This window comes from Mobula birostris, chromosome 24, assembly GCF_030028105.1.
Source record: "Mobula birostris isolate sMobBir1 chromosome 24, sMobBir1.hap1, whole genome shotgun sequence".
Classification (NCBI taxonomy): domain Eukaryota; kingdom Metazoa; phylum Chordata; class Chondrichthyes; order Myliobatiformes; family Myliobatidae; genus Mobula; species Mobula birostris.
Window position 1 is genome coordinate 42,461,315 of NC_092393.1, and position 72,089 is coordinate 42,533,403.

The following is a 72,089-nucleotide window of genomic DNA, read 5'->3' on the forward strand; positions in this document are numbered from 1 at the left end:
TACTAATGCAGATAAGTGTTAACAAGGAGGTAACAAATGAAAAGTATTATGTAAAGTAAGAAGAGTACATTCATGAGAATGAGGCCCTCCACTAGTCAGGATCAACCATGGATACTGTGTCTAGCTCTCCACATGATATGCAAGCCAGGGCGGTATGATACAGTATGATAGAGTATGCTCTTGCAGCAGGATCCCCCTCTCTATGCAGCTGATGAATCCAAAGGAACGGCAGAGACCAATACAGTTTGGCACCAGTGACGTCGCAGGAGTTGCGTTTTAACATTGAACAACGTAGGACTGCCTTAGGGACTCCAGCTCCAGATTTTTCCTCAGGGTTTACTCCACAAACCTTCCCCATGAATGGATATAGCTGCAAGGTACCGGAGGTTTGAGATCGGAGTTTTCCTTCCCCTAGCTGAGCTGCTGACCACGGCTGACGAGCTCCACCTGCCCGAAGCGACTGGTTTTCAAGCACCAGTAACTCACCTTTGCCTCTTCTCTTGTCAGTAGAAACAGTTCCACCGGGCTTAGTAGCTAATCCATGCTGCAGCTATGAAGGCTATGAGCTGGACTTGGCTGTCAGAGGCTATTTGAGATGCACATCATTGGGCTACATGTAGTGGGAGCTTATCCTCACCACCTTCCCTAAACTTAAGAAACCATGAGAAATTATGTAATAAAAGGTTTGGACTTTACACATTTCAATTCCTTCAATTTCAATGGGTGGGGATAGATTCCATGATATTAAGTAATTTGATTCCTGTTAATAATGTATCCAAGAAGATACCTTTAGAAGGAATTGAAATTTGGAAATTATGGAGAGTTTATAACCATTCAACTTCCATCAGCATGAGAAAAATAAACATGTATATGCCTAGTGGCAAACACGTGAAAATTGGTAAAATGACAATAAAGTTCTCAAATGAATACACTTTTTACCGTCTACAGAGTAAGAATTCAGCAGGCCTTCAGGTACACCCAAATAACATCACATACTTTAGCAACAACTATTGCCACACTCACTTAAAGCAAGCACCAACAATATGTATGCTGTAGGAACATTCCATTGCATTAACAACGAGGAAATACAGCAAGTGACATTTACCTTTCATTAACAAAAAGAGATACTGGTTGCGCAGGGGCCACTAGGATATAGCAGTGTAGCACATTAAGTTTTTTGAGAAGTAGAGCCAGGCAGTTTCTGTTCAAAAACACTATTATGCTTGTGACACTTACCTTTTAACTCTTTAAAATGCAATTACTTGTGAGAGGAGCTCAGCAACTAGGAACACCCTGCAATTCCCCAAGTGAGTCATGACTTGCGTTACTAGTCATCTCTCCTATAACTTGTTATTGTTTATTTTGAATAATTATTGATATCTGCTGAAATGAAAATCACTTATGTAGGCCAGATACTGTGATGAAAGTTTTTCCATCTGTGTAGCTGTTCTCATTGCTGTTATAGATTCTCTGGCCTCTAAGCTTCAAGATACAGTGTTGTCTGTCTTCAGTTTACTTGTAGAAAAGTGACAGTAACCAAAATAGAGGGATTTGCAAGCTTCAAATACACATTGAGACAAAGGTGCATCATGAGGAGATCCACACCAAGAAAAGCTATGTGAACAAAGCAATTGAACTCAAATGACATTTACAGCAGGAGTAATTCTGAGTCTGAGTAAATGCCAAAAGCTATTACCTCTACAGCTATGAGAGTAGAACCAAACCTAAGCATCAATGCCACTGCAGCATTGTTACACCAACAGCAGTCTGAGTTTATGAAGCACTTCTATGTAGAGGATCCCAAAATGCTTCATGAAAGGATGCAACAAAAATGAGATGATAAATTAAACGGGCAATTATGAGAGGTAACCATTAGTTTCTTTGGAGAAATGGGCTTGAGGAGGCTTTGGAAAGATAATAGCAAAGTAAAGAAATGGAAATGTTGAGGGAAGGGTTTCAGGAGTGCATGGTTGAGATGACTAAAAGACTATAGGCAAGTATAAAGAGGCAAGAAACACTTAGGATTAAAATTAACACTAGCTCTTCCTTCAGTTAGTCCTGACGAAGGGTCTCGGCCCGAAACGTCGACTGTACCTCTTCCTAGAGATGCTGCCTGGCCTGCTGCGTTCACCAGCAAATTTGATGTGTGTTGGTTGAATTTCCAGCACCTGCAGAATTCCTCGTGTTTAGGATTAATTATATTATTAATCAACTGCTATGCCTGACATTGCTTGGGTTATTTGCTTCAATCGTGATGTTTACATTTATTTCCATGCATTTGGGTTTTACAACTCTCCTTCTAAATGAAATAAATTCTAACTTAAATGTATAATTATTCCATTGGGAAAATAAAATTGTGTAGTTTAATTGCTGTTGTTTCATACGGCAGGTGTTTTTTTTCTTTTCACACTTCTAATTAGTTTTTGTCAAGCCGCTCCTCCAGCTTGTGGCTGTATCAAAGGATCGTGGCAAAGCAGTCTCGTATCTTGGTGAGAGGGCATGTTTGGACCAGGTGGATGACGTCCTGAGTTGGGGCACCGCTGGGGCAAGCATATATTGGAAGATTAGCTTGATTCTTGATGAAGTGTGGCCCGGGAGGGGCAGATGCAAGTCTGTCCATTCAGGAGCCAGGGTTGGATCAATCTTCATCTGGCATCTCATCCACAGCCATTCTAACATGGATGGCCCTGACTTGGCATCGCCTGATGGAGTCCTTCTAGTCCTTGTCCCCGCCCCCTCCCTCTTCAGTCCTGATGAAGGGTCTCGGCCCGAAACATTGACTGATCATTTCCACAGATGCTGCCTGACCTGCTGAGTTCCTCCAGTGTATTGTGAGTGTTGCTTTGACCCCAGCATCTGCAGAATATTTTGTGAGCACGCAAGCCTCCACATGACATCAATATGTTGGTCCAAGTCATGGAGAATGTAGTTTAATTAAAGTTACTGTACTAATAAAAACATAAACATTGAAAATAAATAATTACACAAAAATTACTTTTAATATAGTTCTCTTCAGATAGATATGTACACATGTACAGTGAGTTTCCTTGATTTCAATATTGAAGCACTTCTGAAAGCCCCATATTTTTTTTTTTTGAACAGTATAAAAATATACAGATTAATTTTGTCATATAGCCAACATATAGCTGATCATGGGAAAACCATTATGTGCTGAGATTAAGTTTAATGATTCAAGCAAACAGGAAAGTGAGGTTGTTTGAATCAAAAAGGTCAATCAGATGGGATAATTGTATCCAAGAGATGAAGACATTTTCCTCAGCAGTATCATCAGTCACCGCTGTAGCATCAATTACATTAGACAGATAGATAGATTATTTAGTTGGGGGATTGAGTCCAAAAGCCACAAGGTAATGTTGCAACTCTAAGTAGACCACTCTTGGAATATTATGTTCAGTTCTGATTGCCTCATTATAAGAAGGATGTGGAAGCTGTAGAGAGTGTGCAGAGGAGATATAGCAGGATGCTAACGGGATAGGAGAGCATGTATAATGAGAATAGATTGAGCAAGCTAGAGGTTTTCTCTTTGGAGTAAATGAGGATGAGAAGTGACCTTGATAGAGGTGTACAAGATGAAAAGGGTCATAGGTAGAGTGGACAGCCTGAAACTTTTTCACAGGGCAGAAATGGCCAATAGGATTTAAGGTGTTTGGAGGGACGTACAGGGCAGATGTTAGAAGTAGGTTATTTTACACTGAGTAATAGGGATGTGGAACGCACTGGCATAGGTGGTGGTAGAGGCAGATACATTAGGGATATTAAGGAGACTCTGAGATAGGCACATGTATGAAAGGAAAACGGAAGAAGAAAATGGAGAGCAATGTGGGAGGAAAGGCTTAGATTGATCTTAGAGAACTTTAAAGGCTTGGAATAACATTGGGGACCAAAGGGCCTGCACTATGTTGTGCTGTAATGTTCTATTTTCTATGTGGCAGCAATTTTTGAACTGATAATCTTGCACTGTTGCATAGCATTGGGGGATCCAAATGGCACCCCAGGCAGTGACAGAGAGCTTACAACTTCTCAGCAGGAAAATGTATAGCTATGTCATTGACTGTCATAATACCAATACTTTTAAAATGTACAGAATGTCTGGGAAGCTTCAAAAGAATGTTTTTATTCCTGCTCTGCACTGTGTAATTTTTTTTGGTGCAAAAATTGCTCTTTCACACAACCATTGGTAATTTAAATATTGCTGAGTGACATTTGGGAAAACAACTTAATCAGATCATGAAGTCATATCGTAATTTAGCCCAGTTTTTTCATTGAAGTGAGACCTGTTGAAATTTTGTGTTTAATTTTCACGTTTCCTAATTTGAGTAAATTGGAAGCAGGCTCTCTACCACATGAATCATCTGTCAAGTGAGCTTGCACATTTGTGTACAGGTGTAATCATTTAACATTTTCCTGAGCATGTAATTCTTCAATATCGGCTTTCAATCCATCTGCTTTTAAGGTCAAAGTCAAAGTAAAATATATTATTAGAGTGCATATATGTCACCACATACAACCCTGAGATTCTTTTCCTGTGGGCATACTCAGCAAATCTAGAGAATAGTAACTGGTAAACAGGATCACAGAAAGAGCAAGAGCATAGAAGGCAACAAAATGTGCAAATGCAAATATATGGAAATGGTAATAAATAATAAGAGTATGAAATAACAAGATAAAGAGTACTTAAAGTGAGATCATTGGTTGTGGGAAAATCTCAATAGATGAGTGTAGTTATCCTCTTCTGTTCAAGAGCCTGATGGTTGAGGAGTAGTACCATTCTTTAACCTGGCAGTGCGAGTACCTTCTACCTGATGGCAACAACAGGAAAAGAGCATGGCCTGGCTGGTGAGGATCTTTGATGATGAATGCTGCTTTCCTATGACAGTGTTCCATGTAGATATGTTTAATGGTTGGGAGGGCTTTACCCATGATGTACTGGGCCAAATCCACTACCTTTTGTAGGATTTGCAGCACAAAGGTGCTTCATTAATGCAGCCGGTCAGCAGACTTTCCACCACACACCTATAGAAGTTTGCAAAGGTTTTCGATGACACACCGAACCTCCGCAGGTTCCTGAGGAAGCAGAGATGCTATCATGCTTTCTTCACAATAACATTTACATGATGGGTCCAGGACAGGTCCTCTGAGATAGTGACCCTCTCCACCTCTGATTCTCTGATGAGGACTGGTTCATGGACCTCTGGTTTCCCTCTCCTGAAGTTCACAATCAGTTCCTTAGTCTTGCTGACATTGAGTGAGGGGTCGTTGTTATCACACCACTGAGCCAAATTTTCAGTCTCCTTCCTGCATGCTGATCCATCAGCCCCTTTGTTACAGCCCACAACAGTGGTGTCATCCGCACACTTGTATATGGTATGTTTAGTACTTCATTGAATTGCTGAATAAAAAATTCCAGCTAGTACTGACAAAACTCCCTTCCTTTATTATTGTGCCTAAGATCTTGCAATGGACCTAATGCAATTCACTGACCAATGTTTTATGTTGGAATCTCCATATTTGTCAGATTTAAAGAGAGTTTAATTGCAGATTTCCTCGTGCCTCATGATGCTGAGGCCAAAGCAATCATGTTTTGTTTCCAAGCACCAGCCAAAAATAGATTAATAAGGAGGCTTTTCCCCACTTTAACAGAAGCATCCAAAAGCAACTGATTCCTTTCTCAATACAACCAGCCTCTGTAATAATATGGAAGGCATTTTTTTTGTTATATCACTGAACTTGCTTCTTTCTCTTGAATATATTCATCCATCTCGTTTAAATCATTGCTTGGTGCACAGTTTCTCTTTGTGTTTCAGGTAGACCAAAAGTACTTAGGTCATATGTGCCAAAATATTTAACCCCTCAAAACAAAAACCTCAGTGGGGAAGATTAACCTTCTTCTTCTTCTTCTTCTATTTCAGGCTGTTTAGACACATCTAGACGTATTACAGCCCTCCGCAGGATGTATAATTAATTATAGAACTTCAAGGAACTCAAATTCTCGAATACAACCTAGTCTCATGTATAAACTGAATGATAGACTCTTCAATCAGATGTTGATTCTCTTGATGGCCAAACAAAGATTGAATAGAAAACCAAAATAAATTTAAGCCAGATAGCCTCTTGAACAACATGCTTCTTTCAATTTTGTATCGATTACAGCTCAGCAAAACATGCTGGACTGTCTCTGGACTACCACAGTCACGTAATCCAGTAGGATGTTTTCCTATTATCTTTAAATAATAGTTTAGCCCACAATGCCCCAACCTAAGTCTTGTAAATTTCACCATTTCTCTACAACTTAAAAGGTAACAGTCTGAGACCTTTTTAACCTGTGGCTGACTAGAAAAATAATGCCTGCCCCTTAATTCATTTTTCCAATCCTCCTGCCACTTTTTCTCTATACTTTTTTAATTCTACTTCTCAATTCTGCTCTGCCTAGGGGAACTCTAATTTCTACTCGCCTGCTCTGTAAGGAAGACTTTGCAATGCATCCACAATTTCATTTCCCTCCACCCCAGCATGCCCAAGTATCCATGAAAATCTAACCGCACAACCCATCTTCCCTACTCTGAACAACACTAAGAGAATCTCAATAACAATATCAGGACGAGCTTTTGATTTACTCCCTTTTATAGACTCTAAGGCAGCAGCAGAACCCGAACAGATGATAACCCCACGTGGTCGAGAGTCTTCTTTCCACAATAAGGCCCAGAGGATTGCTAATAATTCTGTTGCAAAGACAGAAACAACATCTGAAACCCGGTGACCAATCTTTACTCCAAGTTGAGACACATACATCCCAAATCCTGCCCTACTGCTCTCTGGGTCCACTGAGACATCAGGAAAAATCTTCAGATAAGATCCCATTTATTATTTAAATATTCATTTGTGAGCAACGCTGATGAAATTGCACTGCTTCCTTTAAGCTGAAAAAGGAGGAATAAGTCTACTTCTGGTTCTGGAAAGAGCCAAGAAGGGACGAGTAAGATTAACCTTTGGAGGACCTAGGGTTTTTAGAAGTACAAAAAATGTCCGGTGCGCATTCTTGACCTGCGTGCTAATTTCCCGATTTATAGTTCGTTTCGTTTGAGCTATGCACGAGACACGTCCATTCTAATTGTTTATATAACTTTATGTTAATTAGTAATTAAACATGTTGGAGGAAAAGTATTTTATTCATGGAGCAGAGTGGAAATTGGGTGACCAGGAAGTCAGAGAAAAACGGCTGATGTACCAAGGACAAATGGCCGTTAAACAAATATCCGTAGCAGACGCCGGACGAATTGAAATTTGCGAAGAACGGGACATGGGGGTTGGGAAGTATTGAAGTGCTCCAAGTCTTAGAGTTGTCAAAAGTTCTGTGTCACAAAGTCTGAGGGCGTAAAAGCGTCCTCAACCCAGAAACCCCTCGATATTGCATTGAAGTTTCCGCCTAATCTGTAATGCAGTTCGTATAGTGTGCCTCAATGCAGAAAAGTCGAATAAACAGCTGCACACAACGAGCAATGCATGACTGGATTATATTTGTTTACTTTTTAAATTTGGTTTGCTTTCTGTCATTGTAGAATTGTGCCGAAAGTAAAGAGTCGTTGTCAAATGCCAAACAAATTTGTAATGTATCTGTCTCTTTATACAGCCGCCGCAGCATCCTAGAAGATACCTGTGGCTTTCACTTTGAAGACGGTTATAACATTCGCTTTTTCTTATCGTGAATATCGGTTAATAGTCACCACGGGTCGGCGAGGACTCGGTAGCACTCTAGGGCAAACCTCCTTTGTAGAGAAATTGAAGGGGAGTTTTGAAAATGTTGAAATATTTGGATTTTTAGGGCTTATGACCAAAAAGAAAACACTTGCAGTAATGTGTAAATGATGTCAGTAAAAAAAGTCAAACACCTGCTGTAAAGTGGCAACCCGATAACAGAATGTCATTGTTCCATGCTGCTTAACAATATAATGTCTTCCGCAATTAGTTTGATGCGTATCCAAATTAATAAGTAATCATGTGCAACGTGAGTTTTATTTAATATTGTCGGATGAAGCAAATTCTTGCGATGGTTAAGCAAATTATTTTAAAAATTGCTTATGATTAGGGGAAACCCTAGATTATTGTCAAAACTCTAAATTCATAAGCGATTGGGACAAGTCGCATACATGCGTAAAAATTAGAAGAAAACTTTGAAAACATTTGATTTTAACTGAAACAAATGAGTTGGTCAGAGGGATTTAACGGGGCAGCGATGCTGGGATGTTTTTGTTCGATTTGCGTTAAGTTAATTAAGTTGCGGAAGTCTGGATAAGTGACAATCGGGAAACGTGTGGGGTTCACTTTATATCGAAAGGCACCAAAGAAGGTCTTTTTCTGTCCCCTAAACCAATTGTAACTCTTTTGGAAGTTCTGGTGTTTAAAGTGTTTATCCTTTGTCTGCTCGCTTTTGATTGATTGCGGAGCAGGCAGTACGGAGAGGGTTAATCTGGTGCCTTCTTTCTGAACGCTCTTCATTCGCTTGGCGACCGCTGACCTGTGCCTAGCAACGGTCGGTCTAGGCAAACCCCGATTGGTCAGTCGGCGCTGTGGGTGACGTCACCGCCCTGGGGCCGGAGTGACGGGGAGGTGGGGGGGGGAAGCGGCGAGAAGCAGCGCGAGAATGGAGGAGCTGAGCGCTGTGGGAGAGCAAGTTTTCGCAGCGGAATGCATTCTAAGAAAAAGACTGAGAAAGGTTGGGGAGAAAAGGAGTTGGGGAAACAGGCTCCTGATTTTGCACGGGGTTTCATTCGGGGCTTCGGGTGAAAATTGATTTGTTGTTGTTTATTTCACAGGGGAAGCTGGAGTACTTGGTGAAGTGGAGAGGATGGTCTTCCAAGTGAGTGGCATCAGGTTTAACAATACAACAGAAGCAGCGTGCTCCCAACTCTAGCATCGGGCTGGGCTCGGGGCTTCCTCCTTTGTTTCCTCTTTTTCCCTCTGTTTCCCTACATCTTATTTCTTCTCATCACTTCTGCTGACTGAAAAAAAAACATGTAGCATTCTAGTTTGCCTGCACTTTGTTTTGCAAGCTCCTACGCATTATCTCCGTAACGGTTGCTTTTCTAGCCTTTGATCTTTAATTGTTAATTTGGATTACCTTTTAATGTAACCAGCATCTTTCAAATGACTTCTTCCTCTAATAGTTTCCCACGCATTCTATATTTTTCTTGGACGTTTGGAACTTTATTTTGTAACTTTATGATTCTGTGACTTTCCAATTATGACTTTCACTTTTGTTAATCGGGTAATATAACTGTAGAGATTCTTTTTATATTATTCGTTGCTATGTTGACCACTTCAACAGTTCGTTTTACTTGGTTCGTGCAATATTTCTCATCTTTCCAAAGACAATTTGATGTCTGTAAAATTAAGGAAGTAGTTAGGCTGAAGTACAAAATCTGGGCATGATGGGTATCCTGTACAAACATTCTCTGAATAGGGTATGGTTGTTTTTATTTTCTTTGCTGGCGTAGCATATCAAATTATTCACGTTGGTTGTTTGTTTTGTATCATATCCACCTTCAGATTGTTTAATACATTATTTATAGGGATTATTTCAAACTTTTACTTAAACTTTCATATTACATTCTAATAATAGTCATTGGGTGATGTAATTGAATTGACTTAAAAAAAAACAAACATTGATGTAGTTTGATACTAACAAGCCTCTTAATGCTATCTGGTAGCTTTAAAATACTGAACTGTTTGTTCCCTGTTCCATATTTGACTTCCTTGACATCTGACTCCAACAGAAATAAGTCAAACTGGACCACACAGTGCCTGGTAAACAGATCAGTTCCTAGTAACAACAGGTTACAGCATTGCCTTTACTTCGTTTCTGTGGAGTTACTGGATTTGTAAAAAAAAAAGAATACAGTGCATTTGACTGAAGTTCTTGAAAACTAATAAAGTTAGTTCACTAAAATCTTTGGCTTAATGTGGGGAGTGAAGCAGTGATCTGAAGTGAAGTCAAAATAAACACCAGTGGAGGTGGAAGGGTTAGAATTGATGCAGAATCTCATAATTTGCCACATCTGAGCTGCATGTCATCTAACTGAAGCAGAACAATAATGGCTTAGTTTGAGCACTCATGCAAACCATCCTTTTTATATCCTGTTCTAAGATGCAACAGACATGGAATTCTGGCAGAATCACTCCACTTGCTATCTAACCTGGAGCTACAACCTGCAAGTAACATTATCTTCCATCTCCAATTCCTTAAGAGTTTCTTTCCTCTCTTCCTCTACATAATCCTTTGTGGTCTGCTGTGTGCTCAAATGAACAGCTTTAAATCTAAATCATTAACACCGTTCCTGTTAAGATAGATTTTTGTTTGTTTAAAGAACAAGAGATCATTTATGGGTGAAAAGTGACAGTCATAATCTCTCCAAGCTACTCACTACAGGGTAATTCTTTATATCAAAAATGACTTTTAGTATTTAAAAGTTGCAGAGCTAAAATTGACTTCCTTTTCTATTTACTCTTGAGTAATCTTGAGGTACAAGCTTGTTGACTAATGATCTCTTTAGAATCTTAATGTCTTTGGCATTAAACAAAAAAAAGCATTCTTTTTTTAAAAAACTTCTAAGAGCATATTTTTGATTACATTGAAGGACTTGGGACAAACAGTCAGTCCAATATTTATCTACAGTCTTCTTGTAACTATGACAAAGAATCACCATCCACATGGCATTTTAAATATAAACCGAGGATGAATTAACTCCTTAAAATCTTAATACACAAATGTGATGCCTAAATGGACATTAGTAGGTTGAAGGTGCAATCTGCATTTTAAGGCATTATATTTTGTTTTTACTTTAAAAACTCCTATGATTTGTTAAATTGTTGCAAGAGCTTCACACATTATGCTTATGCATGAAGTCACTATTGTGTTTAATCCTGTTTGACAGTTGTGGGGAGGATAAAGACCTTGGGACTTAAATGTCAAAATTCCACCCCCCCCATCCCCCCCATCCCTCCCCCCCCGGATCAGTTCCTAGTAAATCAAAAGAGGCATTGTACTCACAAGAAAATCAGCATCACCCTTGTCACATTTACTGTCTCCTAAACAATTTTTTTAACATTTTTCTTTACAATACACTGTCCTAGGGAAGCATTAAGGTATTCACAGAAAAAATAATGTTGAATCTTAAAGGAAAGTTATAGGGTATTAATCTATTGGATAGAAATAATCGACCTATTGGTCTGGGTAAGAAGTACCAATTCAATGCGTTACTGACATGCATATTGTGGAGAGGGGGGTGATGTGCCTTGCAAAGACAAGTGTTTTGAAGTTTTGTCACTGGCAATAAAAGACAACTGGGTTGTTGCCCATCATTTGTTTTGCCTTTGCTGTGCAATGTGAGTGTGTCTTGCATGGAATTACAATTATTATGACTGTTGTGAAGAAGTGGAATTTATGTATTCTACAGAACTTTCTTATATTGGCTGAATTGTGCTGGGCCTTCTGCTCTGGGTCAATCTGCAGCCCAGCACACCCACACTTACCTGGCCTGATGTGGGGGACTTATCTGCCGGATATCCTTGTCCTTGTGTGCAGCAACATTATCTAAATAGTTACTGATCCACAGATGCCATAGTATAAAGGCTCTATTCCCCAAGTACCTCGAGATTAGATGCAGCTTTGTATACTATCAATGATTTTAACAATTGGTATATCTGACAAATGCATTTAGAAAAATCATTGAAATAAATTAACTGTTGGAAAGTTTTAATAGTTTAAAAAGAACTTAAAAAGCACAGTTATTTGAAAATATTGAAAGGACACACAATTATTGGGGGTGGTGGGGGAGAAACTTGACTTTGTCTTCCCAATGTGGAGGCCCTGATCTTCTGGAATCACTGTTGCTTCAGAGCAGCAGAGCCAAAGTGGCAGTTTGCCCAACGTAAATCTAGGGAATCCCTGCAAAACTGGACCCCATCACTGACACTTTGTGAAATCCAGTGACCGAACAGTGATACATTTGACCCCCTTGTACCTATTGGAGACTTCTTGGCCTACGGTCTGTGCACGAGATTCCAGGAACTAACTTGGTTTGAGTAGCTCAAACCATCATTTGGCTCACTGATTTTGAGTTGACTCTGTAAAGGCTTTTTAATATTCTGGTCTTTTTTCCATTACGTACTATGATGTCTGGGAATTTGCACCTCCTTTCTGCACTAAGCAGGATGTCATATTGATTCATAGGCTCAGATCATTGTTGTTTTCAGCACAGCAGGTGAACCACAAGTAAAATCCAGCAGAAGACGTCTCAGCCTCAGTGCTTCAACCATTTCCTGTACCCTTACATTGCTGTCTTTTCCTTGGTTGTGTCTCCACAGTTTAATTTTGTTCGTACTCTTCCACTGCCATCAAATACACATAGTATTCTATGAACTTCAGTGGATGATAATTACTGGGAATACTACTTCCACAGATTCTTAACAAACTTGTGATATATACTTTTTTTTTAAACCAGTCAATGGCAGGAATATACTCAGTGGCCATTTTATTAGATACACCTGTACACCTGCTTGTTAATACAAATATCTCATCAGCCAATCATGTGGCAGCAAATCTATGCATAAAAGCATGCAGACATGATCATGAGGTTCAGCTGTTGTTCAGACCAAACATTAGAAAGGGGAAGAAATGTGATCTAAGTGACCTCGATCATGGAATGATTGTTGGTGCCAGATGGGATGGTTTGAGTATCTTAGAAACTGCTCGTCTCCTGTGACTTCTCACACAACAATCTCCAGAATTTACAGTGAATGCTGCAAAAAAGCAAAAAAAGAACTAAATCCAGTGAACAGCAGTTGGCTTGTTAATGAAGAAGGTCAGAGGAAATGGTCAGACTGGTTTGAGCTGACAGGAAGTTGACAATAACTCAAATAACCGCACATTACAACAGTGCTGTGCGGAAGAACGTCTCTGAATGCACAACATATCGAACCTTGAAGTGGATGGGATACAGCAGCAGAAGACCACAAACATACACTCAGTGGTCACTTTATTAGGCACAGGAGAGATCTAATAGAGTGGCCTCAAGTATAAATGCTGTGACTGGTATTGAGGCCCATTTTCCCAATGTCATTTGTATATGGAAGTTCAACTTAAATATGTCACTCAAAATTGCCACAGTCTATGTGGATGAAAAAAAAAACAAAGCAACAATTTGCATCAATCTTTTTTTTTGATTCCAGTGCAGTAATGATTTCACAGAGGACTCTGTTTCTAGATAATGGATTAAACCAAGCTAGTTTCTGCCTGTAGAAATGAACATAAAGGATCTTGTGATGTTGCTTGATAAAGAGCAGTAGAATTCTCCCACTGTCCTGCCTTGGATTTAACCAGTTCTGTCACATTTATTCCTCAAACAATCTTCAAAACTGAATGAATTTTCATTTCTCTTTTCCCATTGATGAGAACTTCTGTAAACAAACTAGAGTTGCATTTATCAGCTGTGAACTAATTCACAGTTGAAGCAATTCATTAGCTATGAAGTGCTTTAGGACATCCTGAGTATGTACAAGTTGAACACGGCATTGATAATGATAACCTCCCTCGCAGCACAACAAATGCATTTTTATGTTGGAAAATTTTCTTCAAGTTCTGATGTTGCCTGTGTCATTGGAGGAAAATTGATTTATCCTCTTTGAACAGTGGGAGTGTGGAGATCTGGGAAAGTAAACCATACACTCTGCAAAATATTTTTATAAATATTGCAAATATAGGAATCAAAATAGTGACAGACTGAATGTACCTATATTTTAAAGTTATTCTGGTTTCCATTTATATTGATTCTGCATTTTATTTTGCTTTCTTATGTCTTTTCACTACTTCCCCTTTTATTTCTTTTCTAGCTTCCTTATTTTCCATCCTATTGTCTGACATTCCTGTTTCTGCATCTGAACGCTATAATTTCCTAATAGTCAACCTTCATTTCAACTTGAATCAGCAGTTTGTTTTTTTTTCTTACCCAGACTGGTGCAATGCTGAAGGTTACTTTGTTGCATTCTCCTGAAGCCTTCTCCTCCACCCTTCATTCCATTCCAGACAAAAAGGAAAGAAAATAAATACTTTCTGCACACTAAACAGTCACCTCATCAGGCTGGCCAGGCTTACCACATCTCAAATAGTTGCTGGTACAGCTCTGCAGGAAGAGCCTGAGGCTTCAGTTGGGCAATTTAATGGATGCAGTACAATGACACAGGGTCCTAGTGCCTGCAGAGTAATTGAATGACTGGCATCAGAGAGATGTTACGTTCATTATTTTTCTCTGAAAACATTGTCCAGGCTCTGTTTTCCGGGTAAGCTTGTATTTCTAATGCACATCATTAAATTAAGAGTTTTTATTACAACATAAAGTAAGGATGTCTCGTTTGTTATTGTGGCACGTTTATTTTTCCATTACCCGCTTCTGCCTTTCTGTAATTATTGTGAGCTTCAGTTTTCTGTGACTCTTCTGTTTCTGTTAAAATCTGTTTTTAAAAAACAATTCAATATTTGAAATAGAAAATAATTTGGGTTAATATACCTAGAAGATAATATATAACAACTTTAGAAAAAAATTAAAATCTACTTTATTTTTAAGTGCTCTTTGGAATATCTTCGACTTAGAATGAAAATTTTATTTTTAAATTTTTCATTATTCCTGCAACATCAGATTAAATCATTCAACTCTCAATATAATCCATTGTAAAGATTAAATAAGCAGGAGGAATTCAGCAGGCCAGTCAGCATCTATGGAAAAGTGTACAGCCGACATTTCGGGCCAAGACCCCTTGATAAAGTTTAAGGGAAAGGGGGATTCTCAAGATTCCTGTAAAACAATGGATTCAGTACTGACTATGTCTGTGACTGCAGTGTGTTTGAATAATGTCTCACAGCTGCTTTCTTTGGAGAAGATGAGGGTTAAAGTTCGCCCAGATCTACATAGATGTCTCTGGGCTTTTCACACCTTTTGATTTTGACAAAAAGCAATACCTGATGGAAATTAGACAGAACATTCCTTTCTTAATTAAAGCATAAATTTGACAGATGATCTTATCTTTGTAATTAAGTTGTGGCTCCAGCAAACCAGGTAGGACATTCTTTTCTTTAATTAAGGTGGCTGGAGTGTCTAACAAATTGATTGTACTTTTGTATCAATGGTCCATTGACTTGACCGGAATAGTTATCAAACTGATTGTTCTCTGTATCAATAGTCCATTGACTTGATCGGAATGGTTATCAAACTGATTGTTCTTTTGTATCGGTGGCCTTATAACTTCTGACAATTCTGACATCGGGCGGTGAACTTGTAGAACCGCTGGGGAGATGAGACAGAGGTCTCTCCCCAATGTCGGGTCTAAGTTCACTCGCCAGTTGAGCTCGAAGAAATAAATGGGTGAAAAAGAAAAGTAACGATCTTTTTGTGCTGTCGTTATTTGATCTAGCAAAGTTACGTTTACAGCTTCATCTGGAACCTTTATAATAGCACTATATGCACACATCTAATGCTGAAGCCCTTATTGGTGCTGTTTCTTCTAAGTTGCACGGGTGCCTGGCCACGCAGTAATTGAAATGCTCCCGCGCAGCTGGAGTTTTCATTTATATAACGTTAATATAATGTGCACTGCAGTTTTCAGGCCATGTAAAAATTTCCTGCTGCGAGCAATGGTTGATCCTTCAGTTGTTTTTTTAAAAAAAATTAGAGGGAATGTTGCTTGTTGGTATTTTTGCTACCTCCAGACTCAACTGTTTCAATACCTTGCTGATCTTAATTTTGATACCAAAACTCTGGTGCACATATTGCACCCCATATTACCTAACTTGCCCATGGCCTGTCTTTGCAGAACTATGACTCCCAGTAAACCAACTCGTCAAATTCAACAGTGTTATCCTCTGTGCCCTTACCTTTCTCCTCTCTATAACCTGCTAAAGTGCTCCCTTCATCTGTTCTGAAACTTTTTCTATAATATCCCTGGAAGCTTTATGCCCAGTCCCTGGATGTTTCTCCCTAAATCTTTTGGGTATACCAGCAAAATTCTTTTACAATCCCACTCCTTGAAAGCTTCAAGTCAAGCTGTTTGTTCTCTGCTTATGCCAGAATCCCTACCCACCCCCCCCCCGGGAAATTCAATTGTAAGAGAGATGGTGCTTAACCTGGATTTCGTTGCATTCATATTTTGGTGGCAGTATCCAACAAGTGAAATTAACTGTGCAGCAGATATGGTTCTCCATCATACACAATGTTTTCCCTGAATGGGTGTCCGGAGTCCGGGGTCGCATTATCAAGATAATGTGTGAACTGTTATTGTCAGATGAAATTTTCTTACATAGCGAGATTGGGAATCTTGTAATGCTCTGCTAAAGAGGCCTGTGGAGGGTATTCAAAATGATTGACTTTTAATGAAAAAATTTGGGGCTTGTGCAAGAAATTGTAGCTGACTTCAATGATCAGTCATAATCATATTGAGTGGTTGAATAGGCATAGAGAGTAAACAGCCTATTACATTGCATAAAAAGTAAGCTTTTACTGATTTTCTATAATGCCTTTCACATTCACAGCTGTTGGGTTTGAGGTTGATGCACTGGTTTAAGTTTCAGTTGACTAAGTGCTACATTTAGAGGTCCATGTAACTCTGGATATAATTCTAGTAATGGGTCTGGACTACAAATAGTTGCCAGTTCAGTAGCAAAATAGATGAGAGTTTTTAACCTGATAATCCAGTGTGAAAAACAGGGATCTAACAACTATCTGAAGTAGTAGCACAGTGCTGGTACGAGCCCCTATCACTTTTATCGATTTATGGTTTTGGTCCACTTTAGTCTCCGAGATCAAATAGTTTTGTCAATGGCAAATCCTGTTAGCTGGGGCTGGCAGTTCCTTTTAGAGCTTCCAGCTTGCAGCTATTGAAACTTCAAGACTTAACTTTCACATATGTACTGCTGAATATTGAAGCCCAAGACTTGCTCAGTGACATATGGCTCTGCACCTGTCACTATGCGCCTTCCCTGGCATAGAATCTGACATCTTGGTGATCTCATTGGGGATTATAGGTTTACAGATCAGGAGGCAAAGAGAGGTGGTAAGCTTATTTTTAAAAATTATTATTTTACCTTTGCTTACCGTTTGGTTTTTAAATTAATGAAACATGAAGGCTCATTTTGCTCAATTTTTTTTTGTTTCTTAATATTGGAAGCATTAAAGCCTTTGACTTCTATTAAGTGCACCTGGAGGTTGTGGGGACAAGTTTTGGGGCATGGCAGAAGGTGACAGGCAAGTAGGTTCTCTCCAGTGCACCCATCAGGATCACTTCATGCAATCCAAGCATGGTAAGTACCCGTGAGACTGGTCCTGTGTCTGTATTTATGTCTGTTATGGGGAGTTCGGACAGTGGACTGGCCTAGTGTGATGTATAGTGAGTAACCTCAGATAAAGAAAAATGATTTATTAAGTTGTTATTATGGCAGAAATTGTCATTAAGGCAGTGTATGTACATGTAAGTATTAAGTTCAGTATCTTAACAGAACAATATACAAGCTCTATTTTGCTTTTCTTATTAATGAGATGCTGTGTTTTGCTTTTCTGATAGACATAATAGCTGGGAGCCAGAAGAAAATATTCTTGATCCGCGACTCCTGCTAGCTTTTCAAAGAAGGTAAAGATGTTTGAATATTGTCTCTTTCTCCTTTACCTACTTCCGCACCTTACGGATGATGATGCCTTCTGCCAATGCTGATGTCCGCTCACGCTTGCTATGAGGTAAAGGAGCTCGGTTGTCCATCCAAGCACCTATATTTCAGTTTAGCTTATTGATCAATACCACAGCTGAGTTCGGGAACTTGTTTGCACATTATTTCACGCCTGAGCAGCACACTTCAGTGATGGAATAACAGCATGAATATTTGGTTCCACTGGGACTAACAATGGAACAATTTTTGTTTATTACAGCCAACAAGAAAAAGAACTGCAAAATCGTAAACGAGGCAAGAGGCCCAGAGGCAGGCCCCGCAAACATGTGGTAGGGTCGGTTCTAGTTTTGTGTTGATTTCAGAAGGACTGGTGATTAAATTAGCTTAAGATGTTATTGTTGTAAGGAATGGTTGCAACCCCACCTCTACTGCCTGAAGGAATTTCTGACTACACTGAAACCCTATGCTCCAGATCTTTGGACTCTGTGTTGGGCTGCCATAAGTGAGTGTACGCAGACAAATTTGGGAACTTTATCTTGGACACAGTGGTCTTAATAATCCAAGGCATGTGGTGGATATTCACTTTCCAGGGCCCAAGAGGCTTATTGCTAACCTCAGCTTTGTAGTTCAGCAGCATGACCTTTCCAAAGGGTTGGAGTTGTTTGTGACAAAGTTAACAGGTTAATATTTCCTTGTTATAAACAAGTAAACAGTGAAGTCAACATAAGACATTGGGGTTACGTTAATTAGGCTGCGTTAAACCAGACAGCATTGTGACTGAGATCAAGGAAGCTTGAAGATCACCCTAATTTTGTCACTTAGCAGATCAAACATGATCGTGTACTTGATCAATCAGTAGTTAAGATCTTTGGATACTCAGTCAGACTTCACAGCATTCATTTTGGGTATCAGGGATCATTGTCGCCAGAAACATTTAGACCATCTATGTGAACTAATTTGTCACGGCAGAGATACTTGAAATACATCACATGCTGATAATGTCAACTAGTACCAAAGCAGTACAAATGTTAGAAATCATTGGTGATAATGACAAGAAGAATGATAGAAAGAAGAACTAGAAATCATTCCTCAACCTTTGGTTTCTGCGATGGCCAACTTGTTCATCTGCAATTCACTGGTAGACCTTTTAGTTTGTAAGAATTGTACCAGTATTTGGAAATCCTTTGTATCTTATAAGTCTTTTGCAATTCATATATATCTTATAAATAAGAAATCCTCTGAGTTTTAAATGCATGTTAAGAATTATTTGTATAAATTAATATGAGTATGATTAAAATAAAATAGTTTTTAAACTCCCTTGTTAGTGGGAAATAATTCTTCCTTGGTAGAGGAGGAGGGGAAAACCACACCACTCAAATAGTGGGTATTGACAGCTAGACCTCAGCACAGAGACTAGACAAGGAAGTAAGCTAGTCTTTGAAGAGTAGGTGGATACAGTATAACCTCCTTATAGTAAGGGTACTCATAGGTACCTATATTGGATAGGGCTAAAATTCTCCCTTTGAGTTGGGGCTTTGCAGACGTGAACCCAATACCAACACAGGCAGTGATACATAGATTGCCTTTCTTTTCGGGCTGTGCACTAGGAAGGGGTGCATGTTGTGTCGTTTTGGTCTGTGACTGGTGGTCACTGCATAGAATGGAAACATCATTGCCATCTGGGGCAGTTTTTATTTCAATTCTGCGAAATTAGTACAAAGAAACTGTTGAGCATCACAGAAAATCTGTATAGTAAAGTTACATTTTTTTAAAAAAACCTTTTTTATCTAAATTTAATTTGAAGTATTAGGGTGTTTTCTGTTAGGCGTGTAAATGATAAATATTTAATAGCAACCAATATCAGTTTTAGATCTGTCTTGGTTTGTAAAGAGCTTTCTAATAAATATTTAATGACAGTTTTCCCATGGTCAAACTTTTAAATGATAACTGAATCTCCCTCCTGTTGGTTACATTTTAATTAATTTAGGAATAAGCCACACCCAGCTCATGGAATAATTTTAAAGGAATAATGATGCTCACTTATTTCAAATGCAAGATCGATCTCTCAATTGTTTCCTGAGATGAGGGGCTTGCATTCAGAAGAGAAATTAAGGTCCACATTCAAAGTCTTTTAGAAAATTGAGAGGTGTTCTTGGTAAGCCATCCAAGATTCTGAGAGGGACTTACTGGGAGATGTTGAGATGTTGTTCCCCCAAGCTTGAAAATGCAGAATGAGAAGGTGCAGTCTTCGGATTGGGGGAAGGACTCTGATCAAGAGAAGTTCTTTATGTAATGGGCTGCAAATCTACCACTGAGTGCCATGAGTTCTCAGCCATTGGATATAGTCAAGGCTGAGATCAATATATTTTTGGATATCAACATTATTGATAACCTTAATTCCCAAAAACCTAATCATCTCTGCCTTGACAATAGGAAGGAAAGTGGTTTGAGGCAAGAGATCAGCTGCAATATGTTGGAGGAACTCAGCAGGCCAGGCAGCATCTATGGAAAAATCTACAGTCACCATGTTGGGGCCAAGGCTGTTCGTCAGGACTACAGAGAAAAAAAATGAGGAGTCAGAGTAAGAAAGTGGGGGGAGGGGAAGAAGAACCACAAGGTGATAGGTGAAAGGTGAGGGGTGAAGTAAAGAGCTGGGAAGTTGATTCGTGAAAGAGATACAGGGCTGGAGAAGGGGGAATCTGATAGGAGAGGACAGAAGGCCATGGAAGAAAGTAAAGGGGGAGGAGCACCAGAGGAAGGGAGGTGATAGGCAGGTAAAGAGATAAAGTGAGAGGGAAATGGGAATGGGGAACAGTAAAAGGAGGGGGTGCATTACCGGAAGTTCAAGAAATCAATGTTCATGCCATCAGGTTGGAGGCTATCTAGATGGAATATAAGGTGTTGCTCCTCCAACCTGACTGTGGCTTCATCTCAGCAGTAGAGGAGGCTGTGGCCTGACATGTCAGAATGGGACTAGGAAGCGGAATTAAAATGGGTAGCCACTGGAAGGTCTCACTTTTTCTGATGGACGGAGCGTAGGTATTCAGCCAAGCAGTCTCCCAATCTGTGTTCGGTCTCACTGATATACGGGAGGCCATGGTGAGACCCAACGCAGATTGGGAGACCACTTCACCGAGCACCTATGCTTCGTCCACCAGAAGAAGTGGGATCTTCCAGTGGCCACCCATTTTAATTCCACTTCCACTTCCCATTCCCATTCCAACATGCCAGTCAATGGCCTCCTCCACTGCTGTGATAAGGCCACAGTCAGGTTGGAGGAGCAACACCTTATATTCCATCTGGGTAGCCTCAAATCTGATGGCATGAACATTGATTTGTTGACTTCCAGTAATACCCCACCCCCATTCCCATTTCCTTGTCACCTTCTTACCAGCCTATCACCTCTCTCCCTCTGGTGCTCTGCCCCCTTTTCCTTCTTCCATGGCCTTCTGTCCTCTCCTATGAGATTCCCCCTTCCCCAGTCCTGTATCTCTTTCACCAATTGACTTCCCAGCTCTTTACTTCACCCCTCCCTCCCACTTTCTTACTCTGACTCCCCACCTTTTTTTCTAGTCTTGGTGAAGGGTCTCAGCCTGAAGCATTGACTATACTCTTTTCCATCGACGCTGCCTGCCCTGTTGTGTTTCTCAGATGTCCAGCAACTGCAGATTTTCTCATGTAGATCAGCCTGATCATTATTGAAAGGCTGATCATTTTCAAGAAGCGGTTTTATTACCGTGGCTATCTATATCGTATACTTTCAAATTTTCTCCTTAACAGTTAAATAAAACATTTTTGACCAGAAATTCCTTTACAGCTGAGTAAAATAAGGTCAAAGAAAAGCCATAACAATGCCTTTTGTGAGTGTTGTACACATTTTGTTTTCATTTCCTCCAAATTGAAAGGATGTATATACATGGCAAATGGACTTGGACATAGAAAAATGCGGAGTTCTGCACTGGGAAGAACAATGAGCAGTGGCAAAAAAAGTTAAATCATTCTAGAGTAGAGAGATGGGGATTCTGTTTTAAAAAGTCTTCAAAGCTAGCAGGACAATTTTAATAACCATTCTAAAACAAGCTTATGTTTTTTTTTAATTAAATGAAGATGTATAGCAGACTCAGATTAAAAAAAGCGTCTTTCAGAAACAGTTTTTACTTCATGCTGCAGTTGGTTTTTGGTGTTGCATATGCTGCCCTGAAAGGCTGGTAGAATCAAACCGAGTAAAATACTCAGTAATGCATGGAAGCAGTGAAAGAAATCAGATCTTTAAGAGACGACACAAACATAATGGTTTATATGGACTTCTGTGTTCTATCACCAACTGCATTGGGTTAGAAAATGTTTTTAATTTTTGTTTTCATTTTTATCACCGTCTTAAAGGTCAGAGTAGAAACAACAAACTACATTTTGGGCAATCACTGAGCATTGTTGATGCAGTTCAGCTTGTAGGTTTGCAAATGTGGTATTAATGCAGGAAATCTGAATTTTCTATCGTTACTGGGAATACTGAGCTGTAGGCATTTCCCAACAAACTTTGGACTATATTGGTATTTTTAATGAGTAATTGCATTATACAACATGTTAGTGTGTATTGGAATGAAAAACATTATTTTGTCGGTAACACTGCCTAAATCAGTTGATTGTTTTTAACAGCACTTGCATTTGTGTATGTATCTGTCACAATTTCTGATTTAATTAAACCCAGAAATCCCTGCCTGGGACATATTATTGTGCCTCAGCATTTTTGAAAGACATTGCATTGAATTACGTCGAAGGCATCATGGTAGAGTAGCAACGTGACACTTACAGCTCAGGATATCAGAGTTCAGAGTTCATTTCGGGTGCCATCTGTAAGGAGTCTGCATGGTCTCCTTGTGACTGCATGGGTTTCCTCCAGATACTCCAGTAAATTGTCCCATGGTGCAGCTGGTGTTAAATAGATGGGATGCTGGGTGGGGTGGCTCATTGGGCTGTTCCACACTGTATCTCTAAATAAAATAAATAGAATTGTCAGTTTAAATTCATGGGCCCCTTGTAACAACTTGGCTACTACCACATCCACTTAATTGCAGCTTTTGGCAAAGCAGAGTTGGAAAATTAACTTTTGTTGAAACATTCCAATAGATGTTCAGCTTTCGATTGTTTTTTTTTGGAGGGTGGCCTGGCAGCATAATGGTTAATGCAATCACTTTACAGCACCAGCAAATGCTGATCACAGTTCAATTCCTGCAACTGTCTTTAAGGAGTTTGTACATTCTCCCTGTGACCACATGGGTTTCCTCCAGGTGCTCCAGTTTCCTCCCACAGTCCAAAGTCATATTGTAGGATTAGTGAGTTGTGGGCTTTCTATGTTGGTGCTGGAAGCAAAGCGACCCTTGCAGGCTGCTGCAGCACAGTCTTTGTGTTGGTCATTGACTGAAAATGACACATTTCATTGTATGTTTCAATGTACATACAATCTTTAATCTTTATCCCAACTTTTAATTTTTTGATAGTGCTTTTTTTCTATCTCTTGTTCCCTCTTAAACCCGTTCACTTTTTCCTTTTAGCAATGTCATGGACCCTAATTCAATATTCTAGCTTCCAGTGCCTCACTTAGACTCTGCTCGATTCTTGAATAGTTCTTCAGTTTAGGGGGTTTAACTTGAGGATGGCTTCATCATTAAAGTAAGTCAAGCTATCCTGTAGAGGGCACTGTCCCATTTCTACACCCAATTGACCTGGGGTGGAAAAAAAACATAACAAACTTAAATAGTCAAGTGCAATTCTAACAAATAGACATTTTTGCGTCTTGTTTTCACTACTGGTGTATAAAGTATTACCTGAACCAAGCATTCAGAATACTGTTGAACGGAAGAGTTACAAGTCCACAATGGAGTCCATCAGTTTTCTTCCACTGTGCTAAATTAAACAATGGGGGCAACTTACTACCAAGCTTATTCAGTATACAGCAAGCATCATCCGAGAGGTAGCAACAGTTGTGAAGGTATAAACTCTATCAAGCTCACTTGAAACATCACAGACCAAGGTGATGTGCTACAAAAGCCTCTTGTTTGCACACCAACCCACCTTTTCTTTTGGTAATCACAAGCAGTAATTCAGAAAATTAAAAATCACTAATGATATTGTTCCATAATTTTAAAAGATGGTGTTCACTATTAGCACTGTCCGCCAGTAAATTGGGACTGGAGTCAGTGCTGCCTATTACTCTCTGAAAATAATCTCTTTTACAAGCAAAGTCAATTCAGTAAACAGTTTATTTAAATATCAAAAGGAAAGAAATCACAGTGATTTTTCCAGTAAAAACAAATTCTCTTAAATGCATTTTAATACATAAAAATTTGAAGCATAAAATCCTCCTTAGTTACACAAGTCAGGTAGAGCATTTCACCTTCCACCCTTTATAGTAAGTCATTGTTCTTCCTCCTTAAATAAAGTTGCTTCAACTTCTATGTTCAGAATGTTCATTGAAATAGCTGATTTAAAATTGGACATTGTAAGTTGCCATTACATCAGTTGATGCAAATTAGTGTGGAAGTCAGATGGTAATACAGCATTTGTGATAGACTGGTAAACATGATTCAAAGGCTAAGGTCATGTTTCTCAGGAGCTTGAATTGCCGGATGTGACTCTAAATCATTCTGTTAAAATGTCACCTTGCTGACATACCTGATATGGAGATCTCCAGTTATATGGTATATCTGCCTTCCAAATCTGCTTCATAGCACAAGATGTATGTGCTTTCAGGGACCTTCTCGCAGTTGCCTCCATTTGTTAAAATAGATTTTCCAAGGGAAAGGTATCTTTATTTTCTATGTTTGAGTTAAATTATTAAAATAGGTATTATTACTAGTTAAAGCTATTAATATGGTAAAATTATAGGTAAAATTATTAACAGGTAAACCCCATCTGCGATAAAGTAACAAAGAAAATCAGAAAGCAAGTATGAGAAAAAGGCTAGTGATTAATGTTAATTATTGTAGCTTTGGCAGATGGATGATGAGTGCCATTCTCAGCTTAACTGAACTTTCTTTTCCTGGTGTGGAAATTACAAACTACTCTGTTGATGTTTGGCAAATACCTAAGTGGTGTAGACTACCCCCCAAAACTCGAAACTTTGAAAAGCAGAGACTACAAAGAAAATGTCAATTATTTGGCTTCAGGAATGTGACAGCAGGAATTTAAAACCTAGCCCTTCCATCAGAAGCCCTTTCCACTGTATTATTACAGCACTTGATTTAACACAGCTGGTACCTCACAGGAGTCGGTAACAGCTCGTGTACAATCCAGACAATCAATCTCAATAGCTGTTTAACTTTACAAGAAAATTAAATCATCTGTGAATGCACCTACATGTTAAAACTGACCTCTTCACTGACTGAAGAATGATTTAATTAATGTAAATAAAAATATGTATTTACTTGATTCGGTGGCTTCTGCATTATTATACCAACAGTCAAAAATAATTTCATAAGAACAGAATTAGGCAATTCGGCCCATTGAGTCTGCTCCACCATTCCATCATGGCTGATTTATTATCCCTCTCAACCCCATTCTCCTGCATTCTCTTCGTAACCTTTGACGCCTTGACTAATTAAGAACATATCAAACTCCGCTTTAAATATACTAAGTAACTTGGCCGTCTGTGGCAATGAATTCCACAGACTCACTTCCCTCTGGCCGAAGAGATTCGTTCTCATCTTTGTTCTAAATGGACATCCCTCTATTATGAGGCTGTGCCCTCTGGTAGACTCTCTTCACTATAGGAAGCATCCTCTCCACATTCCACTCTGTCTAGGCCTTTCAATATTCACCAGGTTTCAATTAGATGCTCCTTCCCTGTTGTAAATTCCTGTGAGTACAGACCCAGAGTCATCAAACACTCCTCATATATTAGTTCACCCTCTCATTCCTGGAATCATTCTCGTGGACTTCCTCTGGACCCTCTCCGACGCCAGCACTTCTTTTCTTAGATAAGGGACCCAAAACTGCTCACAATACTGCAAATGCATTCTGACCAATGCCTTGGCTTTACATCCTTGCTCTTATATTCCAGCCTTTTTTTCCCATCGACTTGAGCTGTAAGTTAACCTTTCAAGAATCCTGCACAAGGACTCCCAAGTCACTTTGCAACCCTGACCTTTATGTTTTCTTCCCGTCTAGAAAATATTCTATGCCTTTATCCTTCTACCAAAGTGTATGACCACACACTTTCCTACACTATATTCGATCTGCCACTTCTTTGCCCATTCTCCCAATCTGCCTAAGTCTTTCTATAGACTCTTAGCTTCCTCAACACTACCTATCCCTCCACCTACCTTTGTATCATCTGCAAACCTGGTCACAAAGTCATCAATTCTGAAATCCAAATCATTGACATATAATGAGAAAAGAAGTGGTCTCAATACCATTCCCTGTGGAACACCACTAGTCACTGGCAGCCAACAAAAATACTGCCCTCCTCCCATTGCCACTTATTGTTTCCTGCCAGTCAGCCAATCTTCTATTCACGCTAGTATCTTTCCTGTAATGCCATGGGCTCTTGTTAAGCTGCCTCATGTGTAGTACATTGTCAAAAGCCTTCTGAAAATCCAAGTAAACAACATCCACTTACTATCCTTTGTCTATCTTGCCTGTTAGTTCCTCAAAAAATTCCAACAGATTTGTCAGGCAAGATTTCCCCTTAAGGAAACTATGCTGACTTTAGCCTATTTTACTATGTGCCTCCAAGTACACCGAAACCCCATCCTTAATAATGGACTCCAACATTGTCTCAACCACTGCCGTCAGGCTAACTCACCTATAGTTTCCTTCCTTCTGCCTCCCTCCCTCCCTTCTGAAAGAGTGGAGTGACATTTGCAGTTTTCCAGTCCTCTGGAACCATTCCCAAATCTAGTGATTCTTGAAAGATCATTACTAATGCCTTCACAATCTCTCAGCCACCTCTTTCAGGTCTCTGGGGCGTAGCCCATCTGGTCCAGGTGAGTTGTCTACCTTCAGACCTTTCAGCTTCCCAGGGCCATTCTCCTTTGTAATAGCAACTACACTCACTCCTGGTACCCTGACACTCTTGAATTTCTGGTATACTCCTAATGTCGTCCACAGTGAATACTGATGCAAAATGCTTATTAAATTTGTCTGCCATTTTTTCTTGACTAGCATTACTACTTCTCCAGCATCGTATTTCAATGGTCTGACATCCACTCTCACCTCTCTTTTACTCTTTATGTATCTGAAAAAACTTTTGGTATCCACTTTTATATTATCAGCTAGCTTACCTTTGTATTTCATCTTTTCTCTCCTTTTCAGTTTTTTAGTTACCTTGTGTTGATTTTTTTAAAAAAGCTTTCTAATCTTCTAGCATCCCACTAATTTTTACTCTCTTACATGCCCTGTCTTTTGCTTTTCTGCTGTCTTTGACTTCAATTGTCAGCCACAGTTGCTTCATCCTCCTTTTAGAATACTATTTCATCTTTGGGATTTATCTACCCGGCACCTCCGAATTGCCTCCAAAAGTTCCAGCCATTGCTGTTCTTCTGCTATCCCTAATAATGTCCCCTTCCAATCAACTTTAGTCAGCTCCTCTCTAATGCCTCTGTAATTCCCTTTACTCCACTATAATACTAATACATTTGACTACCTTCTCCCTCTTAAACTGCAGGGTGAATTCTATCATGTTATGATCGCTGCCTCCAAAGGGTTCCTTTATGTTAAGCTCCCTGATCAGATCTTGTTCTCTACACAGCACCCAGTTCAGAATTTCCATCCCCCTTGTGGGCTCAACCGCAAGCTGCTCTAAAAGGCCATTTCATAGACATTCTACAAATACCCTCTCTTGGGATCCAGCTCCAATCTCATATTCCCCATCTACCTGCATATTGAAATCCCCCATGACTATTGTAACATTGCCCTTTTTACTTGCCTCTTCTCTTCTATCTCCCATTGTAATTTAGATCCCACATCCTGGCTGCTGTTTGGAAGCCTGTATATAACTCCCATCAGAGTCTTTTTATCCTAGCAATTTCCTAACTGTACCCACAGATTCTATGTCTTCTGATCCTATGCCACCTCTTTCTAAGGATTAGATTTTATTCTTTACCAACACAGCCAACCCTACCTGTCTATCATTTTGATGCAGTGTTTATTCTTGGATATTAAGCTCCCAACTATGATCTTCTTTCAGCCGCAACTCAGTGATGCCCACAATGTTATACCTACCAATCTGTAACTGCGCTACAAGATCACCTACCTTATTCTGCATATTGTGTACATTCAAATATGACACCTTCAGTTCTTTATTATCATCCCTTTTGACCTTTGCCCCTATGTCACACTCATCCCACTGACTGTAACTTTGCTCTATCATCTGCTTGTCCTACCTCATGGTCTCACTACACACTACGTTGACTTGTATACCAACTGCCCCATCCTCAGCCCTGTCACTCCAGTTCCCATCCCCAGCTCTATCAAACCTGCCCACAAGGATATTGTTCCCCCTCAGGTTTAGCTGTAACTGGTCCTTTTTTGTACAGGTCATGTATTGCCCAGAAGAGATCCCAAAGATCCAGAAATCTGAAACCCTGCACCATTTCCTCAGTGCAGATGATTGAGTGACTATCATCCTATTCCTGCCCCAAGTAGCACATGATACTGAGAGTATCCAGAGGTTACTGCCTTGGAAGTCCTCTTCTTCAGCCTCTTCCTTAACTCCCAATTCTTGCTCCACAGGACCTCATCCCCCTTTCTTTCTTATGCCGTTGGTGCCAATGTGCACCATAGCCACTAGCTGCTCACCCTCTCTTGAAAATCCTCTGCAGCCATTCTGAGACATACTGGACCCTAGCACCATCCTAGCCGTCTCTTTCGCAGCCACAGAATCTCCTCTCCATCCCCCTAACTATCGAGTCTCTACCACTCTGCCTGACTTTACACTTTGCTGCTGAGCCTCAGAACTGCCCACTAACCTAGCAGTTGCTGCTACTGTGTCCTGATAGGTGATCCTCCACCCACCAACACAGCTGTATCCAAATGGGTGTACTTGTTGCTGAAAGGAATGGCACAGGGGAACTCTGCACTGACTGCTTATTCCCCTTATTTCTGGTGCTCTTCCATCTACTGAAGGGAGCCTGTACTCTGGGTGCGTCCATCTCAGTAAGCATCTCATCCATGAGGTTTTCAGCCTCCCATATGGTTCTGAGTACATCCAGTTCCAGTTACTTGACCTTGACAGTCAGGAGCTGAAATTGGATGCGCTTCCAGCAGATGTAGTCATCAGGGAGACCATTATGTACCTGCAATCCCACATCTTGCAGAAGGAGCATTACACTGCCTTAACTACTCAAGCTCAAGTACCTGTTCTTGCCCAAGCCTGTTGAGCCAAAGCCTGGCCACTCTAACACTGTCTACTCCAACAATGGCCGCTCCGCTTACACCTGGTTTCTTTTTATTGGCCCCTGCCAGATGCCAAAGAGATCATTGATTAGAGCCCACCGATGAGTTGTGAAAGGCCCCAAAGTCTTTTTAAACCTCATGTTGTCTGCAGCCATAATGAATAATGTTTCATTGTTGAATTTGGAAGAATGAGAGCTTTAAAATGCACTCCTCTGTAAGCTTCAAGCTTTACTCTCCAGTGTTGTACATTATTTCATGGTGGAGCACTGAGACGGGAAATCTATTCCATCATATCTGCCAAAACTGCTCCATAACAAATTTCTAGTAGAAATACTCCAAGACAGCAATTTTGGGTGACTTAGCATTTCTTCATTAGCCCAGATAATTTGGACAAGATGATGCAAATCAAAGATACAGTTGCAAGAAAATGTTTGTGAACCATTTGCAATACCTGGTTGTCTGCATTAATTACTCATAAAATGTAGTCTGATCTTCATCTAAAAAGTTCAAAGTAAACTTTATTATTAGAGTACATACATGTCACCACATGTAACTCTGAGATTCTTATTCTGCAGGCATACTTAGCAAATCTATGGAACAGTAACTGTAAACAATAAACAACAAACTGTGCAAATGCAAATATAAATAAATAACAAGCATGAAATAACAGTGTAAGAGTCCTTAAATGAGTGTAGGGCAAGAGCCTGGTGGTTGAGGGATAGCAACTGTTCTTGAACCTGCTGGTGCATCCTGAGGCATTGTACCTTCTACTCGATGGCAGCAGCGAGAAAAGAGCATGGCTTGGGTGGTGAGGATCTTTGCGGATGGATGCTGCTTTTCTATGGCAATGTTTCATGTAGATATGCTCAATGGTTGGGAGGGTTTTACTCATGTACTGGGCACAATGAAGGACAAACACAATCTTCCTAAACTAATAATAACACACAAACAATTCTACTACTTCAGGTCAATACAGAGTATACCATTTAAACAATCACAGTTGAGGTTCAAAAAAGTATGTGAACCTCTGTAGTAATAATGCCTTCTACAAAAGCTATTTGGTATCAGGTGTTCAAATCAACGAATGCATAATGATAAATGCCAAAAGACCTGCAGAAATCTCGAGAACTTTCTAAAGTCTCTGTTCATGTGTCCTCTGTAAGAAAAATACTGAACAAGGATGGTGTTCATAGAAGGACACCACAAACAAAAGAAACCACTGCTCTCCCAAAAAAAACATTGCTGCACGTCTCAAATTTGCAAAAGACCACCGGGATGTTCCACAATGCTTTTGGGACAATGTTCTGTGGACAGATGAGACACACATGATTATGATTATGAGGACACGCAGTCTCCTTTTATTGTCATTTAGTAATGTACGCATTAAGAAATAATAAAATGTTTTTCCAGAATGATATCACAAAAACACATGACAAACCGACTTAAAAACTGACAAAAACCACATAATTATAACATATAGTTACAACAGTGCAAAGCAAAACCGTAATTTGATAAGGACAGACCATGGCACAGTAAAAGTCTCAAAGTCTCTCGAAAGTCCCATCATCTCACGCAGACGGTAAACCTCTGGCGTCGCCAACTTGCCGGTGCAGCATACTGGAAGCATCTGACCACAGTCCAAGTCCGTCCGAAAACCTCCGAGCCTCCGACCCACCTCTTCGACACCGAGTGCCATCTCTGCCGAGCACTTCGAACTTTTGAACTTTTTCGCAGAAATGCACACCGCTACATTTGGAGGAAAAAGAGCACTGCACACTTAACACCAAAACCTATCCCAGCTGTGAAGCATAATGGAAGGAGAAACATGGTTTGGGACTGCTATGTTGCCTCAGGGCCTAGACATCTTGCAAACATTGAGGGAACAATTAATGCAAAATTTTATCAAGACATTTTACAGGAGAATGTCAGGGTTGTGGTTCATCACCTGAAGCTTAATGGAAGTTAGATGATGCAACAAGACCATCATCTGTAACACAAGAATAAATCAACAACAGAATGGTTTAAAAAGAAGAAACTTTGTGTTTTGGAATGGCCCAGTCAGAGTCCAGACCTTATCCCAATTGAGATGCTGTGGCATGACCTGAAGAGGCTGTTCATGCAAGGTGTCCCAGAAATGCAGCTTAATGTGAAAAAGACTAAGGAGCTGGTGGTAGACCTGAGGAGAGCTAAGGTACCGGTGACCCCTGTTTCCATCCAGGGGGTCAGTGTGGACATGGTGGAGGATTACAAATACCTGGGGATACAAATTGACAATAAACTGGACTGGTCAAAGAACACTGAGGTTGTCTACAAGAAGGGTCAGAGCCGTCTCTATTTCCTGAGGAGACAGGTCCTTTAACATCTGCCAGATGATGCTGAGGATGTTCTACGAGGCTGTGGTGGCCAGTGCTATCATGTTTGCTGTTGTGTGCTGGGGCAGCAGGCTGAGGGTAGCAGACACCAACAGAATCAACAAACTCATTCTTAAGGCCAGTGATGATGTGGGGATGGAACTGGACTCTCTCACGGTGGTGTCTGAAAAGAGGATGCTGTCCAAGTTGCATGCCATCTTGGACAATGTCTCCCATCCACTACATAATGTACTGGGTGGGCACAGGAGTACATTCAGCCAGAGACTCATTCCACCGAGATGCAACACAGGGCGTCATAGGAAGTCATTCCTGCCTGTGGCCATCAAACTTTACAACTCCTCCCTTGGAGGGTCAGACACCCTGAGCCAATAGGCTGGTCCTGGACTTATTTCCTGGCATAATTTACAGATTACTATTTAACTAATTATGGTTTTATTACTATTTAATTATTTATGGTGCAACTGTAATGAAAACCAATTTCCCCCGGGATCAATAAAGTATGACTATGACTAAATATTGATGAACTGAAACAGTTTTGTATGGAGGAATAGTCTATAATTCCTCCTCACTGTTGTGCAAGTCTGATTAGCAGCTACAGGAAATGTTTGGTGGAAGTTATTGCTGCTAAAGCACGTTCTACCGGTTACTAAATACAAGACTTCACATACTTTTCCAACCTGAACAGTGCATGATGAAACAATGTGTTCAATAAAGACATGAAAAGTACAATTACTTGTATGTTATTAGTTTAGGCAGACTCTGCTTATCTGTTATTGTGCCTTAGATGAAGATCAGACCACCATGTTATGAGTAATTAATGCAGAAAACTGGATAATTGCAAAGCGTTCACAAATTTTTTTCTTGCACATTATAAATGATTGCACATTTTGTTAGTTGGTCAGTTAGCAGCAGAGTTCCAGCCAGACGCTTTCAGTAGAGGACCAGATCTTGTTAATGTGCAGCTTTGTAGTCACAGTCTGTGAGTGCTTGGCTGCAGTTTAGCACCAGTGTTGTAAGGAGGTTAATTTGGCTGCTAGTAAAGTAGGTTTAGAGAATTGAGAGGAATAAATTAATCTAAATCACATTTCTTTTACTCTCTCCCTCCTTCTCTCAAGTTGACTTTTATGTTAACTTAATTTTACCTTATTTTAATGTCTATTGTACATTTCCTCCTTTAAAAAAAATGCATTGCTTTCTTTTCCCACGGGCCTTTCGAAATTGAGCATAGCTGATACAATGGCATCTATTTTTTTTTTGTACGGCTTGGTCCCTTGGTCCTAAGGTGGGAATTCTAACCACAGAACCTTTAACAGGTTCAATCTGATGCAGGCTCGGCATCTCCATTCATTTTAATGGAGTGGGAAAGTTTTGAGAGATGGATGGTCCGACTCAGTTTATAATTTCTTTAACCAAACAAGCAAATGTAAATATGTTTGTAAATAGGTGTAATTGTATTTAATTGGTTAGGTTTTCAAATTTTGATAAAAGTAATTGTTAATGATTTTTTTTAATGTTCATGGGTTAGATTTGCATTAAAATGTCACAGACTCATTAGGTTTGCAAAAATCGGTGGAGTTGTGAATATTGAACTCTTCTAAGGATATAGTAGAATATAGATCATTTTTGGATAAGTGCTGAGAAATGTAGACAGAATTTAATCCAGCCAAGTGTGTGGTGTTACACTTCAAGAGGTCAAAAATTAGGAGGGAAAGTATACACTAAATGAAATATGCCACAGCAGGGAATCCTGACTTGTTCTCTTGATATTTTGGAAGAATGATTTTTAGTCCCTTGAAGTAGATGATTGCCACATGTGTACTGTTGGTGAGTAGGGTTACATTACCCCCAATGTATGAGTGAAAACTTCCTTCCAAAATTAATTTCTATACCCTGCAACTAGTAAGTTAGTCTGTGGTTTTGACTGAACAAAAGTACACTTGGTTTCCAGAACTGAATTTCATGACGTCCACAATGTTTGGATAATATTCCACGCTCATCTGCATAATTTATGATATAGTTATGCATGGTTCCCTGGAGAACTGGAATTATACTAGGGAAATAAACTTTGCGCTTGCTGTAACTTGTCATTGCCTTCAGTACATGTTCATGTAGCAATAATGCAAGTATCTTCAAAGAAGCAAAAATGGCAAATGATAGAAATACTTAACAGGTTGGTCACCATCTGCAGAAAGGCTATTTCGTGTGCAAATTCTTTATCAGAGTGTTTTCACAGTGAACTCAATGCATCGATTCTCTTAATGGCCACTATCTGATTTCTCATGTGCTTGCAATAATTCCTCATTTGCTTCAGATTTGTAGGATTTAATAATTCTGTGATGTTTGTTCTGTCATGTACAAAATTTTCCAGTGACAGGTGTTTTTTTTCCCCCCCATTCACTTTGCACAGGAACAAGAAACCCCTCTTTCATCAAAATCAAGTAGTTCTTCGGAAGATGATGAGGAAGATACGGATGATGATGAGGACGAGGAGGAAAGTGATGATCCGACCCAGTCTGCATCCCAGAGCAACGATCGCAGGAAAGATTTGGACTGCATCCCTCCAAAACGGGCACAGACAGAAGTCATCCATAGTAAAGCAGACCTGAAAGACTCATGTAAAAAGAAACGCACCAGCAAAGTAATTCGCAGTGACCTTCGGAAGAACATAAAAATTAAATCAGGAAAAGCATTAAAAACACCTGGGAATGATACAAGTGGTGACTCTGGAACTGATGAATCATCAAAAGAGAAACTAAGTAAACCAGATGGATCTGTAAGTGAAAATAATTCCAGATCAGAAAAGAATAACATGGGGGAATCTCTGAGTACCACAAGTGGAATGCTAAATTCGAGCATCTTCAATTCATCAAAACCCAGCAATCAAAGGGCAGCCTCACAAACTGCAAATCATGCAGGATTAGGGCAGCATTCTTCCAGCATACTTTCTGCCAGTTCAGTGGCACTCACTAAATCTGCCTGTGAACAGCAGTCTGTAAATACACCAGTGTTAAATCAACAAGGAACGAATGAGAAAAATAAGGTTGGGTTAGTTAAAAATCCAGGAAATACTAAAAGCTCAAATGAATTATGCAAATCTGAATCTGACTCAAAGAGCTTGAATATTCCTGCAACAATGAAGACCAATTCTACTGTTTGCAGTTCAGCTAATCCAGGAACAAATTCGCTGAATCTAAACAGTCAAAGCTCGAACACCCTAGGTCGGAATTTGCTGACTTCAACTTCTCAGAACGCTAACAATTCAGGATTAAACCTTCATGCCTTAAACCTGCAGAGTAGCCATAAGATGGGATTGAATTCCAAGAATGTGCCTAGTCCAGGAGTGAATTCATCAGGTTTGACTTCAAAGAACAACGTAAACAATTTGTCATTTGTGATTTCCAGGAACTCAGCTGAATTGAACACTCATGCTGTTTCTAATAAACTACTAAACTCACAGAGTGCCAACAGCCAGGCAGCGTGTGAGAGCAGTGGGAATGGGGTCGAGAAGGAAAATCAGACAAAAGAAGATAAGGAGATGACGGACACTGCGGTCCATCATTCTGATAACCGAATCAGAGACAGCGACAAAAAGGATGTTTCCTTGGAGATAACCAAACAGAGTGGCAGCGTGCCAACAGAACTGAGCACAGGTGAGGAGACGATGAGCTCAGACTCGGAACATGACTCTTCATTTTCCAGCATGGCTGCAAACCCATCCATTTCAGTCCAGACAAACCAAGACTGGAAACCCACTCGCAGCTTGATCGAGCATGTGTTTGTCACTGATGTGACTGCCAACCTGGTCACAGTGACGGTGAAGGAGAGTCCAACTAGCGTGGGCTTTTTCAATATCCGCCATTATTAGAGTTATTGGAGGGGAGGAGGGGGAGAAATGAACTCTAGCTATCAAATGGTAGTCTTCCACTAGAAATCAATTCTTTTCATCTCAGTTTCTGTCAGCTCTTGATTTGTTTTTGATGGCTATAAGTACAGTTTACAATGACGCCCAAAAACTTTATCAAACAAAATTAGTGCAAAAATAGAAACTGACCCCTTTGATAATACACCTGTTTCTTTTAAATACAGTAAGTAGCTTACTCAGTTTTCTATCTCCACCAGACATTTTTCCTTTATAGTCCAACTTGAATTCCTGCAAAAGAACATCCTTATTTCAGAGTCTTTTTGTAAAATGAAGGTCAAATGATAAAGAACGAATGAATGGTTTGTATTGATGCCAGAGGACATGAAACCTGGGGAGATAAGTTATGAAAAATGTCCATGATGCAGTGACACATTCTGAGAAGGAAGTCAGCATGAGAAACTTTATAAATACAGAAGGAAAGATTAATTGGAAAAACAGTGTCGCTTGTTGCTGAAACAATTCAAGGTTTTGTTTGTTATCAGAAAATTAGAGGAAGTTATAAATCCTGGAAAAAAAATGTATATGCCTTACTAGCAGTAAAAGGGTTATTGTTGCCTGGGTTGTAGAAAGTCAAAGCCCCTGGTTGTTATTTACCCTGCCATCAGTAGAGCAGAGCATAACCCATAGTTGTTTCAGTTTGCATTATTAAAATTGTCTGCAGAATCACAGAATGGGAGGTCAGTTTTTAGAATGATTGTGCACAGCAGAAGCTCCTGTTGAATTACTTCAGTTTGGACAGAAACATATTGTTCAGTAATTGATGTAGGCAATTAAGCAGAGCATACACAAAGGTTTTAGTTAAAATTCCATACATACTAGTGCTCATGAGCACTTTGCATATGCTTCATTTTGTTTTAATTCACTACCATTTTAAGGCTCTGTTTAAGACACTCTTGAAGATATTTTTTTTAAAAATCCACCTCCAGTGTATGAAATGGTGACATTTAAGTTGGTTTTATTTGGCAGAATGGTATCGCAAATAATTTAAATAGTGGGATAAAATATCAGCCTTTCCATCTTTGGGCAGATATTTAACCATTCTGAATCTTTTCAATTTTCTCACAATGCTAAATGACTAGATTGTAACAAATTATATTGCACTCTGCATACACCTCATTCTTTTCAACCCTAACACTATCCCACACATCTGTTGTGGACTTGCACAATGGGAAGTTAGTTAAATAGCCACTACAGAGATGGAGTCAACCACCAAAGTTTGTACCCATGACTGTCATGCTATGAAATAAATCATAGAGGCAGGAAGACATCCTTCAATTCTTATAACATGTTGATTATTCATTTAGGTTATGATTTATCCATATCTCAACTCTTGTCACTTAACAGTCCTACCATTATTTGGCAATCTCAGTAATGAAAATTTCAGTTGACCTTCTCTGCAGCTCTTTTTGGAGTGGGTACAGTAACAGAGAAGAGAACTACACATTTTTGACTACACAGTATGGGGGAAAAAAGTTCTCCTTGACTTTATTCCTGAGTGGTTTAACTCTAGTTCTTCCATTCTTGTTTTCAAGTTCACTTATTGTCATCTGGCTGTACAACCAAATCAATGTTCCTCCGGACCACGGTGCACCCACAAAACATATCACACCGAAAACACAAAACAAAATATTACCACTAATAAATTAATGAAATATAATTCAAAGTGCATGTGGTGCACAGAGCAGGTAAACAATAAACATTTCAGTAAATAGTTCACTGTCCTAGTAACAAGACCTTGGTGGCAGCAAGGTATTCATTAGTCTCACAACCTGAGGGGAGAAGCTGTTTGTCTGGCAGTCCTAGTCTTGATGCTCCTGTACCTCCTTCCTGTTGGTAGTGGGTCGAAGAGATTGTGGGATGGGTGGTAGGGATCCTTACCAATCCTTCGGGCTTTTCATATACAACACTCCAGTAAATGTCGCAAATAGAGGGAAGGAAGAGCCCAGTTAAACACTTGGCAGTTTTTACTATCCTTTTTATGGTCTTGCGGTCTGATGCCTTGCTTTCGTACCACACAATGATGCAGCCAGACAGGACACTCTCGGTGCTCCTGTAGAAAGTTGTTAGAATGGGGGCGAAGCCTTGCATGTCTCAATCTCCTCAGAAAGTGTAGACTCTGCTGTGCCTTCTTGAAAAATGAGAAGGTGTTGGTCTGGGTTAGATAATCTGTTACATGCTTCCCACCAAACCTTTCCACCTTATTAAAACCTGTTAATATTTTATTGTTTTAACTACCTCAAATCAGATTACCTTTCAATATTAGATCAAAATTTTCATATGCCCCAACATCATTTTGGTGAATCTTTCTTATTGTGCCCACCCACTGAAATGGTATGCCCAAAGCTGAATGCAATATTCCCAGCTAGGACCTGACTAATCATCTGCACATCTAAGTCCAATAGTCCATTCCACTTTTTTATTACTATTAGTACAATTTTTGGAATTAAATAACTCTCTGTCCCGCTAATAATTAAGTGGGTAAGGTACTACTAGATTGTGCATGATTATAAAATCTCAGCTGACCAAAGGGAGAGAACAAAAATGAGAAGGAAGACTAATGTTTCTTTCTATTAAGGTCTTGGATAGCTGTAGACTTGATATTTAGGCTAACTCTCAGCAGTAGGTTCAGCATTAACTTAATTTTTATAAAATTCAAATGTGTATCAAAGAACTACTGTGAAATTGTTTTTGTACTCAAGATTTCTCAAAGAAGCAAAATGTAGGTAAATAAAAAAAAAGTCATTTCAAGCAGCAATGAAGTCATTATTTCGAACATCTGAAAAGAATGGCACATGTTAAGCTGTCTTTCTCCACAGGATTCGGGTTACAAAAATGCAGTTGTCAATTGACTCTCTGCTTCCAACTTTGTGTTCACTTATTCGAGAAGGAAAAGTTCTTTTTCGAGAAGAAATATCCAGTGATTTGAAAGCAAAGATGAACATTTTAAAGTCATGTTTTTCTTTACTGACAAGAGATTCTGCAGATCCTGGAAATGCAGGGTTGCACACACAAAATGTTGGAGGAACTCTGCAGGGCAGGCAATATCAATGGAGAGAAATTGAGTCAATGTTTCAGGCCAAGACCCTTCATCAGGACTCAGAAGTCCTGATAGTTGGACTCTATGGATGTTGCCTGATCTGCTGAATTCTTACAGCATTTTGTGTGTGTTCTATGTAGGTAAGTGAGTGCAGAATGACAAAACTGACTTGGAGTGAGATAAAATGAAGGAAACAGAATCTTGGGTGAGCTTAAATTATGAAGGAATGGAAATTGGAGGCCATTCAGAAATGAATTGGTATAATCAAGATGGGGCGTGTTTTGGCAGCAGATGAGCTGAAACAGGGTTGAATTTGAGTAGGACAATGAACAGTGGAAGTAGAGATCTTGGTGATGTGGCTATGTGATTAGAGTTCAAGGTCAGTATGATACCCAAGATGAAAATGTTTGGTTTAATCTTCAACAAGTGCTTTACAACAGGGATACAGTCATTGGCAAGGTGGAAGCTAAAACCAGTGACTTTAGACATTGTAATATTTATCTGGAAGAAATTTGTGTTCATCTGTTACTGGATGTTGGACAAGCAGCCTTGACAAGTTGGAGCCAGTGGAAGAATTGCAAGGTGATGTTGAGCCACAGCTGGGTGACTTGAGCATAAGAGTGAAATATTCTGTTTTCCTTACTAGACGTAAAGCAACTATCTGCAGATGTGGAGATGCTCAACAGGTCAGACATAATCTGTAGAGAGTGCAAGAGTTAATGTTCCACAAATCAATAGCTGGTATGTATTTAGGCAATAGGAGAAGGTCAAGGGTAAAGTATGGGGAGGGGGAAACACCAGAGGTAGTAGAGGGGGAGAGAGAAGAGAAGTAATTGCAGGTGAATCTCTATGTATGACTAGATAGATGAGAATAGAACCAGATAAGCATGGTCTCACTGAGATGAATGACAGGAGACACAGTAGGAGAGATTTGGCGTAGTCAGTAAATAAGCACCACAGACAGGAGAGGGAACAGTTAATTGTTGGAATTAAATGGCATTCAGTTTGAGACTTTAAGAGCAGTTTTGTACTATTGTAGGTTAGGAAGCCTGTCTGAACAGTGGTTTGGAAAAAGATGAGCAAATATAGAAGGTCCTCACCCCGAACATTACATAGGTAGAGCATGAACCATTGCAATGTTAAGGTTGCATGGTTGCTAATGTCCTCTTGTGTCTTGCTTTGTCATAAGTTCTGAATTTTGAATGGTGGGGGATGATTTCAGCAAGATTAATTTGTTATAAGATAATCAAAACATCTAACTCTTCATTGCTTTGATAACTAAAGTATTTCCAACATAATTTCTGATGCAATGAAACAACGTTTTCATCTGGAAAGCTGAAACAAACCTGAAGCCCTCACCCAAACAAAACTTGGGTAAACACATCTGGGCAATTAAGTGCACGTTTCTGATCTGTTTAAATAATTTGGTTACCAGGTGAGATGAGCTTGTTTTAAATCTTTACCAGCTTATTGCTGTCCTTTATTCCACCTACTACATAACAGTAACGTAACTTTAAGCAATGTACTTTTAAACTGTCTAAATGAACTAGTGATTTCACAATCTTCCAACTCGACAGATTTAACTCTCACACATGTAGGTACAGCACCTTTAAGTGGACTAAGGTACATCACTACAGCCAAAGAGAGAGAGAGAGATGCAGAGGATTCCAAGTCAGACCAGAACACTGGGGAGTGACATTCCCTCTGCACAACATCCTATTAGTAAATGTACAGTCGCTTGAGAACAAGATTGAGGACTCAATTGCTATATCGACAGGAAATGAGGAATTGCGGTGTTCTGTGTTTCACAAAGACATGGCTCTCTCTCTGGACGTACCAAATATGTTGGAAAGGTACGAGGGCTTCTTGATACACCATATGGACCTGACTGTGGATTTGGAGGAGGCAAAAGGTGGGGGGTCACGTTTCATGATAAACTCTTTGTGGTACTCAGATGCAGCAGTCTTGTCACCTCTTGCTCCCCCACCCTGGAACATCTGATGATTAAGTGCCAACTGTTCTACTTACCAAGAGAGTTTGCCTTCATGATGCTGACCACAATTAACATACTACAAAAGCAGATGTTAACAAGCACTCCATGTATTGAATGCCATGATAAGCAAACAAGGAACCGTCTGCCCTGACATCTTTCAAATCATAGTCTAGGACTTCAATCAGGTTTGTTTGAAGAAATCTCTTTCCAACCATCAGCAATATATCACATGCAGCGCTAGTGATCCAAACACACTCAACCACTTACACTACAATTAGGAATTTCTACTTTTCCATGACGACTGCATTTTGGGAAATCTGATCACTTCCTATTTGCATACAGGAAGAGGCTAAAGAGTAAGGCTCCAGAGGTAAAAACAACAAAGAGGTTATCATGGGAGGCTGAGAAAAGGCTATGGGATTGTTTTGAGTCAGTAAACTAGGCTATGTTCAAGATCTCATCAGAGAATCTGAACGAATACACCACAGTTGTCACAGACTTTATAAAACAGTTGTAGACGAGTGTGTCCTCGCAAAATCATTCAGAGTCTTTGCTAACTAGAAGTCCTAGCTAAACCTTGAGATCTGCAATCTGCCAAGGGCTAAATCAGTGGCATCAACATGTACAAATTGAAACAAAGCGACATAGGTGACAAGAAGGCTTCAGGTGGGCTGAATGCCTTTTTATGCTTGCTTTGACCATCAAAACATGGAGGAGACTTCACGAACTCCCACAACCCCCAATGACCCAATAATTTCAGTCTCTGAAGCCACTGTGAGAGCATCCTTCAGGAGGGTGAACCCACAGGAAGCATCTGGTCCAGATGGAGTATCTGACCAAGTATTAAAGACCTGTGCTGATCAACTGGCAGGAGTGTTCACCGATATCTTTAAACTTTTTTTTTTGGCTGTCTTATGTACCCACCTGCTTCAAGCAGGCTTCAATTATACCGGTGCCTAGGAAGAACGTGATAACCTGCCTCAATGACTGTCGTCCAGTAGCACGTACATCCGCTGTGATGAAGTGCTCTGAGAGGTTAGTGACGTAACATATCAACTCCCTGCCTGAGAGATGACTTGAATCCACTCCAACAGGTCCACAGCAGATGCTTTTTCAATGGCTTTTCATTCAGCCTTGGAACATCTGGACGGCAAAGGTGCATACATCAGGATACTCTTCGTTGACTACAGTACAGCATTCATATAATATCATCCTCTCAAATCTAATCAATAAGCTTCAAGAGCTTGGCCTCATTACCTCCCTGTGCAACTGGATCCCTAATTTCCTCACTTACAGACCCCAGTCAGTTTGGATCAGCAACAACATCTCCTCCACAATCTCCACCAGCACCCCACAAGACTGTGTGCTTAGCCCCCTGTTCTACTCGCTTTATACTTATGACTGTGGGGCTAGACAGGGATCCAACACCATACTTAGGTTTGCTGATGACACCACTGTAGTTGACCTAATCAAAGGTGCCGAAGAATCAGCATATAAGAGGGAGACTGAGAATTTGGCTGAGTGGTGCCACAGCAACAACCTCTCTTTCAATGTCATTAAGACCAAGGAGCTGATTATTGACTTCAGGGAGGAGGAAACTGGAGGTCCATAAGCCAGTCCTCATCAGGGAATCAGAGGTGGGGAGGGCCAGCAACTTTAAATTCCCCAGTGTTATCATTTCAGAAGAGGATTTGCCCAGGACCCAGCATGTAAGTGCCATTACGAAGAAAGCATGCAGCGCTCTAATTCTTTAGAAGTTTGCAAAGATTCAGCATGTCATCAAAAACTTTGACAAACTTCTATAGGTGTGCGGTAAAAAGTATAATAACTGGTAGCATCATGGCCTGGTCTGGAAACACCAATGCATTTGTACGGAAAAGCCCACAAAAAGTAGCAAATAAGGCTCAATCTGTTATGGGTAAAGCCCTTCTCGCCATTTTGCACAGCTATACAGATTGTTGTCGCAGGAAAACAGCATCCATCAGCAAGGATCCCCGCTACCCAGGTTATGCCCTCTTCTTGCTGCTGAAATCAGGAGGAAGGTACAGGAGCCTCAGGACCCACACCACCAGGTTCAGAAACAGTTATTGCCCCTCAACCATCAGGCTCTTGAACCAGAGGAGATAACTTCACTCAATTTCAGTTGTTTCATCACTTTACTGTTCCCACAACTTATGGATTCCTCCTCAAGGACACCTTTGACCCTTGAACAATGAAACTTTAAAAGATATTGCAACCATTGGGGACAGGTGTGGTGAAATTTTAGAAAAGTAGAAACAGACTACAAAGTCAACTCCAATGGCCAGTGTCATTTCCTGTACTTTAGACTGAATAGGAGCTTCCTTTCAGGGAAGAAGGTTGCCAATTTTGTAAATCAATTATAGCTGTGGTCACATGAGACTTCTGCCTTTACTTTGGATTGCCCAAGTTCCCCAGGTTAACAAAAGGTAAAATAAAACCAGTAATTGAAGGGCCGTCTGAAGGAAAATATGCTATTAACCCTTGGTAGTCATGGCTGTTTTTTGACTAGGTTTATTAACGATACTTAGGAGTCACTTGTGCTTTGGAGCAAGACACCAGTGTATGCTCTCATTTTAATGTGCTTCTGGCTAACTGCACTTTAAATCTTGGGTTATAAGTATCCTCACAATAAAACAAGAGGTCTGCAGCTGTGTCAATATTAATTCTGATAACTTGAGTGTTATTTTTATTCTATTATTCCTTCTCCTGTTTTTCATTTTAATCCAATTGATGACGTACAGGCCTGTGTAAGTTGCTCTTGCATTCGCCTCGTTGTGGTACAAGTCTCCCTCTGTAGTCTTCGACTATAATTTTTGTTCCATTGGGACATTGCTTGATTGACATTGTACAGGCTTGCTGTACCCTGTTTAGCTTTTGTGCAATTTGTGCACTCACTTTGTACAATTGGAGGCAGTTTGCTCCCGCATCTGTGCTGAGCTTTACAATGAAAATAAGGCTTCCTACCAGACCCACTTCTCACAACATTCATGATGTTGTAGCCCTTCTGCTGGTCCTGGACTGGGACCATATAATTGCATTTATGTTAACATTTATCTGAAGTTCTTATGTATTTTAAAGGTTATGTCCATAAGTACATTGCAGCGTAAACTTTTGACTGTTAAGTAGCAAACTGGATTCGCTTATCCTTTCATTGATGCACCAGCCAACTGTGTGTGCAATCCAAAAGCAGGTTGGAGCTCCAGTCCCCAAACAGATCTTTGCAGAATTTACAGCTTTCCCAGCTGCCTTCCCCAAACTCTGGTTATGAGCTGCAAACTTACTTCTGTCCACAATTCCTGATGCTATTAAAATGAAATCATTTCAATCTTGTTTTTTTTTCTTAATAAATTGAACATTGATTGTCTGAGGACATAAGTAGCAAATGTTGCATAAATATCTGGCTTTTTTCTGTTAAAGAGGTACTGGCTTGTGTCTACTCATGGTCTCACTCTGAGCATCATAATACTATTCCAGTTTCAATAATTTTTTTTATACATGGAAAGTCATATTCACCCTTTCACAAGTAAATTAAAGGGTGCATTACTATATTCGCTGGTTGTGTTTTTACTTCTATGACTGGCTTGCTAATTTTGCATTGTCAGCCATTTAGTACTGTCAACTATTTTGACAATTATCGGTCTTGACTTTTTAAAAAAAATCCATAATCAATTTTGCCTGTGCTGTTTTTTTTTACTTTCTATTTTGCACTTAATCCTTGCTGTGATTAATTATGAGCTTCACACTCTACAGATAATGACCTTGTTACTTTCAAAGGCTAAGATTTCTTTGCCATCTACAGGGAAAAGTACGTGTTCATTCTGTTCTTCATCTCCAAGGAGTTGTACAGATTTGCACATATGAGACCTGAGGAGCACAAACTGTAGTTTATTCAGAAGATTTTCGTAGCCCTTGTCTGGAACCTTCTATAAAGTAGTATTGCACCTGCCATACCTCTGAAAATAAAAAACAAAGAGTAAAGACTTACAAACAACACACACAAAATGCTGGAGGAACTCAGCAGGCCAGGCAGCATCCATGGAGAAGAGTGCAATCGATGTTTTGGCCTCCAGCATTTTGTGTGTGCTGCTCAGTTTTCCAGCATCTGCAGATTTTCTCTTGTTTGTGTAAAGATCTACATTTGTGCAAGGCTATGTACATGATTGTTTTACACTGCTGTGTATTACTTCTCTATTTGAATCACACATGAATCATCTGTACCCCTTAATCACCTCTTTGTTCAGCTGCCAAGTGGGCTTTTATACCTTATACTTTATTGTCACCAAACAATTGATACTAGAACGTACAATCATCATAGCGATATTTGATTCTGCACTTCCCGCTCCCTGGATTACAAATTGATAGTAAATATTAAAAATTTGAATTATAAATCATAAATAGAAAATAGAAAAATGGAAAGTAAGGTAGTGCAAAAAAACCGAGAGGCAGGTCCGGATATTTGGAGGGTACGGCCCAGATCCGGGTCAGGATCCGTCCGGCAGTCTTATCACAGCTGGAAAGAAGCTGTTCCCAAATCTGACCATACGAGTTTTCATGTATGTGTTTAAAAGTTCAAAGCAAAATTTATTATCAGAGTACATACACGTCACCACGTACAACCCTGAGATTCTTTTTCTGGTGGCATACTCAGCAAATCTATAGAACAGTAACTGTAAACAGGATCAATGGACAATGAACTGTGCAAATGCAGATATAAATAGATAGCAATAACTAACGAGTATGAAGTCAATCAGCCGTGGGAACACCAGAAGTAGAATAAATGTAGTCATCCCCTTTTGTTCAAGAACTTGAGCTGTTCTTGAACCTGGTGCAAGTCCTGAGGTGCTTGTACTTTCTCCCTGATGGCAACCGCAAGAAAAGAACATGGCCTGTGTGGTGAGGATCTTTGATGATGGATGCTGCTTTCCTATGGCAGATGTGCTCAATAGTTGGGAGGGTTTTACCCACAATGTCCTGGACCGAATCCAACACCTTTTGTAGGATTTTCTGCTCAAAGACTGTAATGCAGCCGGTCAGCACACTTTCCACCACACATCTATAGGATGGCATGTGTAGTCATTCTATACACCACACACCTATAGAATGGCATGTGTGGTCATTCTATACACCACACATCTATAGAATGGCAGGTGTGGTCACTCTATACACCACACATCTATAGAATGGCAGGTGTGGTCACTCTATACACCACACATCTATAGAATGGCAGGTGTGGTCACTCTATACACCACACATCTATAGAATGGCAGGTGTGGTCACTCTATGCACCACACATCTATAGAATGGCAGGTGTGGTCACTCTATACACCACACATCTATAGAATGGCAGGTGTGGTCACTCTATGCACCACACATCTATAGAATGGCAGGTGTGGTCATCCTATACACCACACATCTATAGAATGGCAGGTGTGGTCATTCTATACACCACACATCTATAGAATGGCAGGTGTAGTCACTCTATGCACCACACATCTATAGAATGGCATGTGTAGTCATTCTATACACCACACATCTATAGAATCTATATGTGTGGTGACATGTCATAACATCAGTGTCTTAGCTGATAAATGTTTACAGCCTGGCAGACACAAGTTATAACGGGTTGGGGTATGGAGTTGGTATCAGCTGTGCAATGATATGATGGTACAGTGTGTTCATTTTGAGCATTTTGTTTTAAAAGGCACCCTTACATCTGTTGAGGCACCAAAAGCACATTTTCAGCATGAGAGGTATCATCGGGTTCATCTTAATGGGTTTACATATTTAGAACATAAAACGTTACAGCACAGAAACAAACCATAAGGCCCATGATGGCTGTATCAACCATGATGCCAGTCTACGCTAATACCGTCTGCCTGCACGTGTCCACATATCTCTATTCCTTGCCTGGTTATGTGTCTGTCTAAATGTCTCTTAACCATTGCTATGGTATCTGCCTTTGCTGCCTTCTGTGGCACCACATTCCAGGCACCTACAATTCTGTATGTGTGTTTAAACTTGCCTCCCCTTTAAAACCCACCCCCCCCCCGCCTTTCTGAGCAGCCTGCAAATAACTCTGCTCCATGTTGTGAGAACTTCAGTAAGGGTGCACTCAGGCTGGGTGTAAGCATCAGGGCAATTGACTGTGAATGTCAGAATTAGGTTTATGTATTCTGACATACTGTATGTTGTGAAATTCGGTGTTTTGTGGCAGAAGTTACAAAAACAAATAAATCATTCAAAAGATAGAGCAGGTTAACTCTGCAACACTCCACAGCCTCTTGTGACACTGCGCATTTGAGCCTCTATTTCGGGCTGTGATGCACGCAATCAGAGTGCACTGCACTGTTCATCTGTAGAAATTTGCTAGGGTCTTCTGTGCCAGTGCTGTAGTGACATTTGTGTAGCCCCCTGGTAAGCCTCAGGCTCGCTCAACTGGCTGTCGTCTAGGGGGAGCAGCCTTCGGCCCCGCCAAACTGGGTAATTAAGTTTGTGTGGATGCTGTGTGATGTACCCCACCCCGCCAAATAACAGATGATGCACCAGATACGATTAAATGATTACAATTTATAGATCTTACTGGAACTATATAATTAATAGAGATAAAATATAAAAGGAAAGTAAAAGGCACCAAACTTATCAAAGTTCAACCTCTTCGTGCACAAACAGTTAGAGCTCTAGTAACAATCCTCTTTTCACCATTCGATCCCCTCTGACCACGTCGACCTGCCACCTGAGACCAACCACAGTGGTCCACCAGACGCTCCTCACAAGTCTATCTTCGTCTCCTCTCCTCGCCGAAGACCCTGGACCTCGGACTCTGGCTCGGGGTCCGCCCCGTCAGCCAGCTCATAGCATCGCGTCTACTCTCTCTCCCCCCATCGCACCTGCTGCCCAAAAACCCATGCATCACAGTAGCTTACAGACACACAAGAAAGAATAACATCTATCCCAATTGGTTAGCAACTGAATACAACTCCCTCTATAACCCAAACAAGCTGCTCACGAGAGAACTTCCTCAGCAGTTAACATAAGAAAGAAGCCATTTTAGTTAGCCTACGCAGTAACATAAAAGAAAAAACCCCTTACATCTGCACCAAACTTCAGAGTGAGATGTCCTGGGTTGGAATACAGCTGCCTCCTTGCACGAGTTCTACTCGTGTGGGGTTGAGCATCAAGCTACCAGTTAATTCAGCCTCATAAGACAGACAGAACGCTAAAGAAATGGCAAGACTGCCACCCGATGCACCAAATTGGTGCGGGGAGGAATTTTAACTTTGGTGACATACCAAATCTCCTCAAGCTCCTAATGAAATATAGCTGCTGGTGTGCGCTCATCGTGATTGAGTCAATATGTTAGGCCCAGGATAGATCCTCTGAGATGCTGACACCCAGCAGCTTGAAGCTGCTAAGCTTTTCCGCCAACTGGTGTGGGCTCTTCTGACTTCCCTTTCCTGAAGTCCACAATCAATTCCTTGGGCTTGCTGACTTTGAGTGTGTGTTTGTTGGTGCAACGCCACTCAACTAGTCAATCTGTCTCACTCCTGTATACCTCTCCAACACCATAGATGGCAATTGAACTGTGCCTAGCCACACAGTCATGTGTGTAGAGAAAGCAGAACAGTGGGCTAAGCACACATCCTTGAGGTGCGTCTGTGTTGACTGCCAGCAAGGAGGAGATGTTATTACAAATCTGTGCTGTGATTCCCCCAGTAGGGAAGTCAAGGATCCACCTGCAGAGAGAAGTACAGAGGCCCAGATTTCAAAGTTTGTCAATCAGTACTGAGGGGTAAATGGTGTTGAACACCAAACTGTTTTGCTATTATACTGAAGCTGTATACAAACTGGACATTGACAGAGCGAAAGCTCATGTCATATAATCATAGAACAATACAGAGACTAATATATTACCTACCACTGATATCTCTGCATGAGAGAATTCTGTGCCCTTGGGCTCATCATCATCATCATCAGGTGTCATGCCCAGATTGAACTTTGACTACCATAGCCCACACACTCCTGTTTCGGGTTAAGTGGATCAATTCATTGGTATTCATTCCAGTTCTCTGGCTGCTGTCTCCATCATCATTTGTCTTTGCCTTCCTTTTGCTTTCTTCCCTTCAATCTTTCCCATAATTACCGTGCATTCTAACTCCTCTTTCCTAATCACATGTCCAATGAAGTTACGTTGCCTTTTCATGATTTCATACATTATTTCTCTTAAGACATAAAACAAGTACAGAACTTTTGCTACTTAGGAAGCTGGGTGACATCAGATGGCAGGTGCGACATGGACATCAAAAGAAGAATAGGGATGGCAAAAGACACCTTTACAAGAATGAAGAGTATACTGACCAACACTAAACTAGGCATGACAACCCGCCTCAGAGTACTGAAATGTTACATTTATCCAGTTATGTTATATGGATCAGAATGTTGGACAATATCTAGTAACATAAGGAAACGAATTGTAGCAGCAGAGATGTGGCTTTTGAGGAGGATGCAAAGAATATCATGGACGAAACGAACATCTAACGAGGATATCATGAACAGAGCAAGCCCTTGGGCTACAGGAATAGTTAGGACTTGCTCCAATTACGTGGGGCCTGGTGAGAGACGGCTGGAATATTGTCTACAGGATACACGTGCAATAAGGGGAGTGGAGTTAAGGTGCGCTGGGTTGTTTCGTGAGTTGCAGGAGTCGTTCCACAAGCAGATTGGGCCGATTTAGTCTTAGTTTAGAAGAATGGTAAGTGTGCCCGTTGACACTTAAAGGCTTTGATGCTGTTGATGTGTCAATAATGCTTCCTCTTACATGGTCAATTTTAAAATACTTGGTACTCGTTATGCCACAGGCATTTAGGGCAGCAATAAAGCCTCCCCCCTCCCCGCAACTCTGGTGGTGTTCAGGGCTTCCTTCATCATGCCAGTAGCTTCCTCTACTGTCGGTCACACAAGTCCTGGGAAGAGGCATAAAGCCTTGACTCCCCCCCCCCCCCACATAGCTCTCTGCACCCAAGCCTTCACACCAAAGTAAGGTTGTGGTCCTCTTGGAGCAATTTTAAAATGAGGGGTTTGCAGATGAATGGAAATTTCTTTACCCATGGAGTAGTGAATTTGATCACTCTCTAAACAAAGGGCGTACAGAGGCTAAGGCATTAAGGAAATCAAGAAATATGAGTTAATTGTATAAAAATGGCCAAGAGTCAATGGATTAACAACGGAGCAGGTTGGAGGGGCCAAATGATTGCATGTTACTCTTTAAGAATAACTATACGCATCTTCAAAAAGCAATTTAGAATATCAGTTAAATGGCAAAACTGTTGAAGCAGGAGCATTTTGTCCGCATTTATATTGGTAATATCCTTCATTTGAAGGAAGAGCAGAACATGAGGCAGATTATTGCAATAACCATTGGCAATCCATGCAGTTTGTAAATGAATAATAAGATGAACTAACTGCAAGTCAAACACCAATCCACAACCATATGACAGCCTATTCAAACATCAAAGACTTTTTTTTGACATGCAAATAAAATACTGGCATAACCGGTTATTGCAAGCTGTGGCTCCAGTACTTGATGAGGTGCAAGAGAAATTATCAAGCACTTGCCTTCCTTTCCTTCCCAAGAAATTTTTTTCCTCCTGCTTCGTAAGTATTAAAGAAATGCTGATCTTGCACATTTTGAGAGTGTGTGAAACCATTCTCAGACATGCAAGTGAAGATATAGATGTTATAATTCAAAGAATCAGACCTACCTTGCAACAAAACCAGATCTACAAATCAACATGCAGCTCAAGTACCAAAATTACTGCAACAAGCACAAAACTCAGCAGGTCAGGCAGCATCTGTGGAAAAGAATTAACAGTCGATGTCTCAGGCCGAGACATTTCATCAGGACACTGAAAAGAACTAAAAATAAGTCACAAAGATACAGTTCCCACTTGGCTCTCTCATGGCCATGTTAACCACAGACATCTGAGGATATTTCAAAAGAGCATTCTGCTGTCCAGTGAGCAAGTACTGTAGTCCATTGTTGGGCTTATTGAAGTAAAATTTCAAATGCTAATTAATCTTCCCCAGTCAGATTCCTCAGCAGACCCGTGGAATATTAACGTAGGACGTAGAACAGAACAGTACAGGAACAGGCCCTTGGCCCCACAATGTTGTGCCAAACCAATTAAATTAGTAATCAAACGGCTAACTAAACAAATCTCTTCTGCCTGCACAATGTGCATATGCTTCCATTTTCCTCACATTTATGTGCCTATCCAAACGTCTCTTCAAAGTCCTTAATGTACCTGCCTCTGCTGCCACCCCAGTCAGTGCATTCCAGTAGCCCACTACTGTGTGTAAATTAATTTGCATGCTTTTCTTTGCGACTAAATGTGGCACACTGCAACCTCACATAAGCAGTACTTACATGAATCTTATCAAGTAGCACAGAAGTTATGCTGTGTAATTCGGAGAACAAACATTCAATGTATTTAAATTATTTTATCCGCCTGTTTAGTCACGTTATGCTATTTTAAGTGGGTTAATGCCTTATAAACAATAGTGGGCAAAGTAATTTCATACATGTGTGAAGAGTGCTCAAATGTTCATAATTCATATGGTAATTCTAAGGCTAAAAGAAATAAGAAGCCTAATGCTTTAGTCTCAGAGCACGTTGACATTATCCTACCCATTGAGAAAACCTTTGATCTTCTAAACTAGTACTAGATTGCTTTCTGCAGATTTGATAATTGCACTCGAGGGAAAAATATGTCAAGAAAGGTGATAGTCTTGTCCTGATTTGTACTTTTTTCGCAATATTTCACTGGAATTAAATGCCAGCATTGAACACTGGAATTTATATATATTTAAATGCAAGAAGGAGAAGTTGTTCCTGAGCCCTTGGTGCTGTACCAGGAATATAAATAAGGGATTTGGTTATTGAAATAGCCATCATTTTGTTAGCCTTGTTACTGCTGTATTTTTTAATCTAAATTCCCTACCTAATTATCAATTATTAATCCCCTGGTATCAACATGGTCAGGCACAGAGCACAAATGAAACAGAATCAGAAAAAGGTAATCGATTAAAAGCTGCACTCTGTCCTAAACATAGATTTCATAGAGTGATCTTAGTTCCATAATTACATTGTGGATTTAGATGAATGACATTAACTGCTTACTCACAATGTTGTGTCTGATAGCCCCTGAACTGGTATTATTAGATTTCTACTCTTTAATTACTTCAGAATCACATCTTTCAAAATATAGCTTGAGCCATAGACAATTTTAATATCTTCATTGCCTTAGTGTTTGAAATTTAAATATTAAAGGGCTTTGGTCTTTCATGCTGTTTCGCTACTTACAGTGTCCACACACATCAAGAAAGAAATCAATGTAAAGAACTCGGGCTGAAGATTTGATCTTAATTTCCAGACATTTGGCTATTTGTGTAAAGTAAGAGATAATGCATGTTGTTTTTCTAATGAAAAAAACTCAAATTCGTCCAATTGTTTCGCTTTGTTGGTTCCCAAGCAGAAGATAGCAATTCTAATCGTGCATGCTTAGAATTGAAACAGTTGAGGCCAGTTCATTGGCTATATTTAAGAGGGAGTTAGATATGGCCCTTGTGGCTAAAGGGGCCGGGGGTATGGAGGGAAGGCTGGTACAGGGTTCTGAGTTGGATGATCAGCCATGATCATACTGAATGGCGGTGCAGGCTCGAAGGGCCAAATGGCCTACTCCTGCACCTATTTTTCTATGTTTCAATGTTTCTATGCCAGAACCAGAAATAGATTGAGTCTTTTTTCCAATCCATAAAACAACTATGCATTAAGTTGAAGCACAAATTTCTAAAAGCTGTTAGCATCATAAATAATAACATAATATCTTCAGTGTGTTAAGCAGAACATAATTAACAAAACAGCTTCTGATTTTCTTCTTATTAGGGCATCAGGGTCATCCTTGGGTTATAAACAGCCAACTTAAGGACACCCTACATTTTAACGAGCTGCCATAATATTATTAAATTTTAAATTCTGATGTTCCTTTGAAGACCTCTCTCCACCTTTAGTAATTGTTCTTTCTTGCCAGTCCTACATGCATTTGATTCCATTCATTACAATTTTGGAGGCATTGTTGCCATTTTGAATGATGTTCTGTTTTCTCTGACTTAGGGACAAAATCAGCTTCTGAACATCAGTACAAACAGAATCTGATTGTTACCCAGGGGGTGACCTGTATTGAACATAGAACATAGAACATAGAGTAGTACAGCACAGTACAGGCCCTTTGGCCCACAATGTTGTGCCGACCCTCAAACCCTGCCATATTCTATGATCTAACTTCCAACTTCTGGATCACCTGCTTTCTCCCTCATATCCTTTTGGGCCTCTGATGCAGAGATAAAATTTCCTCAAATAATTTGTACATTTGGGTACTCAGGCAGCTGAAAATGATCAGCCTCCTTTCCAAAGAAGAGGTAGTTTCCAGAGGAGTGTTTCTTCAAACAACTTCTTCTGGCAATTGCCTTCAACATCAGCCTTTCTTTTAGACTGGTTCTTCACTGAAGAGCTTACCTGGAGAGTTCAGAAGGTAACTGTCCCAGCGAAGCAGTCAAGCGACTCGCACTACTCAGGATGTACAGCATTCGCCAACAACATGGAAACTGGTGTCTGGCTATAGAGACGCTCTGTGGTAAATCGTATCCCTGCCAGATGCCAGCAGAGTGCATCTGCTTCACTGCTGCTTAATTGAAATGTCAGGTTTAAATGCTGTCCAGGTTAAAATAGTAAATTAGATAACAAATTACAAAGCTAAAAACTCACATATTTTAGAATTACAAAAGATTATGCAGATACTGGAAATCCAGAGTTACACACATTAGGTTCTTCTGAAAGATCTTGGCCCGAAACGTTGACTGTTTATTCCTTTTCATAGACGCTGCCTGATCTGTTGAGTTCCTCCAGCATAATTTATAAATTCCTCTGGTATTTCTCACAAGTAATCTCACATCTCATTTTTGAATATAAGCTCCGCTTCTGCCATGCTCTCCTTCAGATATTGATAATTCTTCCTCTGTGGTCCTTCATTTCTGAAGAAAAGATACCTATCCATCAAGACGAAGAAATCTTAAGAACATTTCTTGGGGGGGTGGCGTACGTTCACAACAAAAGGTGATTTTAAACAAGGGAAAATCTGCAGATGCTGGAAATCGAAGCAACCCACACAAAATGCTAGAGGAACTCAGCAGGCCAGGCAGCATCTAGGGAAAAAAGTACAGTTGAAGTTTCAAGCCGAAACCCTTCGGCCTGCCTTCAAAATTGTGATGAATGAAATCAAATGCATGTAGGATTGGCAAGAAAGAACAATTACTAAAAGTGGAGAGAGGTCTTCAAAGGAACATCAAAAGAGAATCTGTGGACACCAGGCAACACACATCAAAGTTGCTGGTGAACGCAGCAGGCCAGGCAGCATCTCTAGGAAGAGGTACAGTCGACGTTTCAGGCCGAGACCCTTCATTAGGAGGTGTCGCTTGATTTTCCAGCATCTGCAGAACTCCTGTTATCTGTGGGCACCCTACATTTTAATGAACTGCTATAATATTATTAAATTAAAAATTCTGATGTTCCTTTGAAGGGTTTTGGCCCAAAACCTTGACTATATTTTTTTCCCTAGATGCTGCCTGGCCTGCTGAGTTCCTCCAGCAAAATGTGCTTTTATCTCATATTCTTTTTCTCAGTTTGGTGCTAGTGAAGTCAACAAAGATATTAGTTCTGGAATTGGTGGCAATTTCATTTTCACTCACAGCCATTGTGTAAAGGAGCTCTATAGAAGCAATCTAAATGTAGCATCCAGTTCTGTTGATCAAGTACACTGTGCCAACATAAATGATTACCTGGATAGGTGCATACTCTGAAAATTATTACTTTCCAATCCTGTACTATTTGCTAAAATAATGCAGTAAGCTGCCCATAAAAGTACATTTTACACATAACCTTTCTGGATAAGGTACCAATGCACTGAACAGCTCAAGTCTCCAAAGGAACAGCAGCATCAACAACATCTGAATCCCAAGAAATGCTATATCCTCAAAGCAACTCATACATATTTGATATGCTCTCCAATAATAGCATTATTAATTGGTACGTTATTGAATTCCAGAGATCCTTTTAGCATTAAGAAGAAAGTGCATTGGACTATAATTCCCTGCATTGTCAGAATTTGTGGCCTTGTATCAGTTCACAAGGAAGGAACACATAATTCTGTCTGGAAAACATCTAGCCATTTTAATTTACTTGATGAAAACTTTTGGTAAATTGTTAATGTAGCATATTTGAATAAAAGGTTTTGCAGAATATCATTAATTCCATTAGTATGTTTTTCTTAAAATTTTGTTGAAGGTCTTGAAGTCAAATTGAAGCTAGTCATGCTGTTTTCAGACAGAAAAGAGGTCCAAATTAGGGGGCTGACCCCCATGTGATTCTGACACAATCTGAATTCTAGAGACATATGAAACTGCAGATGTTGGAATCTGGAGTGTGAAACAAACTATTAGAGGAACTCAGCAGGTCAAGCAGTATCGGTGGAGGAAAATGAAATGTCAATGTTTCAGGTTGAGAACCTGCATTGGGACTAATGCTAGTTGGGATTAATGCTAGACCCTTGTCCATTTAGTATTTTATTTTAACTGTCAGATTGTAACATGCAGGGAAGAGTCATTTCAACTAACATACATTTAAAATGATAAATCACCAAGAAATTACACTCAAAGAAATGAAATTGCATTCCCATGGATGAAAGTTTTCATTTGTTTCTTTTACATATTTAAATAAAAGGCTTTAGATGTTTCAGAAAGGATGAGGAGGGAGGCAAAAGAGATAGGGGTGTGGCACTGTTGACCAGAGATAGTGTCACAGCTGCAGAAAAGGAGGAAGACATGGAGAGTTTGTCTACAGAGCTTCTGAGGGTGGAAGTTAGGAACAGGAAGGGGACAATAAGTCTACTGGGTGTTTTTTATAGGCCACCCAATAGTAACAGGGACATCAAGGAGCAGATAGGGAGACAGATTCTGGCAAGTTGTGATATTAACAGGGTTGTCGTGGTGGGAGATTTTAATTTCCCAAATATCGATTGGCGTCTCCCTCGAGTGAGGGGTTCAGAAGGGATGGAGTTCGTTAAGTGTGTTCAGGAAGGTTTCTTGACACAATATGGAGATAAGCCTACAAGAGGAGAGGCTGTACTTGATCTGGTATTGGGAAATGAACCTGGTCAGGTGTCAGATCTCTCAGTGGGAGAGCATTTTGGAGTTAGTGATCGCAATTCTATCTCCTTTACCGTAGCATTGAAGAGGGATAGGAACAAATAAGTTAGGGAAGCGTTTAATTGGAGTAAGGGGAAATATGAGGTGATCAGGCAGGAACTTGGAAACATAAATTGGAAACAGATGTTCTCAGGGAAACGTACTGAAGAAATGTGGCAAATGTTCAGGGGATATTTGCATGGAGTTCTGCATAGGTACAGGGAAAGGATGGTAGGGTACAGGAACCGTGGTGTACAAAGGCTGTTGTAAATCTAATCAAGAAGAAAAGAAAAGCTTATGAAAGGTTCAAATAACCAGGTAATGATAAAGATCTAGAAGGTTATAAGGCTAGCAGGAAGGAGCTCAAGAAAGAAATTAGGAGAGCCAGAAAGGACCATGAGAAGGCCTTGGCGGACAGGATTGAGGAAAACTCCAAGGCATTCTACAAGTATGTGAAGAGGAAGAGGATAAGATGTGAGAGAATAGGACCAATCAAGTGTGACAGTGGAAAAGTGTGTATGGAACCGGAGGAGATAGCAAAGGTACTTATTGAGTACTTTGCTTCAATACTCACTACGGAAAAGGATCTTGGCAACTGTAGGGATGACTTACAGTGGACTGAAAAGCTTGAGCATCTAGATATTAAGAAAGAGGATGTGCTGGAGCTTTAGGAAAGCATCAAGTTGAATAAGTCACCGGGACTGGACGAGATGACCCCAGGCTACTGTGGGAGGCGAGGGAGGAGATTGCTGAGCCTCTGGCGATAATCTTTCCATCATCAATGGGGATGGGAGATGTTCCGGAGGATTGGAGGGTTGTGAATGTTGTTCCCTTATTCAAGAAAGAGAGTAGAGATAGCCCAGGAAATTATAGATCAGTGAGTCTTACTTCAGTGGTTGGTAAGTTGATGGAGAAGTTCCTGAGAGGCAGGATTTATCAACATTTGGAGAGGCATAATATGATTAGGAATAATAGTCAGCATAGCTTTGTGAAAGGCCTTATGAGCCTGATTGAATTTTTTGAGGATGGTAGAGCAGTAGATGTAGTGTATATGGATTTCAGCAAGGCATTTGATAAGGTACCTCATGCAAGGCTTAGTAAGAAAGTAATGAGGCACGGGATCTAAGGGGACATTGCTTTGTGGATCCAGAACTGGCTTGTCCACAGAAGGCAAAGAGTGGTTCTAGATGGGTCATATTCTGCAAGGAGGTCAGTGACCAGTGGTGTGCCTCAGGGATCTGTTCTGGGAACTCTACTCTTCATAATTTTTATAAATGACCTGGATGAGAAAGTGGAGGGTTTGGTTAGTAAATTTGCTGATGACACAAAGGTTGGGGGTGTTGTGGATAGTGTGATTGGCTGTCAGAGGTTACAGCAGGACATTGATAGGATGCAAAACTGGGCTGAGAAGTGGCAGATGGAGTTCAACCCAGATAAGTGTGAGGTGGTTCATTTTGGTAGGTCAAATATGATGGCAGAATATAGTATTAATGGTAAGACTCTTGGCGATGTGGAGGATCAGAGGGATCTTGGGGTCCGAGTCCATAGGACACTCAAAGCTGCTGCGCAGGTTGACTCTGTGGTTAAGAAGGCGTACGGTGCATTGGCCTTCATCAATCATGGGATTGAGTTTAAGAGCTGAGAGGTAATGTTGCAGTTATATAGAACCCTGGTCAGACCCTATTTGGAGTACTGTTCTCAGGTTTGGTCGCCTCACTACAGGAAGGACGTGGAAACCATAGAAAGGGTGCAGAGGACATTTACATGATGTTGCCTGGATTGGGGAGCTTGCCTTATGAGAGTAGGTTGAGTGAACTCGGCCTTTTTTCCTTGGAGTGATGGTGACCTGATAGAGGTGTATAAGATGATGACAGGCATTGATCGTGTGGATAGTCAGAGGCTTTTCCCCAGGGCTGAAATAGCCAGCATGAGAGGGCACAGTTTTAAGGTGCTTGGAAGTAGGTACAGAGGAGATGTCAGGAGTAAGTTTTTTAAGCAGAGAGTGGTGAGTGCGTGGAATGGGCTGCCGGTGACGGTGTGGAGGTGGATACAATAGGGTCTTTGAAGAGACACCTGGACAGGTACATGGAGCTTAGAAAAATAGAGGGCTATGGGTAACCCTAGGTAATTTCTCAGGTAAGGACGTGTTCGGCACAGCTTTGTGGGCTGAGGGCCTATATTGTGCTGTAGGTTTTCTATGTTTCTATATTTCTATAGAACTGATTTGTATTAAACTGAACAACACAAACAGTCACACAAGGAATTGTTGAACAAAATTAAAGGGTATGGTATAGGAGATAGATTGAGAGTGAGTGCTGTAAAATAATACATTGGGACGGACTGAGAGTTGGTTTACAGAGAGCAGGAATAAATGGTTCATTTCTAGTTTGAGAAGCTGATGAGTGAGTTGTGGGGATCAGTGCTGAAGCCACAGTAATTCACAATCTACATTAATCTTTTGGATGAAGGGATCATGTACAATTTGTTCAAGTTTAATGGTAACAGAGAGTTGGGGGCAGTGTGGACTGTGAGGAGAATACAGAGATTTAAGTGGGAAAAGTGAACACACAAGGCTGTTGCAGACAGGACAGAATTTGGAAAAGTGTGAGATTAAAGATTGAAAAAAATAAAGAATAGCTTTATTTGATGCACATGTCCAAATCCAAATATAGATCATTAGTAAAAAGAGATAGAAAGAAATTATTATTCAGAGAATTATTTCTTGTACACATGTCTCTGAAAGTTAAGGTGCAGGCACAGCAAATGATTAGGCAGGCATGAAGTATATTGGTCTTTATGGCAAAAGGATTTGTGATCAGCAATAGATGCCTTTTAATCCAAGGGTCCAGTTGAAATAGTAAATGTTAATAGATTTAGTCTCCTTACTGAAGCTAAGATATGCTACTCATGGAGGCAGTGCTGAGATGATTCACCAGATTGATTTCATGGATGGTACTATGTAATCTCAAGAGTGATTAAGAGGTTAAGCCTATCGTTAATTGAGTTTAGAGGAATGAGAGATGATCTCAGATAAGATTTGACAAAGAAGATATAGTGGTGATGTTTCCTCCCCTGGATGGATCATCTAAAATAGCCATCGACTTTAAGTAAGTGATCATCCTTTCAAAATGGAGACAAGAAGAAATTTCTTCACCTGAAACGGTGATGAATCTTTGGAATTCTCGACCAAAGAGGTATTCACAGAGTCTAATCAAGTCTGAGTTGATAGATTTTTGGATATTAAAGGAATCAAGAGATATGCAATTAGTACAGGAAAGTGGCATAAGGATCAAACCACCATGATATTATTGAAAGGCAGAACAGGTATGAGGGGTGAATGGCCTTTTCCTACTTGTATAAGGTTTATACAATTTTATAGATTTAGAATTTTAGGAACATAAGAAAATAATTTGCAAAATTTTATCTAACAGTAATGAAAGGAAACCCAATGCCATTAAACTTATTGTTGTTCCTCTCCACGTCTGTTGGCGTATTGGGTGGCAACCTTGCCATTTCTTCGGCATTTGTCTGTTTTTACAAGGCTGAGTTGCTCGTTCAAAGCTCCACCCAGCACGGAGGGATAGCGCGCAAGCAGCTGGCTGGATTTGAACCCGGGACCACTCGTGTCGGTGTCTGGTGTGGATGGGAAACTCTGGCCACCATTAAACTCAACCTGTACTTTAATCTCTTATCAGAGCTATCAAAATATGCCATGAAATATGATCTTGTTGAATATTTAATAAAGTTAAACAATAAACATCAAGAAATAGAAAATAAAAGACTATGTAGTAAGTTTTGAATAACATGACAATATTGTAATATTATTTATTGTATTATTATTATATTGAAACTATTTTAATAAATATATAAAGCACCTGAACCCGTCCTTCAACACAAATGCATCTGAACAGTTATGATACAGGTCAATAACTACAATAAAAAACAGTCCTGCTAAATTAGCTTCTGTTGTTTAACACTGAAGAAAACAAGCTGATAGCTTTATTGCATTATGTTTCCCATCCATCTTTGCCTTTTCTAATGGCTGCAGGTTCTCCCGAGTCTCCAGGACCCAGCCTCTTTTTCTTGGAGATAGTTACAGCTGATTTACGCTGGAGATGAATGGAAGGGCTCATTAAAAAAGGATAAGAGGTCACAGTCTTTGTCATCAATGGGAATGGCAGTTTTCCATCAGCCATCTTCCCAATCTGCCAACAAAGTGCACAACTTGAAAGCGAGGGCACAAAGCTGAGAGGCAATAGAGAAATTGGAAAAAAGTTCGAAGTGAAACTCTTGTTGCTCACAAATTATTTTAAAATGATTCCTTCCAAAGTGGAATATTGAAAAGCAGGATAGATAGTCAATGAATCCGTTTCTGAGACAAAATAATAAATTATATATTAGAATATAAACCTACAGAACTTGCATGCCTATCTGAAAGCTTTATGCCTGCCTTAAAAAATAACCTTTTGCTCAGGGCTGTTTTACATCATTCCGATTATCTATGATGACCTTTAAGATTAGATTAGATGAGCTTCATTTGTCACACGCACATTGAAACATGCAGAGAAATATTTTGTTTCTGTCGACTCCAATCAGCAAGGACTGCGCTGGGGGGCAGACCACAAGTGTCACCACGTTTCCAGCACCATCACAGCGCTAACCTCAACACACATGCCATTGGGATGTGGCAGGAAACCGGAGCACCCGGAGGATGCCGCACATCGTCCCGGGGAGAATGTACAGACGGACTTCTTACACTGACCACTGGGGCTGTACAGTGATGTAGTATCTCTTCTACTTTGCAAGACAGCTCACATAAGTGGTGCCTCCAAGTGAAAGAGTCTGCAGTTCCTGTATAAATTCCTCAACGGCCACTTCAGTATCTACACAACTGGAATGGAAGCAAATTATCCTCAATCCCAAGGAACTATCCTGGAAGAAGAAAAGCCCAGGAATACCTGAGGGAGCTCCATCACCATTACTGAGAAAGCAGCACTGAAACCGGAAACGTCTCAGGAGGGTGGAGCCACATAAGTGTGGCTGTAAAACTTGGGAAGGTTGTGGATATTATTGGAGAGTTCCTGCTTTGCTAAAGAGCTTAAAAACTCAAATATTATCCATTATTCCCTGTAAATAATTGGATAACCGCAGCAAGTGAAAGAACACAGCCAGAATAAGAATTTAGCAGATTAGGCCAGTGTTATACACTTTGTTTCTTAACTGGAACAATTGTGTTGATAGAGAATTTCCTTGGGGAGACGGGTATGTGGACAGTGTTCCACAGTCCCTCCAGTTGATGGCTTTATTGAAGTCAAAGGAGGCCAGGTATTGTGGTTGGTGCATCTTTCGTAGGCACCTTGGAAGGCCAAATATCTGCATATCCAACACCATTCAAGGCATCAATTCGAATAAGAGTCACCATGTTCCAGCTACCCTACAATTTTAAGATGATGTACTCAAGTTTTACAAGATCATGATATACTTGAATAATACTTAAGCCAGACCAGGCTTAGGTATGTATGCAAGGTATTACAGAACTGTACCACTACTACTCAAGCTAACTTTTAATCGTTTGTTGCTTTTTTCCCAAAAGCCACAAGTTTCTTATCTGCATTTCCCTATTAAATTCCGTGTCTAGTGATATCCTGATATGAAGCACACACAATAAACATACCCACCAAATGTTCTGTTAATTGTGTAGAAAAATACACGATGGAACACATCAAACACGGCACTTAATCAATGTTTTATTGTTAATAAAAGCAGATGAGCTGCCTTAGCATTTGACAAGAGAAGCATTACATACTGTTGTGAATTATTTCACACACCATGTGAGATAACAGGTTTACCTCAGGTTTCAGAGTTGAATACCTGAATGCAGCAAATCCTTATATAACAGAAAGATTTTTTTTCAGAAAAAAACTTCAAATTCCCAGTATTATTGGATATTTACAATTATATGTGAAACAGTTCAAAAATATACTTCTCAGAATGTTCAAAGTTCAAAGTAAATTTATTATCAAAGTACATACATGTCACCATATACAACCCTGAGATTCATTTTCTTGCAGGTATACACAGTAAATCCAAGAAACATGATAGAATCAATGAAAGACTGCGTCCAACAGGACAGACAAACAACCAATATGCAAAAGACAACAAACTGTGCAAATATAAAAGAGAAAAACAAGTAATAGAAACATAGAAAACCTACAACACAATACAGGCCCTTCGGCCCACAGTGCTGTGCTGACCATGTACTTATTCTAGGAATCACCTAGGGTTAAGCACGCTCCCTATTTTTCTAAGCTCCATGAATCTATCCAAGAGTCTTTAAAAAGACCCTATCGTATCCGCCTCCACCACCGTTGCTGGCAGCCCATTCCACGCACTCACCACTCTCTGTGTAAAAAAACTTACCCCTGATATCTCCTCTGTACCTACTCCCCAGCACCTTAAACCTGTGCCCTCTTGTGGCAGCCACTTCAGCCCTGGGAAAAAGCCTCTGACTATCCACACGATCAATACCTCTTACCATCTTGTACACCTCTATTAGGTCAACTCTCATCCTCCGTCGCTCCAAGGAGAAAAGGCCGAGTTCACTCAACTTATTCTCATAAGGCATGCTCCCCAATCCAGGCAACATCCTTGTAAATCTCCTCTTGTAAATAAATAAGCAATTAATATCGAAAACATGAGATGGCGAGTTCTTGAAAGTGAGTCCATAGGTTGTGGGAACAGTTCACTTTTGGGGCGAGTGAAGTTGAGTGAAGTTATCCCCTCTGGTTCAAGAACCTGATGGTTGAGAGGTAATAACTGTTACTGAACCTGGTGGTAAGGGTCCTGAGGCTCCTGTATCTTCTTCCTAATGTACTGTTTATTGAATTCAGCTTGGCATTGCCAAGGAAAGTATAAATCAAAGTATCTTTGAAAACGAAGTTGATAAATAACTTAAAAATATACTTGAAAAAATGTCAATTCATTTATTTTCAAAGCTCCATTTCTGATTATATCTAATAAACTACACAGTTTGCAGATACATCACACAACAGAGAATGTAATGATTGGAGCAATTAAAATTAATTGGCATGTTGCTTAAAAAAAAAGAAAATGAGGAAAACATATCAACCTGTGAGGAGGTATGTAGATTTCTTTGGGCTCAGTGGTGGATAAATAGTGAATTATCAGAAAGGCATTTAGCATGACAAACTTCAATATCTAAGGGTTCTTTAACTTGTGTATTTTACAAGTGAACACACTTTCTCAAATTTACGTGAATACAGCTATAAGGTCTCAGTCTGAAACATCGATTGTTTATTCATTTCCATTGGTGCTGCCTGACCCGCAGAGATGCTCCAACATTTCTTGTGTGTTGCTTTGAATTTTCAGCATCTGCCAAAGTAAGTTTTTTTTATCACTTTGTTAAGATTTCAGCAATATAAACAAAATGGATAGAGATATTTTTAATATATGTAGAAATATATTAAGGTTGAGTGTGACCAGAGAATTCCGAAGACTGGGATCTCGAGGTTGGCCCAAAAAAATTGCCACTCATGTTATGTGTTACGTAGGAAATATAGCAGTCAATTTGCACACCAGCTCCTACAAGCATCTCCAAGTTAACAAGTAGTTAATATTTTATGATATTTGTATAAATAGTTTTCAAAGTATTAAGTGATAGAGTAGACAGAGTTGTGTTTTAATAACTCATCCAGAAACACCGTAGAAATAGCAGCAATTATGTTTTTTTACTCATATCTGTTGCAGGACATGATTCCAAAACTTTCAGGTCAGACACAAGACCGAGCCACAGCTGATGTATTAAATAAAGAGAATTCAAAATATAGGATCTAGTGTTCAAATCATGCACCAAATTTGTTTATACATAATCTCTGAATATGTATAATAACATAAGTATAAAATATGGAAGACAATGTAAGTTACTGAAAGTTTTGCATTAAGTTAAATTTGAATTTACTTCTGCAGCTACTTATGACTACACTTTAACAAAATATAAGGTAAATGATACAATCTAATATTTACAATTGGAATTATTACCATTCTGTAGTTTGCTTTTAGTTGTGGAATTCGTTGCCACATATAGCTGTGGAGGCCTGATCACTGAGGGTGTTTAAGGAGGAGATTAACAGGTATCTAATTAGTCAGGGTATCAAGGGATATGGGGGAAAAGCCGGAAATTGGAACTAGATGGGTGAATAGTTTAGCTCATGGGGGAGCTGCGGAGCAGACTCGATGGGCCAAATGGCCTACTTCTGCTCCTTCGTCTTGTCTTGTGATACCTGGTGTGTTCTGTGTTGTTCTACCAAGCACTGTGGACATGTTACATTGCCACCGGAATGTGTGGCAACTCGTGAGCTTCCCCAAGCACATGCGAGGATTTGGTTGTTAACATCAATGATGCATTTCACTGTATGTTTCCATGTTCATATGATAAATAAATCTGAATCAGAATCTACTATTATCAGAACCTTGCTCTACCACTATACCACACACATTTGAACGTTTGCTGCAATAATGCAGTGAAAGATAAACTCCCTGTCTCGGCAATGCCTCCAACCTTGTAAGTCTTTAATTCAGAGCAACACACACAAGCACTGGAGGAACTCAGCAGGTCAGGCAGCATCTATGGAAAACAGTAAGCATCCACAGCACTGGCATCCATGACCCAAGCTTATGATTCCTTCCTTGCTTTTTCTTTCTTTAATATGCGACTTATAACCGATCTGTTTGATCCAGCTCTTACCTACAGAATTCAGTGTTCCCGGTGTGGCCTCCTGTACATTGGTGAAACCTGTTTCGCTGAGCACCTACACTTTAAGCCCCAGAAAAAGCAGGATCTCTCGGTGGCCACACACTTCAATTCTACTTCCCGTTCCCATTCCGACATCTCAATCCATGTCGTCCTCTACTGCCGCGATAAGGTCACACTCAGGTTGGAAGACTAACACCTTATATTCCATCTGTGTAGCCTCCAGCCTGATGGCATGAACATGATTTCTTCAACTTCCAGTAATTGCCCCTCCCATTTCGCCATACCCCATTCCCATTTCCCTCTCTCACCTCATCTCCTTACCTACCCATCAACACCCTCCAGTGCTCCTCTCCCTTCCCTTTCTTCCAGGGTCTTCTGTCCACTCCTATCAGATTACCCCTTCTCCAGCCCTGTATCTCTTTCACCAATCAACTTCCCAGCTCTTTACTTCACCCCTCCCTTCCCCTGGTATCACCTATCACCTACCACCTTGTACTTCTTCCTCCCTTCCCCCCACCTTTGTCCTCTAACTCCTCATCTCTTTTTCCAGTCCTGATGAAGGGCCTTGACCTGAAACATCGACTATTTACTCTTTTCCATAGATGCTGCCTGCCTGCTGAGTTCCTCCAGCATTTTGTGTCTGTTTCTTATATTTCCGTATGTGGCTTAGCATGAGGTATTTTTTAATTCGATAACTCTGTAGTTAATTCACTTGGGATATTTTTGTTACAGTAATGGTCTGATACGAATAAAAGTTGTTGATAAGTGATTACATCATTGACAAAGATTGCTGCTGCACTCTCAGGATCCATTAACTTATGTGGCATGTCTTTAAAGGAAACGTGAATTGTGTCAGACAGCAACATTTGCTTTAAAGGCAAATTATTATGGTTTTTGTTGACATTTTTAATCACATTTAGAACACTCTGAATTTTCTGCCATTATATTGTGTAAACATATGCATAATCCTTGTCCACTTGTACCACTATTTTCATGCAGAATGCTTTTATATTTTGGCAAACTGAAGTGCTCGAGGTAACACTTCAGTGTATTGCATTTGGTGCTCACAGCGTGATCTCCCCTGAACTACAGGAGCAAAGTGCACATTGGGTGATGTCTCCGTAACAAAGTTCCTTCCATGAGCATTTGCTCACCTTCCACATTAATTTTCCATCCTGTTCCCACTCTGACCTCTCAGTAATCTTCTACAATGTTCGAATGATGCCCAAAGTAAGCTCAAGTAGTGCCTCACCTTATAAATCAATGCACTACAGCCCGCGGGACTTAATGTTGAATTTAACAATTTCACATAATCATATTGTTCTTTTTCCACTTCAACACAATCAAATACTATTTCCTTGCTTCATTTTCCTTTTCTGTATCTAACTAGGAGTTAGTCACGTAAATACTGCTTTGACAACTTTGCCCTTCGTCCTATCACAGACATTCCATCCGTCATCTCAAATCCTCACTCTCACTGAAGGTACATTGACCTGAAGTGGCAGAATGCGGTGGCAATCCAAGACCAAACTTGAACCACTGAAGGGTGCTCGACGGCTGTAGTAAGGCCCGACTGCTATCCCCTCCCACCAAGTGAAACAAGAGCAACATAGTTGACAACAAAGTTTTACTCACAGACGAGCCGGTAGATAGATGAGTGTGTCCCCACAGAATCATTCAGAATCTTCTCCGATCAGAAGCCCTGGATGGGCCACGAGATCTGCAGTCTGCTGAGGGATAGATCAATGGTGCTCAGATCAAGCGACCAAGCACAGTACAAGAGTGCCAGGCACAATCTCCAAAAAGCCATCTCACGCGTCACGTGGCGATTGTGAATCAACCTTTCATCACTGATGGATGCTCAACAGCTGTGGCTCGGCTTGAATGTTATCACCTCCTACAAGGTGAAACCGAACGACATAGGTGACAACAAGGATTTGGTCCCAGATGAATTCAGTGCCTTTTACGCCCACTTTGACTGTCACAAATTGGAGGCACCTCCATGACCTCCCACAGCCCCTGATGACCGTCATTTCAGTCTCTGAGGCCGACGTGAGAACATCCTTCGGGAGGGTGAAGCCATGGAACGCGTCCAGCCCTCACGGGGTACCTGGCAGAGTACTAAAGATCTGTGCTGATCAACTGTCTGGAGTGTTCACTGAGATCTTTAACCTCTCGCTTCGGCAGTCTGAGGGACCCACCGGCTTCAAGCAGACTTCGATTACACCAGTGCCTAAGAAGAACGTGGCATCCTGTCTCAATGACTATCACGCAGTATCCACAGACTCTCCTCCACCTCGGGCAACTGGAAGTTCGGCATGAGCCCCCAGATCCTCAAGACCTTCTACAGGGGCACCATTGAGAGCATCCTGACTGGCTGTATCACCGCCTGGTACGGGAACAGCACCAACCTTGATCGCTGGGCACTGCAGAGAGTGGTACAGACATCTGTGAACTTCCCTCCATTGAGGACATTTAGAGCAATAGGTGCATAAAAAGGCCTGGGAGATCATCAGGGACACCAGTCACCCCAACCATAAACTGTTTCAGCTGCTTCCATCTGGCAAACAGTACCGCAGCATTAAAGCCAGGACCAACAGACTACGGGACAGCTTCTTTCTACAAGCCATTAGACTTATAAATTCACGTGTCTGTACACTGCGATGGAGTCATAACTCCCTCACGTTGCAGGATAGATGCAAGATTTAAATAAATTTAAATAACCTTCAAATTCACAGTGATGAAGAGATTTGAGAGGTTGGTGATGAACCATATTAACTCCTGCCTGAGAAGCATCTTGGATCTGCTCCAGTTTGCCTACCATCACACAGGTCCCCAGCGTATGTCATTTCATTGGTTCTTCCCTCAGTCCTGGAACATCTGGACAATGAAGATGCAAACATCAGGATATTTTTCCTTGACTACAGTTCGGCATTCAATACTATCATCCCCTCAAAACTAATCAATAAGCTTCAAGACCTTGGCCTCAATACCTCCTTGTGCAACTGGATCCTTGATTTCCTCACTTGCAGACATCAGTCAGTTCAGATTGGCAACAACATCACCTCCACAATCGCCATCAGCACGGGTGCACCTCCAGACTTAGACCCCCGCTCTACTTGGTTTATCCATATGCCTGGGAGACTAAGCACAGCTCCAATACCATATTTAAGTTTGCTGATGACGCTAGCAAATCAAGTGATAGGGCGAGTGAAGTTATCCTCTTTAGTTCAAGCGCCTAACCTCAATGCCTTTTGTGCTCACTTTGACCATCAAAACATGGAGGTGCTTTCATGACCTCCCACAGCCCCTGATGGCCCTGTCATTTCAGTCTCTGAGGCCAACATGATGGCATCCTTCAGGAGAGTGAAGCCACGTTGTTGTTGGCCAAATCAAAGGTGGTGAGGAATATGGCTGAGGGGAGGAGGAAATCAAAGGTCCACGGGCCAGTCCTCTTTGGGGGATTAGAGGGTCAGCAACTTTAAGTTCCTCAGTGTTATCATTTGAGCAGATCTGCCCTGGGTCCGGCATGTATGTACCATTATGAAGAAAGTAAGGCAGTGTCTCTACTTTTGCAACAATTTGCAAAGATCCTGAAACTTTGACTAACTTCAAAAGATGGAGCACTGTCCCAAGAAAGCAGCATCCATCATCAAGGACTCTCACCAACCAGGTTATGCTCTCTTCTCACTGCTGCCATCAAGAAGAAGGTACAGGTGCCTCAGGACTCACACCACCAGCTTCAGGAACAGTTATTGCCCCTCAACCATCAGGCTCTTGAACTAAAGGGGATAACTTCACTCGCCCCATCACTGAACTGTTCCCACAACCAATGGACTCACTTTCAAGGACTCTTCATCTTATGTTCTCAATATTTATTGTTTATTTATTATTATCATTTTCTTTATTTTTGTATTTGCACATTTTGTTCTCTTTTGCACAGTGGTAGTTTGCCCGTCTTGTTGGGTGCAGTCTTTCATCGCTTCTATTGTGTTCCTTGTATTTACGGTGAGCACCCGCTAGAAAATGGAGACGCATATGTACCTTGTAAGTAACTTATATTTGCATGCAACTCCTCTTTGTAAAATTTAGTTTATCGCTGTAAGGTTTTTTTGCCATGACTTTTGTTCTGTTTTGTACATTGTGAATTACTAATCTTTGGAAAGTGGCCATTGCGATTGCAGAATCCAACTAATATATCCCCATAATACTGTTCAATCCAATCATATTTATTTATGCATTTCTATCATTTACCAAACTTTTAATGTCCAAAAATAAAGACTTCAACAAAATGCATATTTTATAATAGCATATTAAATTGATAAGTGCTGTTTGATGCCTCAACATTTCTGCTTGATAATCTCTGTGTTTTCTTAAGTCTTAGATTTAGGTTTGACATTACAGTTCATAAGGATGACTCAATGAATTTAAATTGTAAAAGCCAAATACACTCCATTAACTAAGATGCAGCAATATCATCAGCTAAACTAATGGAAAGTTTTCTCTTTTGCTTCAGTCAGTTTCTGATGAAAGGAAATCTAAATTATTGGAAAAAGAAAGGCTAGCAGATAAACTACACAATCTTAATTCTGGTTATGATTTTGTTGAGCAGAGACATCTAGCACACATTTTTATGTTGTGGAAAGTGTGAAGTCTGTATTAATCACATGCTTGGAGCTTTTGTTGTGTTCTGTAAGATCTGGAGTTCATTAAGCCTTCACTTGTTTCAGTGAATTTTGATGCAAACAATTTCTGATGGTCCCAGCTGATCATCACCTATTTCCTTAATTGGTAGAAAATGTGAACACAGTTTCGAGTAACGTTTGGAGAGTTAAATACAATGTGATTCCTTTTGTTTGTTTTTTTCTCAAAAAGGTAGGAAGATATACATTTTGAAATTTACCACTTTTAATTTTTAGATGGCTAGGGGACTAGAATGTTTACCTGTCTTACTTGCTATCAGAACCAAAGGCAGCAAACCCTAAGACTCAATATCCACAGCCCATGAAGAATCTGACAGTAATATAGTCAAACTTACGTATGTGACTATGTATGCTCCCTTTAGTCGCAACTGTTATTTCCTATGTATCATTTTGTTATTGCTGTTGTTCCGCGAGCTGTACAGTACTACCGGAAAGAACACCTCAGCTACGGCGCTAAAAAGGAGCAGACAAAATATCAAAGTTAAAATCACTTACCTCGTGGTACAGTCCTCCCATCAGAAGATGAAACTCATGCATATACAAATGTGCACTTCCCAGCTGAGCAAACGGTACTTCGTCTGCACAAACCTGCATGGATTACTACTTACGTTTTACCCACCGCCCAATTATGTCCGTGTGACCAATTAACCTACTAAGTCGTACGTCTCTGGAATGTTGGAAGAGACCAGAACACCCGAAGGAAGCCCACGTGGGTCGTGGGGAGATCATAACACACTCCTTACGGACAGCAGCAGAATTGAAACTGAGTTGCTGATGCTGAAGTAGCACTACACCAATGTTTTCCAACGTTTTAGCCCAATGCACCCCCCCAAAGCACCTTCATACTTGCCAATATACTTCTTTTTTCTTTTCTTTTTAAATCTTTTTATTATTATTGAAAATCAGCAACAGAACAAAATACATCAAAGCAATCAAGACAACATATCATATGTAGAATAAGAGTTAAACTATCAACCAAGCTAAACAATATATCAATAATAATAAAAAAAAGTTAAAGCTTTTTTTTATGAAAAAAGAAAGAAAGAAAAAAGAACCCCTACTAACTAAAACAGAAAAAAAAACACCAATAACAAAAAAAAATGGGGGAAAACCCCATTTGGAGCACAAACCCGGAGTTATACTCCATACAAGCATCCATAAAAAAAAGACATCAATCCACTAACCAAATCCATATACCGAAGCATCAGAAAAGGACCATCTTTATTAACTCAAATCAAATGATAATAACGGGCAAAAGAACCCCACCTTTTCTCAAAGTCAAATCTAGGATCAAAAGTTCAACTTCTAATTTTTTCCAAACTAAGACATAACATCACCTGAGAGAACCACTGTATCAAAGTGAGAGCAGAGGCACCTTTCCATTTTAATAAAATAGCCCTTCTAGCAAATAATGTGACGAAAGCAATTACGTATTGGTCTGATATAGAAATACCATGAATATATTGAGGAATTATACCAAACAAAACTGTCAATTTATTAGGTTGTAAATTGATTTTTAAAGCTTTAGAAATTGTAGAAAAAATAGATTTCCAAAATTGTTTCAATACAGAACACGACCAAAACATATGTGTCAATGTAGCTATCTCAGTTTTGCATCTATCACACTGACTACTTACATGAGGAAATACTTTAGACAATCTCTCCTTTGTCAAATAATAACGATGTACAATTTTAAATTGAATTAGAGAATGACTGGCACAAATTGAAGAAGAGTTAACCAGCTTCAAAATTCACAACCAATCCTCTGTTATCAAGGTCATGTTAACCTCTCTTTCCCAATCTTGCTTAATCTTAAGTAAAGGATAGTTATCCTGTTGTAATAGTAAATTATAAATTTTCCCAATAAAACCTTTCACTAAACGGTTCATTTTTAAAATAATGTCTAACAGGTCAGAATCTTGTATATATGGAAAATTACTTAAATATTCCTGTAAGAAATGTCTGACCTAAAGATGTTGCAAAAAATGTGAATACTTACTAATTTCTTAAAGGACATCAATCGGACTTCTTGACACAAGTCCATAAAGGAAAAAAATCCTTTATTCTTCCAAAGAGAAAAGGTAGAATCACTAAGTGAAGGTTTAAATAAATAGTTTCGATAAATTAAACTAAAAAGGTTAAATTTTTTAAGATTGAAAAACTTAGGAAACTGGTATCAGATTCGTAATGATTGATTAATCATAGGATTTATATTTAGAATAGAAATTTTGGCTAATTGTACAGGTAAAGGAGATCCTAATAATGAAGTTAAATGAAATTGTTTCACAATTTTCAATTCCAAATCAACCCAAGATGGTCGTTCCTTTTTATCAGTCCAATATAACCAAGAACACGCATAACGTATATTAACCGCCCAATAATACATTCTTAAATTAGGCAAAGTAAGACCTCCATCCTTTTTTAATTTTTGTAAATGACATTTTCCAATTCTTGGTCTTTTATTATCCCAAACAAAAGATGAAATAATAGTCAACCTGATCAAAAAACTTCTTAGTTAGAAAAATAGGAATATTTTGAAATACATATAAAAATTTTGGTAAGCCAATATACTTTTCCAGAGCCCCCATAGTGTAAAAACATGTCTACCATATGCCAACTTGAGAAAAATAATTCTGCTTTAAACTCTTATTTGGCTTTAAACTTAGCTTACACAGTACCTGTGCACTATACAACAGCTTTGATATCAATGTGATCCTTGAGCTTGATGTTTTTAGCAAGAGTTGAAATACCTGGTTCAAGTTGTGACAGCAAAAATCTTAAGTCCTTATGCACAACAATGTCCAAGCGTTTTTTTTGTGTGTGTTTGTGGTTCACTGCACTGAAGCCTCTTTCAACAA

General features: G+C 40.0%; 1 protein-coding gene across 1 annotated transcript; it reads left to right on the top strand.

The window, feature by feature from the left end:
- The first annotated feature begins 8,653 nt into the window (after positions 1-8,653).
- Positions 8,654-38,144, top strand: cbx2 (chromobox homolog 2 (Drosophila Pc class)). Its single transcript, XM_072242001.1, has 5 exons — positions 8,654-8,731; positions 8,832-8,875; positions 17,623-17,688; positions 17,982-18,051; positions 33,896-38,144. Exons 1-5 carry the CDS (start codon positions 8,660-8,662, stop codon positions 35,351-35,353), a joined length of 1,710 nt encoding a protein of 569 aa, XP_072098102.1. The 5' UTR covers positions 8,654-8,659; the 3' UTR covers positions 35,354-38,144.
- Positions 38,145-72,089: the final 33,945 nt, after the last annotated feature.

Excerpts from the sequence above, each read along its gene's own strand:
- cbx2 (XM_072242001.1), top strand. The coding sequence starts at position 8,660 with ATGGAGGAGCTGAGCGCTGTGGGAGAGCAAGTTTTCGCAGCGGAATGC. Across the intron at positions 8,732-8,831 it reads TAAGAAAAAGACTGAGAAAG|GGGAAGCTGGAGTACTTGGT; the intron begins GTTGGGGAGAAA and ends TTTATTTCACAG. Across the intron at positions 18,052-33,895 it reads GCAGGCCCCGCAAACATGTG|GAACAAGAAACCCCTCTTTC; the intron begins GTAGGGTCGGTT and ends CACTTTGCACAG.